At 39.5% G+C, this 52,391-nt stretch overlaps 3 protein-coding genes across 3 annotated transcripts; all 3 read right to left on the reverse strand.

The window, feature by feature from the left end:
* Positions 1–5,164: 5,164 nt before the first annotated feature.
* LOC132762196 (alpha-1-antiproteinase-like) lies at positions 5,165–13,815 on the reverse strand. Its single transcript, XM_067468144.1, has 4 exons — positions 13,182–13,815; positions 10,276–10,546; positions 9,027–9,174; positions 5,165–5,371 (listed from the first exon to the last, which is right to left on the reverse strand). Exons 1-4 carry the CDS (start codon positions 13,813–13,815, stop codon positions 5,165–5,167), a joined length of 1,260 nt encoding a protein of 419 aa, XP_067324245.1.
* Positions 13,816–23,603: 9,788 nt separating this feature from the next.
* LOC132762898 (alpha-1-antiproteinase-like) lies at positions 23,604–30,111 on the reverse strand. The gene is made up of 4 exons (XM_060756138.2): positions 29,501–30,111; positions 27,845–28,115; positions 25,222–25,369; positions 23,604–24,098 (listed from the first exon to the last, which is right to left on the reverse strand). Exons 1-4 carry the CDS (start codon positions 30,099–30,101, stop codon positions 23,907–23,909), a joined length of 1,212 nt encoding a protein of 403 aa, XP_060612121.2. The 5' UTR covers positions 30,102–30,111; the 3' UTR covers positions 23,604–23,906.
* Positions 30,112–35,602: 5,491 nt separating this feature from the next.
* LOC132762892 (alpha-1-antitrypsin-like) lies at positions 35,603–42,371 on the reverse strand. The gene is made up of 5 exons (XM_060756124.2): positions 42,278–42,371; positions 40,323–40,973; positions 37,985–38,255; positions 37,055–37,202; positions 35,603–35,922 (listed from the first exon to the last, which is right to left on the reverse strand). The coding sequence occupies exons 2-5, from the start codon at positions 40,954–40,956 to the stop codon at positions 35,737–35,739; spliced, it is 1,239 nt and encodes a 412-aa protein (XP_060612107.2). The 5' UTR covers positions 40,957–40,973; positions 42,278–42,371; the 3' UTR covers positions 35,603–35,736.
* Positions 42,372–52,391: the final 10,020 nt, after the last annotated feature.

The raw sequence follows: 52,391 nt of genomic DNA on the forward strand, positions 1-52,391 counted from the left end.
GTATATTTCAATTTCATGTATCCATTTGTTTATAGTGTTCCTGGGGTCTTCTGTAAAGCACACTATATCATCTGTGAACACATGTATTTTGAAAGTTTGATTTTTGGTTCTTACTCCTTTCAATTCAATATTCTTTCTTATGTTGGATAATAGGGTCTCGAGAACCAGAATAAATAGTAGTGGGGAGAGTGGGCAGCCTTGCCTAGTACCTTTTGAGATAGGAATTTCTGTTGATTGTTGTCCATTTACTGTAAGTTTTGCTTTTTGTTCTGTGTAGATTGATTCTATTGCGTTCAGGAAGTAATATCCTATATCCATTTCTTTTACGACCGCGATGACATAGATCCAGTTAACGTTGTCAAACGCCTTTTCGGCATCTAGGAACATTAAAGCTATTTCTTTCTGGTTATTCTTTTTGTAATAGTCGATGACATTTAGAACTGTTCTGATATTGTTTTTTAGTTGGCGTTTAGGGAGGAAGCCTGCTTGGTCCTCATCTATTCTGTTACTTAATAATTCTTTTAGTCTTGAGGCGAGTACACCCGTGAATATCTTATAGTCCACATTAAGTAGTGATATAGGCCTATAATTTTTTACCAGTGTACTAGCTGAATTTTCTTTATGTATTAAAGAGATTATTGCTGCCTTCCATGATTCTGGTATTGTTCTTTCTTCCATTATTCTGTTCAGTACCTTTTGTAGTTGTGGTATTAAAATATCTTGAAACGTCTTATAATATTTTGGTGTAAATCCATTAGGTCCTGGAGCTTTGTCTGATGGCATATTCTGTATAATTTTCTTTATTTCTTCTTGTGAGCTTTTCTTGTTCAATCATTCTCTTTGGTCTTCCGTTATTTTTGGTACGTCTTGTGTTCCTAAATACTGCATTATTTTTTCTCCTGGAATGTTGTCATCTTTGTATGATTCTTTGTAGTATTTTAAGAACTGATCAATGATTTATTTAGTTTGAAAGTAGCATTTTCCTTTAGATTCTATTTTTGTTATGTGTTTGCTTGTCTTTTTATAGCAGTTTTTCTTGTTAGCCATTTCCCTATCTTGTTGGCATTCTCAAAATGGTATTGTTTTGCAAATTTAAGTTTCTTTTCTATCTCTCCTGTTTCTAATATACTCATTTGTTTCCTTAATAGTTCCAATTGGTTGATTATTTTTTATTCTTCGGATTTTCTTTAGCCTGTGTTTCCCATTTTATTATTTCCTTTTCAAGTTTGTTGTATTTTTCTCTTTTTAACTATTTATTCTTGCCCCTTGCTCTATAAAGTGCCTTCGCATATAGGCCTTACCTGCGTCCCATATCGTGTTTATTGAAATTTCTGTGTCAGTAGTCAGTATAACAGGGATCTATTTTTTCCTGTAATTTGAGGTCTATTAGAAGATTATCCTTCAATCTCCAATTAAAGAAGCTTCTTTTGTCCTGTTTATTACATAATATAATATGTAATAGTGGTCAGAGTGGGGCATTGGCAATATTGATGTTTTGATTATATTTGTCATAATTGTTTTAGTCCCCCAAATCATATCAATTCGGGACCAGGTCCTATGTCTATTTGAGAAAAAGGTAAAATCTTTTTCTTTTTCGTGTTGGTGTCTCCAGACATCATATAATCCTAAGTCTTCTTTTAGATTCATAAATTTCCTAGGTAGAGGTCTTAATGGTCTTGGATTTTTTTTCATATTTGCTATCGATTTATCTTTGGTTGGGTCTAATACTCCATTGAAGTCTCCCATAATGATCAGGTCATGGTATTCTTGGTCTTCTATGTATCTTTTTAGTTTATCCACAAATTTTCCTTTTGTTTCATTTGGAGCATATATGTTACAGATTAATATAATCTTATCTTCCAATTCTATTTAATCCCCATTAGTCTTCCTTCTTGGTTCTTAAAGGCTAATTCTGCTGTATTTTTTTCTTTAACATATATCACTAAATCATTTTTTTCTGGACCTGATGCGTAGAACATCTTCCCAAGTGGTTTTTGTTTTAAGTGTGCTGTGTGTTTTTGTGTGATATGTGTTTCCTGTAATAAAATCAAATCATAACCACCTTTTTTAAAGTGATGCCAAATCCTTTTCCTTTTATTGGGGAATTTAAACCATTTACATTGTTACAGTAGATCTTAATTTTCCAATCCATATTTATCTTTATTTTCTACATCTAAATCTATTTTCCCCTCGGTTTCCCTCAACTGAAAAAAATAATCATTGGGAGATTTTTCTCTTGCTCTTTTCCTTCTGTTCTCCTGTTCCTCTTTTTCAAGGACTTCACATATTCCTGATACACCATCCTCTTCTTCTTTTTTTAATATTGTGCTCATTTTTCTTTCCACATCTCTGTACATGTATTCTTTTCCATTGTCTTCTTTTTAATGAATTTTTGCCAAAAAGCTTTTGCTTTTGCCTCTGATGTAAGCCAATATTTGGTGTCCATCCATGTCACCATAATACCTTCTTTCTTCTCCCATTTAAATTTTACATGTCTTTTTTTTAGTTTGTCTGTTAGGAAGAAGTATTTCTGTCTTTTTTCCAGTGTTGTCAATGGGATTTCCTTTAGAACAGCTATTTTGGTTCCTTTGTAGGATACTGGCAGGTTTATATATTCTCTAAGTACTTCATCCCTCAATGTTTTCTTTGTACAACAAACAATTACATCTCTTGGTGTTTTAATTTTTTTTAGTATTGAGTTTGAACTCTAAATACTCTGTCCAGGTTTGTTTCTATCTTTGTTTTAGTTTTCTTTGTAACACATTCTATCAGTTTCACTACAATATCTTTAATATTTTTCATCTTCTTCCTCTTTTATGTTTCTAAGTCTTAACTGATATTCTTTTTCGTTTATTTCTAACATTTCCTGTTGATTTTGGATAGAAGTTATTATTCCCTCTAAGTTCTTTATTGAGGCTTAAATCTTCAAACAAATGAATTAAATCTATATATATAAATCTGTTAGGTTGGTTCAATGGGACAGCAAAACTCCACAACCCCCCAACGAAACTGCACCAAAATTGCCATGCCCCAAGGACAACCCACTCGGTACAAACTATTCCATTCAAAATTGAAAACAACATAACAACACACAGATAAATCGCCAAAACAACTGAGCATGCGCACTGCCGCAAAGTCCCCAGTGCTCATGCATACATGGCTGAACGGCCAACGCACCCTCCGCACTTCCCTCCCTCCCTTGCCCAGCACGAACACGTCACCACCCACAAACACACACACACGCATCGCAACTTCCCCCCACCCCTACTGGCCCTGAAACACTCCTCCCCTCCTCCAATGCAGCTCTAATAAGACACGCCCCCTCCCGGTAAAACATGCCCCTCCCAGTAAAACACCCCCTCCCTTCCCCACAACACAACCAAACGCTGGTAACAAACCTTCCTGCCTTCCACCCCTCCCTTCCCCGCAACACACAAACACACACACACATCGCAACTTCCCCCCACCCCTTCCGGCCCTGAAACACTCCTTCCCTCCTCCAATGCAGCTCCGGTAAGACACGCCCCCTCCCTTCCGGGGGGTGGGGTTTGGAGGGGAAGAAGAAAGAGGGGAGGAGGGATAGATTTGGACAGGGTGGGAAGGGGCGGAGCTTGGAGGGGGTGGGGTTTGGAGGGGGAGAAGAAAGAGGGGTTTGGAGGGCATTGACCTTAAGTATGGGAGTTGTAGTTCACCTACATCCAGACAGCACTGTGGACTCAAACAATGATGGATCCGGACCTAACTTAGCATAAGCATTCAATACGCCCAAATATGAACACAGATGGAGTTTGAGGGAAATAGACCTAGACATTTGGGAGTTGTAGTCACTGGGATTCACAGTTCACCAACACTCAAAGAGCATCCTGAACCCCACCAACGACAGAATTGGGGCAAACATGCCACACTGAACCCCCCATGACCAACAGAAAATACTCAAGTTCACACACAAGCATAAAGAAGGGGGAGGAAGGAGGGATGCCAGAGAGAGAAAGAGAGAGAGAAAGAGGGGAAAGGAAGGAGTGTGAGAGAGAGAAAGAGGGAAAGAGAGCAAGGGAAGGAAGGAAGAGAGGCCAGGCAGAGACTTCAAAACTCTTACTAAAGGCCACAGCAATGCGTGGCAGGGCACAGCTAGTGCTTTATAATCTTGAAAAACTAGTAGCTTTCTCAATCTGCCAACAAGGGACAGGCAACATTTTGATAAACTGTTCCTTTCTTCCTTAGGGAAACCTTCTGACCCCTCCTTGGCCAATCTTTCTTTATCTTGCTGGCGTGAGGCCCCAACTCCCGGCTCCAAGCTGCTTTATGGATAGCCTGAGTGACCCTTACCAGACAAGGTCTCTGTAGATCTGCCAAGTTGGTGTCCTTTAGATTTGCCCCATGAAGGCCGTGGAACCATTCCTTTATTTTCCAGCAAAGTTGGCTGTATTCCCCTAGCAAAGGCTGTGGAACTGTAACTTTACTCCCCAGCAAAGCTGGCTGTAGATCTATTTCTTTAACCCCAGCATAGCTGTGGAACTGTAACTTTACTCCCCAGCAAAGCTGTAAGAAGTGAAACTTTGAGCAGGTGGGACAGAGAAAGCCCACATGTCCTGCTGTAAGGCTCCAAACTGTGAGACTAAACTAAAGTCCCCTTTTCCCTCCAAACCTGGGGAAAGGGATGGATCTAAAGACTCTAACGATGATTGATAGGTTGTTGGCCCTATGACTGCAACCTGGGGAAAGCTACCCAATTGCAAAATGCAAGGCTCAAATAAATTCAAACAAGCTAGCAGTGCAAGAAAGGGAAATTCAAACTCATGGCACTACTGTGCCAGCACACTCACCAATCATCTTTTCATGTGTGGTTGACATATTTGGGTAGCACCATGTTCATTGACTTTTATAGAGTGAATTCAGGGACCTTATTGTTTGAATTAGAGAAGAGCAAGTGAAAACATTTTGGTATGAACTCCTGTGATGGTGTCACCTAGTATAGTCTGCATGCCACTGGTGAGGAATCACATGGTCCCTCCTCCTCACATCATTGTCAGGACTTCTATGTCATCAGTGTTTACTTTGTTTAGGAATGCATGATAGTGATAGTTCAAGTACGGTAAATAACAGCCATGATTTTTATTTTATTTTTTTTTTAGTCCAGTCAACATTAAATATTACAATTAAAACACTAGTAATGCCGTCCAGTCCCATTAGGATTTATAATTCTCCCCATGAATAAGATTGAGTTGCTTCTAGATTCAGAGATAATCAACACGAAAGGCCTATTGAATATTATGATAGGGGAGAGAGAATTGGACACAGTTTCATCGAATGTAGCAGCAGCAGCAGCTTCAGTGCCGTTCTCATGGACACTTAGATGAACTTGGTGAACAGCCTGCAAGGAAGGGAAGCAAGAATTAGTAAAGAAATGTACAACTTAGATTTAATTCTATGGCATGCCCTGGTCCTTAAAATCAAAGGATTCAATTTTTTGCGAGGAGGGGGGAATTGTTATTTGCATCTCAATTAATTGAGATATTTTGACCCTTGATCTTGAAAGTTTGTGCAATCTACCTGAAAGATCTGGGAGAGTTCTGGATGATCTTAGGAAACAAATGAACCTGATCAGCATTGGTTGCATGCTAGAACATGCAAAAGCCTATCTATTGTATTATTTTTGATATCATATCAGTGACCTAGACTAGACTCCTGTGGGAAATCCATAAGTAGGAAATTGGGAGGTGGGGTAGTGTAAGAAAATAATCTTGCTTGACATTTTCAACAATTTAGTGCTGGCATGCAGCCGTTACTGCATTTGAAAAATGCACAAAAATACATAGGGTGTCATCCTACTTAAAATCAGAAGAGCAGAACACTCTACTGAGTGTTCTGATGCAGCAACCCAAGCATGAGCCCTTTCAGCCAGACCAGTTTTCTACCAGTTACACAAGAGACAGCAACTTTAAGGACACACTGGATAGCTCTAAGCTTGTAAAGATACAACTACTGTATTGTCAAAAGCTTTCATGGCCGGAATCACTGTGGCACCAATAAGCCACACAAAACAATTGCCAGGCCATCAAATGCTAATCAAGGTGGTCAGTTGAAACATTCACACCTAGCTCCAGAAGACAAGAGTTCTTTGTCCCACCCTGGTCATTCCACAGATATATCAACCCATTTTCCTAGTTCCAACAGACCTCACTACCTCTGAGGATGCTTACCATAGATGCAGGTGAAACGTCAGGAGAGAATGCCTCTAGAACATGGCCATATAGCCTGAAAAAACCTACGACAACCCAATACAACTACTTTGCATTGTCGAAGGCTTTCATGGCCAGAATCACAACCTCTAAGGATGCCTGCCATAGATGCAGGTGAAATGCCAGGACAGAATGCTTCTAGAACATGGCCATGCAGCCCTAGAACCTACAGCAACCCTACAACAACTTTCTTTTGCAACTACTTTCCATTGCTTCTTTGGTTCTGCATCTGTAAAGGATGAAGATTATTTGGAATTACGCTGAGCCTCCAAAGATTTTGAGACACACCAAGAGTTTGTTATTCCTGTCTTAACTTGGACGAGGGTGGTGGTGATGCACAATAATTCCATGAGTGTTTCTCTGAAAAATAACTGATGTGCACTACTTTTTCAAAAGCAAATATTCACATACAGAGAGAACAGAGCAGAAGTGTTTTTTTCTCTGCTGGCAGGATAACTTGTCCATAATTATTTGTCTCTAAAATAATGAAGGAGTTGCTTTCCCTTGTTATTTCTTTGAAAATCCTGTGATACAAGCCCTTGTTACATCTCAACTGGATGTTTGCTACATGCTGTACATGATGCTGCATTTGAAAAATACCGAGAAACTGCCTTTGAGCTTCAACCAGACTATTGATTAGTGTGAATTCAATGAAGCATATGACTCCCTTCATTGGCCATCTGTCTGCTACTAGGTACTATTGGTTTAGATTTGAACCCGCAAGGTTCTATTTGATCTCCCATGCTTTTTAACATCTACATGAAACCGTTGGGAGAGGTCATCCGGAGTTTTGGAGTTGGGTGCCATCTCTACGCAGATGACACACAACTCTATTACTCATTTCCACCTAACCCCAAGGAAGCCCCTCGGGTGCTGGACAAGTGCTTGGCCGCTGTGGCTGTCTGGATGAGGAAGAACAAGCTGAAGAACAACCCGACAAGACAGAGGTCCTCCTGGTCGATCAAAAACCAGATTGGGGTATAGGGTGGCAACCTGTGCTGGACGGGGTTACACTCCCCCTGAAGTCACAGGTCCGCAGTTTGGGAGTTTTTTAGGGAGAATCCTTTGTTGAGAGATGATTAGCTGGCCCTGATTGTTTCTTGTCTGGAGTTCCCCTGTGTTTGAGTGTTGTTCTTTATTTACAGTTATAATTTTAGAGTTTTTTAAATACTGGTAGCCAGATTTTGTTCAGACTAGAAATAGGAAGATTTCCCATTCTCTGCTCCTGGAATTACTGCCTAAAGAGGGCGAGAAAGAACCCCCTCTAAGGGCCCTTCCACACAGCAAAATCAGATATGTGCAATGTGCAGAGGAATTTTTTAATTGATTTTTTTTTAAAAAAACTATAGTCCGGCCCTCCATTGGTCTGAGGGACAGTAAACTGGCACCCAGTTTAAAAAGTTTGAGGACCCCCTGCTGTAGATTAACCATCTCTAGAATCCCATATTGAGTATAGAGGAATTGCAACACTGGAAAACCAAAGTTTGCTAAACACTACTCTCAGTCAACTGTCAACAGAATCTCAACTGGAGCTGGGTGGCTCTGTGTTGGGAGGGCTTGGCTTGTGCCTTCCAGCCTAGCAGAATGGGGCTGGACTGGTGTGAGAAGGTCAAGCATGCCCCCATAGGCAGGGGAGCATCATAAGCATGTTCATTCATTCTGTTGGCTTGCTTATGATAAACAAGTATCAGGCAGCCATTTGAAGTTCTCTCAACAACTTTATTTCAAGCACACCAGCAACTCAAATCCAACAGAGCCTTCTGTTCCTCTCCCACTCTCCCTCTTATCTCCACTCCTTCACTCCTCCCTCCCTCCTTCCAATTACTCCACATGTGTCTCCGTGCTTGCTTTGATTCAGCGTCCTTGAATCTTGCTGGTGGAGGACCCTCCACTGTCTCCCCTTTACAACTGGATAGCCTCTTAAGGGAGGGGGTCTCTTGCATTTCTAGGATTCTTGCTTGGGTTAGAAGAGGAGGAGAAGAAGAAGGCCAGAAGTGCAAGTTGCTGCAAGGCTGTAAGATGTAAAAGAGGGAGGAGGAGGGAGAGGAGGAAGAGAGAGCGGGTGGGGAGAAAAAGGGAGAGAGAAGGGAGAGAGAGAGGATCAGGAGCAAAGTGTGTTTGTTTGTGTGCAGCAAGAAAGTGCATCTCCAAAGGGAAGGGAGAGAAGGACGGAGGGGTGAATCAAAAAAGAAAGAGGGATGGGAGATTTAAAAAAAAGAAGGGAGGGAAAAAGGAAACGTGATGGCTCTCAATTTCTCTCCCTCTGCTCTTCACACATGCAGAGCCTTGCTCTCCTGCTTTGGAGACTTTTCTCCAACCCAGTCTTGTTTCCAAATTTGGGGGGGGGGGGGGGGCTCGTGGCTGGAAGGAAGAAAAAGAGAGAGAGAAGCCTCATCACCTTACTTGGCCAGGTGAGCAGAGGAACCCCCCTTTCCTCCTCCTCCCAGTTTTTGCACATGGGAAAGAAAGTCCTGCTCTCATGAGCATATAGCAAAGGATGCTATGTTTCCAATCGGCCACATGATGGTATCGGATAATATGGAGTGTCGGATGAGCTGAGCTCGGGTAACCGAGACTCTAAAAAGGTTTTGATATCATGTAGACATTAAATACACTTTAACAATAACTTTTTAACGTATTTATATCCGTGACGGTTGTTTTATCATTTTGGTTTAAATTGTTGTTAGTGGCCTTTTATAAAATTGGATATCAACGAATAATACAGAAAAAGTAGTTACTGTTATTCCTGGCTTAATTCCTGTATATGATGAATTTTGAGAAGCATACCTTGGAAACCTTCAGTTCAGGTTTTCCAGTAATTCCAGATAGATCTGCTTCATCTGTAAATATATCAGTAATGCCCATTCTTCTCAATAGTCCTCGGAGAACATATTTGGCATGTATGGTAAACCTTGGAAGGTGAAGATTTATTCTCCTGTTGAAAATAGTATCGGACACTGATGAGAAATAGTTTAAAGAATATTACAATTTTGCATTCAGCAGCCACCCTTTTTCTTATGTAGGAGAAATGACTTGATATCATTTCCAGAGCATGCACCAAAAAAACTTCGAGCTGGAGAAGTTGAAGAAAATGTGAAGGGAAGCCCTGATTGTTGGGTGGAACCTTTGGTTCAGGAATTTGGTTCTGCATTTTGCTTTCTTTTTCCAAACTTATGCTGAAATTGAGCTATCTCTGCTGGAATGGAACTATGCGAGATCTCACAACAAGAAGGAAGTACAGAAATATCATAAATAAATATACAGTGGACTCTTGTGTTTTAGGGAGAACATTACATGGACTGTAACCTGGCTCACCCAGACTTCTGCAAAACAATTTCTATAGCCTCATTATACAAGCAAAATTGACTGTCCTGCACTGCTTTCTCTCTTCTTCAGCCATGGAGCCTGCTGGCTGCCATCCAATGGTGTAGATCTAGCAGAGCTCTGTGGTGCAAATGGAGAGGAACCTGTGTATGCTGTGGTGACCGAAACATGGAAGGCTTCCCATGTTGCATAGGAATCAGCGGGGGGAAGCCAGGCGGTGGATGCTTCCCCACCGTGGGATGAGGTAAAGGGAAGCTGGGCGATGTGGTGCATGGGTTAATGGGTTCACCCCTCCCCTCAGACCACTATGATCTGTGACTAATCTAAAACTTAATGTGAAGAGGTTCCTAGTCTTGTCCTGCATTAGAGTTGTGTAATGAAGAAAACTTGGTAGAAATTGGGAGGCTTCAGATGTCATGGATTTATGGGTGAGTCATTTTGAGTACCATTAAGAGCAGAGAACCTGCTGTAGGCTTTCTGGGAAAGAAGTGCTGAAAAATCACTGACATTTCTGTGGAAGGATACTTTCTCCATGTATTAACTCATCTCTGTCTACCTCTATGTAGTTATTGATTCTACTACCTCTCATTCATGAACTCAGGGCTAAAAAGGAAATAAATCTTCCCATTCCCAAACCATATCAAGGTAATAACAGGCCTGACATATATTTGGGGATTGCAATCTTCAATCAATGCTCCACTCATTGACTTACTGTTCTTCAACTGAATGCAGCCATTTTAATAAAATGCCTTTCTCCAGAGCATCTTCCACCTGCTTCATTTTTCCTGGTTCAGGTAGAATGAAGAGTGCTGAAGTCGTTCCCTTGTATGGGATCTCCACCAGTTGACAGGACAAATCTGTGTCATTATATGTCTTATACAGGGCATTGCTGAACATCATAGGCACTCTCACTGTTGTTTGTTCATCCACAAAGAAGTAATCTTCTCTAGTATTCTTAAAACTGAAAGGGTTTTTCCAATAGGCTTAAGAATAAAATGAAAAAAAGCATACAGACATTCATTTCATATCATGCTAACCCAGTACCACACTGTGCTTTGTGTAAACCCCAAAGTACACTTGATGGAGTTACGTAGTGGTGGCTTTGATTTCTCATCAACTTAACATCTCTGTGTTCTTGATTCTGGAAGAGGGCGGAACACAGATACGTGATGTGATGCTATCAATTATTTTCCCATGAGGAAGAGGATATGAAGCAGCAGTGGGTGTCAGTGTTGAAAAATCCACTGGAAAGTTACTATCATAACAGATAAGTCAATATAATAATATCATTGAATCTGAATCCATGTCTGACAGTGAGGAGCAAGCACTTTCCCTTTCTTCTGTCCCTTCTGCCAGCATAAAGACAGACTTCTCTAAATCAGTGGTGGAAAATTGTGTCCCTCCAGATGCTGAGTCTCTCCAAATGCTTTTTTTATTTAAAAAATATTGTTTACCCCACTCCACCCCTCCACCCTGGACAAACAATTTATACAATAAACTATAGAAATTGCATTTGAAATATCAGTTTTAGTCTCAGTTTTTCCACTCCACATCTTAATACGTTCTCTAAATAATTCCTAACTGGATCCCACATGTTCTTAATTATTATGACATTTTCAATTTTGTCTATATTGTCTAATTTACAATTTGTTATTTCCACATTTAGCATATTTATTATATAGTTATACCAATTTGTCAGAGTCCACTTTGTTTTATCTTTCCAACCTCTCACTAAAACAATTTGAGCACACACTATTACTTTGTCAATCATTTTTTCCTTTTGCACATTGCACACGCCTGGTATCCTGGGATGTAATACATTTCTATTGGCTATTATGATTTGAAGATTTAACATTCTGTTAATTTCTTCTTCAATTGTTCTCCAGTACTCCTGTACTCTGTCACATTCCCAGATGCTGTCATATTACAATTCACACTCACAGTAGTTCTTGCCAGCATATCCAATGCAAAGGAATGCTGACTGTTCGGGCCATCAACAGAGATCCAAATAACTTCACTCCTGGCCAAGATCTTACTGCTGGTGCCTACTAGAACAGAGCCACCAAATCAATGGGATTAATTTAATCTTTTTTTTACTCATTATTTCTATTCTGGTTGAGATTAACAATTGCATTTAATCCTATGTGACCTGGCAATATCAGTATGGAAACTCAGGATTACAAAATTGGGCAGGGCCGGTGAAAAATTAACACTATGAAGTTTATGAACCCAAAGACCTATCACAAACCCAAAGACCTATCACACAGACCCTCACTTGATAGTAGTAAGCAGTGGAAGAAGTAGAACCATAGAGGATCAGTCAGGGCTTTCCCTGTCAAATTGGAAAATGATAGGCCACAACAGTCTTCTGGCTTGCTTATCTTCAACCATTCAAGCTCATATATCCAAAAGAATCAATGTGATAACATCCTGTTAAAGGATTTGGAGATAAAAATCTCTGAGAACTTAGTTCAGGAGGATGGAGCTGAGAGGCATAGGAAATATGAAATGCTATGCTGCTGGGAGAAGATGGTTCACTTAACTGAATTGTTTCATGCACTGCTTTATTTCTCTGTGCATTGAAGTATCTTCAGTGAACACCAGGGTGGGCAAAGTGCAGGGGGTGGGACACATGCAGCCACAGGGTTATTTCTTGTCCTCCCAAAGAGGGAAAAATCCCAAATAGGTTTTAAGAGGAATTGAGGTATTCATTTTGCCTACCCTCAGGGAGGATTTTCTAAAGTACAAAATGAGCAGGACACGACACCTTGTCACTTTGCACTTTTTAAAATGGTATCTCCAGGGCCTAAAATGACCTGGAAATAGGCAAAAACGTGAAGTTAGAGGGTGTTTGTGGGTACTGGAGGGCAAACAACCTATTTTATTTTTATGGGGAGAAGGTGTGGGTTAAAACACACACATGTATCTCCTACCTCTCATAGTTGTCCACTCTGCAGTGCACTGAGAAACACTTCAGTGTTTGGATGGTCCTTCTGATCTCTTTTACTTCTATAACTTTATGATTGTTTTTTCCATAACAGCTTATGTAGAATATTCTGAAAGGTCCTTTATCTTCTGCTAAGCAAAGAAATTGCTTTCCCACCATGACATCCCACCCAAGATTTATTTTCCTGCCATTACAGTTTTCATTCTCTTCTTCCCCAAATTTAGGTGTTCTTTTGTCCCACAAACCCAGCCATCTGACTGAGGTTCCATAAATCTCCCTCCTTGTGGTCATCTTCTCAAAGAAATCACAAAGTTTGGCTATTATCCTAACAACACTATCATTAATCACTTATCCGCCAAATATAATGGTCTTCCTCAATTCTACTGAGGCAGTAGACCTTTCTTTCTTATTGAATTTAAGAGAAGATGGGCACCTATCCTAACAAGTTTTGTAAGTGTTAATTCACTCAAGGCTATTTTTAACTTCAGAGTTAACAAGGAAATCTGGAAAATCTAGTTAAATCTAAAAAAGTAAATGAACAACTTGACATATCAATCAATGAATTAATTCTGGTCTCCAACCATTGCTATATCAGATAGCAGGAATTAAAACCATCTATTTAAAAAACTTTAGTGGGATTCTATGTATAAAAATGGTCCCAGTTGACTTACCTTTCATGAACATGTAATTTACAAGGACCATTGATACATCTGTTTCCAAACCCCTGATAACATCAACAAATTGTCCATTGGTTTTCTTCTCTATGTAGTAGTTAATCTGCTCCTCAGCTTGTTCAGAATTTTTGAAGTTAGTGTGAGAAATGTCAGAGTTATAGAAATGTTTAGCATCATGCACGAATTTCTTTAGGGGTTTCATTTCCTCATCTATGAAAAGGGCATTTCCAAGGTTCAGTTCAATTTCATTCGAAGGGTCATTTAAGAGGTGCAGGGAGTTGTTGAAACCTTCACAGATTTCTTGCCCACTTATTTCTGTCTGGTTAAAGCTAAGTCCTGATAAAAGTTGACTCTGAGTGCGATGCTTTGCTCCCAGCAGAAGCATGGAAAGGGCAGTAGAAATGCTCAGAGGTGAAAATAATATATTGTTCCTGGCTTCTCCTAAAGAAACTTGACAGTAGAATTTGAAGGTAAAATCAACATTGCCTGGAACTATGTTGTGATGGGGCAAATTATATAGTACTTCAGCGGGAGATGGTTGACTGTGACCCTCAGTGTAGTTAGAGATGCAATGAGTTTGGGCAAAAGTCCACAGGCCAGCAAGAAGCCATGCCAGGTAGATATTAGACATTGTGCACTCGTAGAAACAATCTGTAAAGAAAGAATAATATTCTCAGTCTCTGAACATATTGATTCAGAATACAAATACAGCAATGCTACATCAGACCAAACACTTATCAAACCTGGCATTACATTTTAAAAGAATCTTGGAGTTCTCGTGGACAAGTTAAACAATGTGATGCAGCAGCTAAAAAAGCCAATGGGATTTTGGCGTGCATAAATAGGAGTATAGTGTCTAGATTTAGGGAAGTCATGCTACTCCTCTATTCTGCCTTGGTCAGACCACACCTGGCATACTGCATTCAATTCTGGGCAACACAATTGAAGGGAGATGTTGACAAGCTGGAATTTATCCAGAGGAAGGCAACTAAAATGGGCAATGGTCTGGAAAACAAGCCCTATGAGGAATGGCTCAAAGAGCTAGGCATGTTCAGCTGTCAGAAGGGATGGCTGAGAAGAGACATGTTGGGCACGTAGAAATATGTGAGGGGAAGTCACAGGGAGGAGGGAGAAAGTTTGTTTTCTTTTGCCCTGGAGATTAGGACACGGAACAATGGCTTCAAACTATAAGAAAGAAGATTCCACCTGAACATTAGGAAGAACTTTCTGACTGTGAGAGCTATTCATCAGTGGAACTTTTTGCCCCAGAGTGTGGTGGAAGCTCCCTCTTTTGAGGCTTTTAAACAGAGGCTGAAAGGCCATCTGTTGGGGATGCTTTGAATGCAATTTTCCTGGTTCTTGGCGGGGGTTGGACTGGATGGTCCACAAGGTCTCTTCCAACACAGTGATTCTATGATTCTATGATATGTGAGAGGAAGTCATGGGGTGGAGGGAGAAATCTTGTTTTCTGTTCCCTGGAGAGTAGGATGAAAAACAATGGCTTGACACTACAGGAAAGGAGATTCCACTTGAACATTAGGAAGAACTTCCTAACTGTGTGAACTGTTCAGCGGTGGAACTCTCTCAGGAGTGTGCTGGAGGCGCCTTCTTTGGAGGCTTTTAAAGAGTGGCTGGATGGCCATCTGTCAGGGGTGCTTTGAATGCAATTTTCTTGCTTCTTGGCAGAGGATTGGACTAGATGGCCCACGAGGTCTCTTCCAACTCTATGATTCTATAAGCCTTTGGAAGTTCTATGGAAACTTACACATAGGACATGGGCACAATATCACCCCTACCTATGGTGCTTAGCTAATAGTATTGAGAAACATATACTGAATATACATATACTGATAGCATTATAAAGTTTTATACAGTTCATCAAAAGTTTTATCATCATGGAAATGCTCTTATTCAAAATCTTGATGATGCTGTTCCCTTCCAGTTCCAAATATAGTTACAGCGTATTTGATAAAAAGCAAAAAGAGCTATTAGCATAGCTGAATAGAAACATTTTTTAAAGGTTAAAAACATAACACAACCCATTTAAATAACTTTGTGGCACAGTAAATGAAGACTCAAAGTCCTGCTCAAATGAAACCATCATTACCTGTCAGCAGAAAGAGAGCAAGGGTGTCAAAAATACTCATAGTTGTAAACATAACAATTAGCAATAACAATAACAAAAACAACAACAACATCTTATTTATGACCCACCCTCTCTCCCCGAAGGGATTGAGGGCAGTTTCCAAAGTATAACAGAAATGGCAAACATTCAATACCAAAAACAAACAAATGGCAATCAAGACAAAACAAGAAATAAGTGAACTCAATATAACTTATAAACAAAAGAAATTAACCAAGGCTAAACTAAATAAACATAATACAGGGTGAGGCAGCATAACTTCCTTTTTAAAAATGCGTGCCATTCAGTCGGTTGAAGACGTAGCGGAGCACTAGTGGTCTCGTTCGAGAGGTGGGAGTATAAAGTTCAGTCACCATTATGTGTTGGAACAGTGAGGAGCATGCTTTTGCTGTTGAGGCCTACGTTTTGAACGGATTTGGAGTGACTGGCCCACTCTCCAGATTTGGCCCCTTGTGATTTTTTTCTATGGGGTTTTTTGAAATCCCGTGTTTATGTGAACCGTCCAAGGACCCTACAAGATTTGAAGAGCAACATCCAGAAATAACGCCTGCTATGCTGACAAGAGTCATGACAAATGCCAGCATAGCCAGTTTATTCAGTGTATAGAGAATGGGGGACGTCACCTACCTAATTTGATCTTCAAAACTATGTAAAACAAAACTTTAGGTATGTACCTACATTATAAAAAAAAATCTGATTCATACAAAGAGTTTTATTAAGTTTTGAAAAAGGAAGTTATGCTCCCTCACCCTGTATAACACAAGGATTCAAACGAATTAAAACACAATACATTAAAAGTATAATCTAATATATCACTAAAACAGAACAGAACTATACCTTTAAAAAAAGAAAGAAAAAGCACAAGTTCTTTTCTTTAAATTGAAAAATGGATTTATACCTTTGAGGAAGTTTGGACATTCACAAAACAGCAATAATAACCCAGGTAACAGGATAGGAATTTCCAAAGCTGAAATCAATGTCTTACTGTTTCCAGATCTCTAAACCAAGGATGAGAGTAACCTGAAAGACTAGTACAATGTTTCTCAATCTTCCTAATTCCACAACCCCTTAAAACAGTTCCTCATGTTGTGGTGACCCTCAATCATAACATTATTTTTGTTGCTACTTCATAACTGCAATTTTGCTACTGTTATGAATCGCAGGATGTATTTTTATTCACTGTACCAAATTTAGCACAAATACCCAGTACGCCCAAATTTTAATACTGGTGGGGTTGGAGGGATTGATTTTGTCATCTGGGAGTTGTACTTTCTGGGATTTATAGTTCACCTACAATCAAAGAGCATTCTGAACTCCACTAATGATGGAATCGAGCCAAACTTGGCACACAGAACTCCCATAACCAACAGAAAATACTGAAAGGGCTTGGTAGGCATTGACCTTGAGTTTTGGAGTTGTAGTTCACCTACATTCAGAGAGCAATGTGGACTCAAACAGTGATGGAGCTGGACCAAACTTGGCACAAATACTTAATATGCCCAAATGTTAACACAGGTGGAGTTTGGGGAAAGGAGACCTTGACATTTGGGAGTTGTAGTTGCTGGGATTTATAGTTCGCCTACAATCTCAACAGGAGGAGGGCTCTTAATGGGAGGATTTGCTGTCTATTTGCAAAAAGGAAGAGAAGGACAGGTGGAGAGATCTTCAGCCTTCTCTGCCAAAGGGGTTCCTAAGCATGTCGGAAATATATGTTTTCTGATGGTCTTTGGTGAACCCTCTGAAAACCCCTTGCAATCCCCCCCAGGGGTCTCGACCCCCAGGTTGAGAAATGCTGGACTAGTAGAATGATTTTACTTGGATGAGTCAGAAAACTAGAAAGATCAGATAAATGTCCAAAGACAAGGGAGAGAAAAGGAAGACGTGATAGATGAAGTGAACTATTTAGAAAAGAGTCAAGAGAAACTGTGTTGTTATTCCACAATTTAAAAAATATGTTGTATACTCTTAAATGACGAATGTGCAGAAACTAGTGAAATACAAGAAAATGTTGGTTATTCTGAAAAGCCAGAAATGTTGAGAATTTATTCAACAAAATAATTTTGATCATTCTAGCAAGGATAACTCTTTCATATTCATGGCAGAGAAAAGAATGATACTTACATTAAATTCAGAAATGTCTCCCAGTAGAAGCAGTAAAAGATCCTGACACTGGGTTTTCTTTTATATGGTGTGATATTGCTGATAGAAGCATGTTCTCCATTAACGATTAAACAGGAGAAATCTCTGTAAATCATATTGCAAAAGATATTGGCACACTTCAGTTAACAAATCCTCTGAAAGTGCAGCATCCTTTTACAAATTTATTGGGAACAAGAAGTAATGGCAAATAATGAATTATATGTAAGTATCTTCCAGGCTCTACAGCTTCTTTCTTGGCTTTGTGGAGACTGAGTTAATGTGAGAAGGTAGCTTTACTGACAAGATTCAGATCTTGGAACAAGTACTGTGAGCAGCCTACAGAGATGTTCTTATAATATGAGGCAGTTATTCTTCCTAAACCATAATCTTTCAAACCAGATAAGCATGCACAATAGTATCAGAGCTAATAATGTTATTTTGATTTGACTTATATCTGCAGAAGAACACGTCTCAAAAACTTCTTTCCCCAACTTGTTTCATGTTTGTTGCATGGAAGGGGTACTCTGAGTAATTCTCTTATTCTCCACCCGATTCACTGTCCAAATAATTGATGACCAACTGTCAAGAGTGGTGCCAGGCATGTAGCCTGGCACCACTCTTGAGGAGCTTCAGCCCCCCCTCCACCGAAATTCTCATGGTGGTTTGCGAAAAGGCCTTACTGGTGCATTATTTAAACTGTTATGTTTATTCATATCATGATCTGATCACCCTACTCAATATATCCCATATGCATGGGGGTATTGGGGTAATGATACAAAAGGTTTGCTAGGCTAGACCCTCTTTCACTCAGACTCAGCCCCCCCCCCGAAACTCAGCCCCCCCCGAACGCCCCCTGAAATTTTTTTACCCCCCCCCCCCGAAACGAAATCCTGGCTACGGGCCTGAGTGGGGCTCAACTGGTCAGAATATTCTGATCAGTCTGGTCAGGTTGACTTTTGAACGCTTTGAAAGATCTGTTCTGGACTTCACTGATGTTTGCTTGGAAGGGAAGAAGCATTCTTATCTGCATGGATTGTAGCTGGTGTCCTTTCACATTTACTTTGCCATGCAACTGCTTATTTTTTCTTATTTATGTATATGAGTATCACTAAATGAGAGTTCAAAGGACATTTTGCTGGGTTTAGGAAGGTGGAAATATAATTTAAAATATCATACGGCTTCAGTTAAGTGCTCATTCATGCCAATTTTGCCTGTTTTTGACTTGGTATGCATTCCTTAATGTTAGGAAATCTTCCTTTTTAGTCCTTACTAGAATGTTACTTATTATGCTGCTACAGGCAGAATGAATAATTCATGTGAATATTTGTCAATTGTATCTTTGAAAATTTGACACTTTTTGTATAAACAGGAAAGAGGGTTATGATGAATTGCCTACCTTTGAGGCCAGGGAAAAGCTCAGGAAGGAGGCCAGGTAATTTTGGCAGCCATTTTGTGAGATGGTGCATGGAGGCAGCCATCTTAGAGTGCTCATTTCCTAGACAAGGTAGAGCTTAGGAGCAGCCTGGAGGGAAATGTGGAGAACCTTTGTGATTGGCTGGGAGAAAGTGGACGTAGCTTAGTTAGAGTGCAGGAAAAATATGAAAAGGTGCTTTTAAAAATCTGACAGTGAAGTCAGGTTCTGGGTTTTGAAGAAGACAGTTGGGAGAGAGTGTGTTAGGAAAAGAGAAGTTAGAGAAGCCAAAGTGGTTAGTTAGAGAAGATTGGTAGCTATTAGGTAGAATAGCTGGTATAGAGTATAGACAGATCCAAGGGAAAGGACTGTCTGGAGCCTTAGGAATTCTAGCCAGAGGGAAGTCTGCTAGGTTTCTGAGGGAGTGAAGAGTTGTTTTTGAAACTATGTATTGAACTGTTTTTAAAGTAACCATAAGCTTCATCTCATTTTTGCAAAATCCACACAAATAAACAACTTTGTTCTTTGTTAATCAACAACGGTATCAAGAGTGCCTCTGTGTGAAGTAGTTCCATAGCAGTTAGGGAAACAGAGTTTCCAGAATGGTGGCAACGACATTTTAAAAGAATCTCGTTGTTATTTACCTCAGTGTTCAGAGCCCTGAGTGCAAATTCAGCACATTCCAGCTTATTTAAAACCTCTTGCCAAACCAAAAGCGGAACATTCCTTTTAAATTTGGTGGTAGCCTGTTTCCACAGTAAATTTCCTCAGAATACAGTGTTTGGTGGCAAAGTCTCTATAGCTTCCAAGTATTTAAGTTGTTTTAAAATAATAATCTTTCACAAGGGGAATCAAGACACAAGCATTAATTAAGACTATCTTGTTTATTTAAGCATAGCTTTCAGTGGCACTATTTTACTGATGTACCATGCTTAATGACATCCCCAGGGTCAATTCATGGGAATGTGACTGATACCCATTCCCTGTGGCATCACAGGGAGGCCATCATTACATCTCAGTTTTCAGCTCTGAAATCTGAGGCCCCTTCCACACTGCCATATATCCCAGGATCTGATCCCAGATTATCTGTTTATCCCAGATTATCTGGCAGTGGAGGCTCATATAATACAGTTTAAAACAGACAATCTGGGATCAGACCCTGGAATATAGGGCAGTGTAGGAGGGCCCTAAGATACTCCTTACCTTGCAAGCCTTTGATACCACTATGTTGCCTCCTAATGAATTGCCAGAATATGTCCTGTGAAATTTAAATGGTTAATCTTTATTTTTATAATTGTGGACTACACTAAGGTGTAGAGCAGCTGACACATAAAATAATTTCATACACAGTGTATGCTATGTCATTACGTAGGTGTTATGCATTGTTTTAAATGTTCTGGGTATGCAATTAGTTCTTTATAGGATTTACAACTCTCCCCAAAAACAAGATAGATTTGCATTGTCGAAGACTTTCATGGCTGGAATCACTGGGTTGTTGTAGGTTTTTCGGGCTCTGTGGCCATGTTCTAGAAGCATTCTCTCCTAACGTTTCACCTGTATCTCTGGCAGGCATCTTCAGAGGTTGTGAGGATGCCTGCTACAGATGCATGTGAAACATCAGTAGAGAATGCTACTAGAACATAGCCATATAGCCCGAAAAACCTACAACAACCCAAGATAGGTTTGGTATTGCCATTAATAATTATTACTATGATGAATGTTCTGTTAAATGTTTTAGCCTTAGTCGCATCCCACTTGGACTGCTGCAACTATCTCTATGCCTTTGAAGATAGTTTGGAAGCTTCAAATGGTCCAGAAATCGGCAGCCAGGTTACTAACTGGAGCACTGTTCAGCAAGCGGACAACTCCCATGTTACGGCAACTCCACTGGCTGCCGGTCTGCATTGAATGTTTGCCTTTATTACGTAGGATCCCACTCCGAGCCCCCCTGGGAGATAGGGCAGGCTACAAGTAAAGTATTGTTGTTGTTGTTGTTGTTGTTGTTGTTATTATTATTATTATTATTATTATTATTATTATTATTATGTCATTTCAAAATATGTACTCCTTAAAGTATTTCAGTGACAGTGGAAGCCTCAACTTTGGTACCATTCTCATGGCCATTCAGAGCTGCTTCATGAACAGCCTGTAAGGAAAGCAAGTGAGACTTACCGGCAATTCTGTACAGAATGTAAGATTTTAATTAGATGGCCTTATCCTGGTCCTTCTAAGCCAAGTACATATTTAATATCTCAGACACATCAATCATTTTGTTTCTTAGTACCAGGGTTTATTTCTGTTATCCTTCCTCATTTTCAGGTTAAACATTCATGGATTTGATTGTTTTTGAATTACTGTACCTGCTTTCTTTATTTTCTAGTCTATTTTAATTCTAATTTAATTCTAATCTACCAACCAACCTGTTCCTTTCCTTTGCCATATTTTGGGGCAATTGTAGTACCAATGGCAACTACCAACCTCTTTCCTTTCCTTTCCTTTCCTATATTAAAATAAAATGTATTATTGGTTCAAAAGTATAGTTCAAAGTGCAGTGCTTGGCTTTTTTATTTTCTATTTTCTGCTGGAAGAAAGGAAAATTCCTTGCCAAGGTGTTGCTGCAGGGCCATATCATAATTAATAAAATATTTTGGTGTCAATTGAGAATTCTAGTCTAGTACCAACCAACCCGTTCCTTTCCTTCGGCAAATTTTGGGGTGAATTTTAATACTGCCAAGTGTCAACTGCAACAAATTTCTTCCTTTGCTTTCATTTCCCATAATACACAAATCTATTATTTATTGGTTCTAAAGCATAGTTCAATCCTGTAAAAGGCTGTGCTTGCTTTATTTTCTGTTTTCTGCTGGGAGGAAGTAAAATCCCTTGCAAGGGTGCTTCTGCAGTGACATATTATAATTAATAAAATATTTTGGGATCAGTTGAGAATTCTCGTCTAGTCCCAACCAACCTGGTCCTTTCCTTTGCCATGTTTTGGGGCAATTGTAGTACTACCAAGTACTAACTGCAACTAACTTTAAAATTCCCTTGAAATCAGTAGATGTGAGAATATTTCTGAAGCTTGGGGAGAATGATGTCTTGATTATGTGGTGTCATTGTAGAGAAATTCAAGGGAATTGCTCTTATGTTTTTTTAAAAATATTTGTAAAATCTTCAAGAATTTTCTAAAAATTAGGGGATGAGCAAATTGTTCTGAAACTTGGGGGGCCAAGAGACATAGCCTGGCATTCACCATCCTTCTGGTCTGGTTGTTGCAGCAGCCAGCAGGTGAGACATGACTTTGTCACCTGGATTGACACTAGATGGGGTAACACGCTGATTGGAGAAGGGTGAGGGTGAGGAAGTGATTCCTCCTCTTCCCTCGCCTGCACCATCTTGGCTGTCATCCTGCTGTCACTCTCAGCTACTGGTTCTTGACCTGTAGGGCATGGACCACCAGTGGGTCGAGAGGATGAAAATCTGCTCTGCAAGCCTCCTTCCTTTTTATTTTATTTTATTTCTGCTTCTTTTGTGCCGCCTGCCACTCCTTCCCTGTTGCTGACCATGGCATATGTTCTGTATCAGAAACTAGAGCTGATGTGGTATATCCAATGCAATTTTCTGAATCAGCACCCCAAACCAAATCTAAAGTTGACTAAAAACAGATTCGTAACCCTTTTGGTACTAATGTTGGAGAGTGGTCCCTGGTCAAAGTGGTCCCTGGTCAAGTGGTTCATGGTCAAAAAAGGTTGGGAACCACTGCTCTAGGCAATGCATGACAGACAAAAGCCATGTTTCACCTGCTGGTCGCTGCTACAATGAGAATAAGAGAGGAACAGTAAGGGTGGCTGTCCAGTGGCACCAAACCAAATTCAGCACCACCAAATGGTCAGAACTCCTTCCTGCCTCCACAGCACCCAGGCAACTGGTTATCAAAACCATTTTGGGCTGCATTTGGAATCTGATATTCCAGTTCAGTCTCAGGATCAACTTGGGTCTGTGTCTCTGGGGCAACAGTAAACATGCATGCTCCATTTACTACATTAAATTTATTCAAATCTTTAAATACAGCCATAATAGTATTTCTATTTTTCTTCTTCTCTGTGCTAAGCTGTTATTTGCATGGCTTTGCTTCCAAGCCTTTGCTAGTAGCAAAGCACAAAGAATCTCACTTTAAAATTCTGTTTAATTATGAAAACAGTTATGGTTTTGTTATTTTTCTCTTTTACAATATTTGTATCCCACTCAGAAAGTAGAGGCCTAGGGTAGAGACAATAAAACAACTGAGCAAGATTTTTACAATATGAAGAAATCCAGAACTTAGTTATGATTACTGGACTTCACAAGTTTGGGTGAATAATCTGAGCTGTAAAGTGCAACCAGTATAGGCACCAATCAGGTTTGTGAAAGAAGGGCATTTTATAACCAATAATGATAGGCAGATTTTGTGTCCTCATCTCATTAGAAAATCAAAAACAGCAACAACTAAAATTGTTCTTTGTTACCCACCTCTGTTCATGGCTTGAGGTAGGGTACAATACAGTTAAAATACTCACATAAAATACATTACCATAAAATATGCATATTAAAATGTATTGCACAAAGATTAGAATACAATACTAATATAGAATATAGATTTTAAAATCAAAGGAATCACCAGAGGTACACAAAACAATGTTTTAGTGCTGTTTTGAGTGTTTATCATTTTTTTAAAATAGGAAAGTTAGTGGCTCTAGGGATCTTTAGGAGGCTTGGTGTATGTAAGTGTGTCTGCTACAATATAGTCCTCCAGAATCCTTTTGGAGCCCATGAGCTGCAAATATTTCACTTTTTTAAAACATGCAGTTTGGGCAGAGATTATTGTAAGATAACCTGCACATGATTAGAACACACATTATGGGTTAACAGTTATGCAAAATCAGATTAGGAATTTTGTACCAGAAAAACAACCAAGCAAAGCAATTTTTCTAACAGTTCCACTTTTACAACATTAATATATCTGATCCATAAGCAAATACAAAGACCCGCTGAGTGTTTACTTCTTATTAGGATTTTTAAGCCGTCCCATGAATAAGATAGATTTGTTTGTCTCATGGAGGATCAAAAAGATGAAGGGTCTATCATATTTGATAAGTTCAGAGAGGGAAGTTGGACCCACTTCGATGACAGTGACAGCTGCAGCTTCAGTGCCATTCTCATTTACATTTAAGTAAGCTTTGTGGATTGCCTGCAAGGAAAGGATGAAATAATTAATACAAGAGAGTGGCCCAGATTTTATAATGTAATTTAGGTGTGCTTCTCTCTCACTGTTTCAACAAATCTGGATTAGTGCATCTAGGATCACAGATTCATTGGGCTGGAAAATACCAGAAGGGCAATGCCAAGTAGGAAAACACAATCCAAGCACTCTCACCACTGGCCATCCATGGCCATCCAAGCTCTATTTAAAGAAAACCCAAAGAAGGAGAACCTACCACACTGGCAGCATATGGCAGCATATTCCACTGTCAAACAGCTCTCAACATTGTGAAGTTATTTGTAAAGTTTAGGGAGAAATCCCCTTTCCTGAAATTTGCTTTTTGTTCCTGCATTAAATTAAAGGAATCTTGGTGCTGCACAAGATTCCCTCTCCCCCTTCCAACATGAGTGGAAAGACATTTCAACATTTTCAAATGTGTTGGAATGATCAAGGTATTTTTGTTGAGAGACTTTCTAGAGTTTAAAATGGAGATTTGGAAAATCACAAACAATATTTCGTTTTGTTTTCCTTAAATATTATATTTTTCCTCTGAACCTAACCGAGGAATGTCCCCAAAAGGTGAGAAACCAATATGTCCAATGCCCAAACTAGAGATGTTATATACTGGGCTTTCTCTTAAAAATCCCAAGAAAAGCTTTTTATGAGTATACAGTAGCTTAGAGGAAATGGTGTGTGCATGCATGTGCCTTCAAGGCATTGGCCAATGTATGGCAATCCCATGAATTTCATAAGGTTTTCTTAAGCATAGAACACCCAGGTTTACTAAACATTATTTCCTAAACAGAAATCTGCTGAGGCTCAGGGACAAGGAAACATATCCATTGATATGGCCACATATATGAAATTGTCCAATTCTATATTTTGGTATATCCATTTGGATGGTATACTCTCTATATTTTTATGTATGAAGCAAAATCACCAGACATTAAAAATAATAATTTTCATTATATGTTTTGTACCTTCACATAAGTGGACAGAATTCAAAGTGCTGTTAATGATATATAAAACTATAGGTAGAGCTATTTGGTGGATTATATCTCCTGGATTTTCTCCATGTCTGTTATAGTAAGATATATTTTGAGAAATGTACCTTTGAAACCTTCAGATTCGGTGCCCCAGAAATTCCAGACAGGTCTGCGTGGTCTGTGAACACATCCATAATTCCCAATTTTCTTAATGTCTTTTCAACATCATAGCTACCATCAAGTGAAAACTTTGGAAGAGTGAGATGTATTTTTCTGTTGAAGGAAGAATCATAGTGTTGTAAGGAGTCATTCTGAGCCAGGGTGGGCAAATGTCGTATTTTTCTCTTAAATTTTAATTATCACCTGCCTTTCTCCTGGCATGGAAGTCAAGGCAGTTTATAACAAATGGACTGCAACTCTTATAATCCTTAACCATTGTACTTTCTGACAAGGCCCTATGGGAGTTTGAATCCACACATTTCTGGAAGGATTCATTTGCTCAGTCCTACTCTAAGAAAATACATTTTATAATTTGACCAGCGAAAAAAGGGGATGTGCAGAGGAATGTGCCTCATATCGCAAAATAAAAACATTACATTGTTATTTAATCTTCAATGCAGATGCCTCTGTTTGATATTTGTAATGTTGTGTTCCTACATTAACCCAATCACTTATTAGTCCAGGCATATTATAACAATATACTGCAGAAAGTATCAACTTTCTATTTATTTGCTATCACATGAAATGTTGTGAACAGTATGTAAAGTATTGTTTACCATGGGCCACAAAATCTGGGACTGGTCCAAAGCATTGCTGCTTCAAAGGAGCCATGAATTCTGTCATTTGAACCATTCCTGAGCCATAGCAACAAGGTGATGAGAGTCGTGACTGTACAGTGATACGAAACTTGGATGGCTACCTTTGCCTTCGTTTTTTTGCTGCTGTTGTTGTTTTTGTTGCAATAGCAATAACAGAGCACTATATAAATTCTGGCCATTGCTGGACATCTTTGCCAACCATCTTTGTGGTTGTCCTTGGCAATCTTTGCCAAGGACAACCACAAGATTGCCCCACCCGTTCCCTCCTTCTCCCCTCTCCAAGGGCCTCATCATACAAGAGAAAAAACCCACTTAAAATCTGCTTTCTGTCTCCTGAAGAATTCTGGGGTTTGTAGTTTAGGGAGGAGCCTTTAATAGTCTCACAGCTAATAATGGCAAAAGTGCCGAGCAACAACCAGGAGGTCTCTGGAGTTCCGTGACTGTCACTGCAGCACCAAAAATGACAAATATAAGTGGCATTCCATTCCACAGAGTGCAAAGAAATCAGCATGTCCCATATGAATGGCAGGACTGGTTCACAACCACCTTGCAGTTCACAGTGAAGTTTCAGAGCATTGCCAAACTTTATGTAATACAGGAAAAACTACACTGACAGTTTTACCCCATGTTGGAGGCAGGAAAGCCTTTGTGCATCATGTTGATGTATCAGAGCAACTTCTTGCCCATGTAGATAGCCCATGTAAACAGGCCCCATGTCACACAACTCTTTCATTGAAAGAACAGTAAGCCATTGCTTACGTGGTCTTCTATACATATGATTCTGGTTAAGAGCTTGTGTCTTGCTTTGTATATATGGCTTTCCAGTTCCAGTCTGCCGTGTCATACTCTTTGACTGACAGGGACAGTTGCTATTAATACTCTGTTTCTCTTTCCTCCTGCACTTCCCCCTTTGTCTGTCACATATTTCAGTTGCAACAAACAGCATTCAAAATGCAAAAACAGATTTCACTCAATTGGCGGGAAGGAGTAATCTTATCTTTCCCAGTGAGATCAGGTGAAAACAAAGTTAGCCTCTTCTAATTTTCTTATTAATAATTGCTCTCCTAGTGCCCTGGCCATACATTATGCTGCGCATTTTCAGGCAGAAAACTATCTAAAGAACTTGACGGTAGCCAAATATCACTGCCAATTTTCCAAAGCAAGGTGCAATATGCTCCCGTCTGAATTGCTGCGTGGAAGATTTGCAGGTGATCCATAATAATAATAATAATAATAATAATAATTTATTTATACCCCACTCCATCTCCCCCAGGGGGGCTTGGTACAGCTTACATGAGGCCACGCCCATCAGTACAGTACACAACAATATAACACAAAAACACAATAAAACCAAAAAATAAAATACATAAACGCAAAACCAATATAATAAGCAACACAACAATATAAAACACAAAATATTTCACTCCTTATAATGAAAGACTCTGCCTATGTTACATACAAGAAGTAGAGGGCATCTACCACATTCATACAGTTTCTATGAACAGGCCTGAGCAGACATAATCAGCCCCCTACTAAGGAATTTACCAGCAAGTTCAATGAAATTTTATGTGAAGTTTCTACTTAGTGATAACCTTCCCCAGGTGACCTTGGCAGTTGCCAACCTTTCTCTGGGGCAGCCAGTATTAGACATTTCCCAATTTTAGACACAGGCTGAAACACGCCAACCCTTCTTGTAGTCTTTTATCTATGTTTGTAGCCAACATGTATTTTAAGTATTTTTTACTGTTTGCAAATTTTATCTGTTGTATGCTCAGTCAACTGGATGTTCTTAACCTTGTTACCCGTATAATTTATATGCTACAGTGTAATAAGGGTCTTCGGATCATAATGAAAATGTTAAGTTATTAATAATTTTGCTATCATCATCAGTAGTACAGGTTCTACAATTTGGTACAGCATATTGACTTACTGTGGCTTCAGTGACTTCTCCCATTTTAACAGAATTTTTTTCCCGAGAGCATTTTCCACCAGTTTCAGTTTCCCCGCGTCAGGCAGAATGAATAATGCTGAAGCATCACCTTTGTATGGAAGCTGCACCACCTGGCAGCCCAAATCCTTGTCATAGTAGGCATTAAAAAAGCTGTCTCTATTCATCATAGGAACTTTCACAGTTGTTTGTTCATCTATAAAGAAGTCATCTTCCTGAGTAAGTTGATAACTGAAAGGTTTTTCCCAGTAAGCTAATGAAAAGAAAAACATGGGGATGAAAATTATTTCTGCAATATATGGTTATGCCATTTCACATCAAATCAGAATTCAGCATGACCTCAGAATTTGAATCTGTACACTTTCAACTTTGTCACTCAAATTCAAATATCCCCGCCCCCCCCCCCCCCCAAATGAGGTATATCTGAAAGAGCTTTTAAACTTTTAGTACTTTGATTTATTTCAGCACAAGTCCACACCAGGGATTCTTATACTTTTTCCTTTCTTAACCTCTTTCCACCTGTGAGATTTTTACATCATCCCAGGTATATAAGTGTATAAAATAGGTATAAAAATCAAACATTAGCTGAAAATCAGCATATGCAAGTCTTTTCCTTTTTGTGGAGTACAGCTGAAGCATTTGTCTTTTCTTTTTAATTTTAGCTAGTTTGCATACTATAGATTATGGAATTGCATTTAAAATAACTCTTAGCTCATTATTAGAGTGAGCATCCTTTATCTGAAATTCTGAAATTTTCAAAAATCATCAATATGGCTGGGTAAGATAGGGACACCTTTAATTTTTGATGGTCCAATGTCCACAAAATTTGTTTTATGTACAAAACTACTTTTTAAAATTATAAAATCACTTTCAGACTTTGTGTATATGAAACATAAATGAATTTTGTGTTTAGACCTGAGTCACATCTCCAGGATATCTCATTTTGTACAAGTGAATGCAGTTATGGGTACTGTTCCATTATTTGGGCCGAGGCCAAAAAGGGGCACTAAACAGAGAAGGATGGCCCATTTTATGGAGTGGGGTAACTGAAGGAAGAAAACCATTTTTCCGGTGTTTGCTGTTTATTCCCCCTCCCCACTTCCCATTCCATAAATGAGGGTTGTTTCCATGATAGTGACATAGGTGGGGGAAAATAACAGGAAAACAGGGGGAAATGGTTTTACTCTTTCAACCCCCCCCCCCTTTAAAATGGACTGTCCTTCTCTATCTAGCACCCCTTTTTGGCCACCTGGATAATTGAACAGTACTCAGTTATGTGAATACAAGTATACTAAAATCCATAAAATGTCTGAAATCCAAAACACTTCAGATCCCAAGCATTTTGGATGAAGGATACAAAACTCGTATTTTCAAACCTGTCTTGAGCCTCAGTATTGAGAATGCAGAATATAAATAACTCCTCCTCTTCACCTTCCATGTCTCTAGCTGACATTGTTGGAAAAGAAATCCCACATGAAAAGGGTACACAATTGAGGATGACATCGCCATAAGCCTTGATGGTTTATATTGCAGATTTCCAGAAGTTAACCTAACAGTTATATCTTAAAACCTAGCTTAAAATGAGGACATACATGGTGATTTTGTAACACAATGTAACAATTATGAATTTTTTCTTACCTTTTAGGAAAACATAGTTTACAATAACTAGAACCACCAATGGATCAAGATTCTTGACTACATCTTTTAATTTTCCATGGGTTTTCTTCTCTATGTAGCTATTGATCTGCTGTTCTGCTTCTTTAAGCTTCTTGAAGTTAGTAGGAAGTATCTCTGACTGATAAAAATGTTTGGCATCTTTCAAGAACTTCTGCAGAAGTTTGAACTGGTTGTGTGTGAAGAGGGCATTTCCTATGCTCAGTTCAAGTTCAGCCTGAGGACGGTTTAGCTCTAGGAGAAGATGACGAAAACCGTTGTGTATTTCTTGCTCACTGATCTCCTTTGGGTTAAAACCAAGCCCTACTAAAAGCTGTCTCAGAGTATTTGCTTTAGCTCCCATTGACAGCAAGGCAAAGGCAATAGATATGCTCACAGGAGAAAAAACAATATTCTTATTGGCAGCCTCTGAAGCAAGCTGGTGGTAGAATTTGAAAGCAAAATCTGCATTGCCAGGGGCTATTTTCAGTGAGGGTGAAACTTTGGGTGGTTTATGTTCCGTGTCACCACAGCTGCCAGCAGCCAGGAGCCCAGCAAAAATCAGCCATGGAATGAAATTAGACATCTTGTTCCCTTGGAAGAAATCTGTAAAGAAGGAAAATATTGCGTAATCCCATGATGTAAGATGTAAGCTGTGTATGTGAGACACAATCTTTATCTCTTACTTGGATTTCTAAGGGTGTTTTCTCTGTAGACATTCCCTGCAACTTTCATTGACAGGCTAATTTATGAGAAATGATCTGTCATTTTTATAAAATAAATAAATAAATAAAAAATCATATCATGACTTTTCATCAGAAGTGGGAACCAGTGCTGTACCTAACCTCAGAAGAGCTACAGATAAAAACCAGGTATATCATGTTATCATGTTATAATTTAGACGCAATAATCCAGGCACTGGCAACATCTCAGTAAGATTGGGAGTTCATTTATGTTGCAAAAGTAATGCAGTTTGACACCACTTAGGGAAAGGTGGAACTACAATTGTGGTTTCATTTATCCACATATGACAACATATGTCCTATTTAGGCATTTTCTAAGTCTTCTAATGTATCTCCCTGGTATCCTTGATTTTAATAGGGTTCACTGTTATCCATGTGCCCATGCATCCAGGAAGTTAGGGAATGTATTCACTGGAGATTGGGTGAGGGAGGAAAGTTAGGTCATATAGTATAGATCTTTTTTTTTTTTTTTTTTGCATTCTTCAATATTTTGAGTGCATTATTTAAGCTACTTCACTGTCAAAAATGAATGCTTTCTGGCCATTAAAAAGGATGTGCCTTTTTGAGAGTAGACGTTTGTTAACGCGTGAAATGCTTCTTTCTGGCTTGGTATGTATATATTTAAGAAATGTATACATATATTTAAGAAATGTATATATTTAAGAAACTAATAAAACAAATGCATTTTTGCCACATCTCAAGTTACACCATCTTTTCAGAGCCCCCTAGTGGAGATAAGTTAGAATACAAATAAAGATTATTATTATTATTATTTTACTGACACAAAACCACAGTAAAAGGTAAAGGTAGTCCCCTGACATTAAGTCCAGTCATGTCTGCCTCTGGGGTGTGGTGCTCATCTCCATTTCTAAGCCGAAGAGCCAGCGTTGTCCGTAGACACCTCCAAGGTCATGTGGCTGGCATGACTGCATGGAACGCCGTTACCTTCCCACTGGAGCGGTACCTATTGATCTACTCACATTTGCATGTTTTCAAACTGCTAGGTTGGCAGAAGCTAGGGCTGACAGCAGAAGCTCACGCCAATCCCCGGAATCGAACCTGCGACCTTTCGATCAACAAGCTCAGCAGCTCAGTGCTTTAACTCACTGCGCCACCGGGCATGTCACAGCAAACAAGATCCATATGCTGGATTTTGTATCACAAAATCACAAGTCAAACACTTCCCAAGCATCTAGGCCTATGTGATATATTTTCGGATAATGGACGCAGATCCAAGTAAGGTGGCCTTTTGCAGTTGACAGATCGTGATTTTGTCAATATTTATTGTTTCCAAATGCCAGCTGAGATCTTTTGGCACGGCACCCAGCGTGCCGATGACCACTGGGACCATCTGTACTGGTTTCTGCCAGAGCCTTTGCAGTTCAATTTTAAGGTCCTGATAACGGCTGAGTTTTTCCTGTTGTTTTTCCTCATTGTGAATGTCACCCGGTATGGCGACATCAATAATCCTAACTTTTTCCTTTTCCACAATCATGATGTCTGGCGTATTGTGTTCCAAAACTTTTTCAATCTGGATTCGAAAGTCCCACAGTATTTTTGCATGTTCATTTTCCACTACCTTTGCAGGTTTATGATCCCACCAATTCTTTATGGCTGGCAGGTGGTACTTGTGACATAAGTTCCAATGAATCATTTGGGCCACAGTCTTGTGCCTCTGTTTGTAGTCTGTTTGTGCAATTTTCTTGCAGCAGCTGAGGATATGATCAATGATTTCATCAGCTTCCTTTCAGAGACTGCATTTTGGGCCATCAGCTGATTTTTCTATTCTGGCCTTAATTGCATTTGTTCTGATGGCTTGCTCCTGGGCTGCCAGAATCAGGCCTTCTGTCTCCTTCTTCAGGGTTCCATTCGTGAGCCATAACCAGGCCTTCTCCTTATCAACTTTTCCTTCAGTTTTGTCAAGGAACTGTCCATGCAATGCTTTGTTGTGCCAGCTGTCGGCATTGGTTTGTAGTGCAGTTTTCTTGTACTGATTCTTTGTCTGATGTGTTTTGAGAAGTTTCCAATTATTGACTTCAATTAAAGCAGGTTCTTGCCTTTCCTTTACATACTCTGCCAGGGTGTGTTTTAATTATTTGACTGCTTGTTTTATTTGTAAAAGTCCTTTGCCACCAGACTTTCTAGGCAGATAGAACCGGTCAACATCACTGCGAGGATGTAGTGGATTATGAATGGTCATGAGTTTTCTTGCTTTTCTGTCCAAATTGTCCAGTTCTGCCTGCGTCCAGTTTTTGATGCCAGCAGTATATCTTATGACAGGTATGGCCCAAGTGTTTATGGCCTTGATGGTATTGCCTCCATTGAGCTTGCTTTTGAGAATTTTTCTGACCCTTTGAATGTATTCTTTGCTGACCACAGTTTTCACATGTTCATGTTTGATGTTGTCCAGCTGTAGTATGCCCAGATATTTATAGGCCTCTGGCTGGTGACACTTTATCGCTTGGCCATTGAGCATATTTATGCCCTCACTTTCAATGATTGTTCCTTTCTTCGGTGCCATTACTATTATTATTATTATTATTATTATTATTATTATTATTATTCACTCTCTTTTATTTCATCCAGAAGCACAAACAGTTTCATGAATCTGTTTAGTTGCAATGAAGTAAGCATTTCCTCATTGTGCAGTTTTGAGTCCCTCCGTGATATTAATCTTCAAGAAGTAGATCATCTATGGTGGACTGACAGTTGAACAGTAACTTCTATTTACCCTACTTTGCATTTATATCCTGCAATTTTGTCAAAAAATGCTCTATATGCAGTTATAACAGTTTGATACTATATTAACTACCATAGGTCAATGCTATAACATTCTGGAATTTGTAGCTTTTTGAGATCGCTAGCCTTGTCTGTCAGAGATCTCTGGTGCCCTAGCAAAGATTCCATAGATTGGAGCCATGGCAATGAAGTGGTGTTAACTGCTATAATTCTGCAGTGGGGAAGATATCATAATATTTACATTTATCTGTAGTTTTTCCTTCAGAGGTACAGTTCTTAACTCTATCTCAGAATAGCCCAATTGAGGCTAAATGCCACCCATATTTTTAATGATGTTTAGGAGTAAAACATACTCAAGTTCTTTGCCAGCAGCATATAAGAACACATGCAATTCCAAAAACAACCTTATACTTTGCTCACCTTGGGTTCATCAGATTCTGCCCAGTAGACTATAATAAAGCGGTCTTGGTGGCTGAGGTAAACAGAGAAGACTGTGCCTGCTCCTGCTTCACAATGATGGAATACACGAAGTAATGCTGAGCCACCGATACACAGCACTACAAACACCTTGAGGAATTGTACCTCTCAGTGGGAAACTGGGCTCTTATAAAAGGAAGTCCTCAGTCCAGTCCTTGGCTGCTTTTAGTAGGGTTTCCAAATGGCCAATCATGTTCTGCAACATCCTGCTATACTTTTGCAACAGAGTGCAAAGGGAAGTAATTATTCAAAAGTGCCCTTAACTTATGTTGGCCTTGTGCTATAGAAATTATTGAGGGGGTGCCCCTGCAACCAGGAACTGATACAATGACTTCATTTTCCCATTCCGATTTTTACAAAATTTCATCATTTCATATCATTTTGTAATACAGATTTCTTCTTCACACCTGAACTATTTCAGTTTGCTTTGAGAGAAAGCACATCTGCATTGACCATGTAGGTTAGATATGCTCTGGATTAGTTCTGTGACGGCCAAATCCTGCATGAAGCTGATCCAGGCTAATGCATGACAAGGCTACATTAATGTGGCCTTGTCCTGCATTAACCAAAATCAGGGGATAATCTGGATTCTGTTCCAGAATTTAGACCAGCTCCTGATATTGGGTGCAGCTGAATAGTTGGGTCCGTTCCATTTCCAACTAAGTCTTATATAAATTATGAAATAAATTAAATTACATCATTTAATTGATTTTAAAAATCCTTTGGTGAACAATATACTTGAAACATTAGCTGTTGTTCTAAGTATATTTAAAATTAAAGACTTATTCAAGTGAGTTAACTTCAGGAGGAGAGACACCTTTAATGTTTCTGTATCCCATATATTTTGGAGTATATTCTGCTACTTGAAGCTGCAAACCAAGCATGCCAGCATGGCATGAAGAATGTTGAAGACACTCTACAACTCCCACAACAGAATAACTTTATTGTCAGTGTACATTGTACAATGAAATTAATGCTTTCTCCAGCATGCATCACAATAAAAACACACCCATCCCTTCCCACTCCAACCACCACCTCACAGTCCCCAATCAAACATTCAGCCAAGATTTTATTCTTTATGGAAATATAAACAAGCACATCCATCCCATTGGCATGCAAATTGGCTTTCATCTTTAATTAATGGTGAAATTATATGTATACCAATGAACTGTTTTAAAATAAGTTTCTTTATGACTTATTATCAGCAAATGTTTGCGTTGCTGTTAGCTCTCTGGGCTGTATGGCCATGTTCCAGAAGCATTCTCTCCTGACTTTTCATCCACATCTATGGCAGGCATCCTCAGAGGTTGTGAGGTACTTGCCATAGATGCCTGCCATAGATGTGGGTGAAATGTCAGGAGAGAATGCTTCTGGAACATGGCCATACAGCCCATGTTCCACAGCAACCCAATGATTCCCGCCATGAAAGCCTTTGACAACACAGTAAATGTTTGATTTGTATACCTATTTTATATAACTATATACCTGGGGCTATGAGTGGAAAACGTTTCAGAAGCCCTGTCATAGATGCTGATGTCACTTTCCCATATTCTCTAGGCACACTGCACTTACCCTATAATCCCTACATATCACCTGTCATATCAGCACTTTTAATCCTGTACCCATTACTCTGGCCCGGCCCAGTTTTATAGTGTCTTGATGTATTGTTTATTGCTCGTTGTTTAATATTGCTTTAATTGTTTTTAATTTGCTTTAGGTGTTGTATTGTTATGTTGTGTTTTGAGGCCTTGGCCTTTGTAAGCCGCATCGAGTCCTTCGGGAGAGGCTAGCGGGGTACAAATAAAGATAATAATAATAATAATAATAATAATAATAATACAGCCATTTGCTGCATGGCTCTGGCATATTGCATTTTTCTGTCATTTTAATATGAGGAGCTTAAAAGCAAGCAAGCAAGCAAACAAACAAACAAAAGAGGTAGCCTTCCTGATTGCAGAATTGAAGATTTTTCTAACCCTCTGGCTGGGACTTCTTCAACATTCACTTTAAAACAACCATGGCTCAAGGACTTTAGATCACATTTTTGACAAATCTACAGATTTTTGAAACCAAATAAAAGTTTATTTGGTCCATTATTTGATGAGAATTAGTACAGGAGACATAAATGTGAAATTGTTCCATAGACTTTAATTATCCCATCAGTACAAGGAAATGACACCAAGTCATATTTTCATATATGTTTTCTATATTTGGGGAGTACTACAATGTCAGTGATATCGAAAGAGCATGGATTATTCATGATTATTTCTCGGTGGGATTGTTGATGGCTGCCATGAATAACATGTTCTCCTCCTGAGAGATAATAGCCAGGAAGGGAGTATTGAATTTGATTGTGGGAGGCAGGGATGTCAAAACAAATTCAATGACCGTGACTGCTGCAGCTTCTGTCCCATTCTCATAGACATTCAGATGGGCCTTGTGAATAGCCTGCAAAGGACAAAACCAGAAAAGAATTAGAAAAGCAGACGATATGTTTTCCTGCTCCTGGGAACATCTACATTTGTTACTTAGGTCGGTGTGAAACCAGCAGAGAAGGAAGTCCCTTCACTGTGAGATGATTAGTCTTGACTGTTTTGAGGCTTGGATGGTGCCTAAACCTCAAACTGGTATCAGATATGAAGTACCAGCAGCTTTTTTCAAGCCCACCGACCCCCCCCCCCACTCCATCTCAGTATTGACCTCATGGACCTCTCATTTTACACCTACTCTTAGTTTTGGAGTGTGTTCCTTCAAAATGTTGGCATTAGGACACATTAGGGTATTTCCAGACAGTACCAAAACCCACGTTTTAAATTGAAGACAAAATAATTTGGGACTTGATTGCATGTTCCCACACAGACCTATTAGTCGAAGGATTAGGTCCCTCATCATCCTTACAGTCTTCCTCTGTATCAGAACAAGATGGAGGGTATACGAGGGACATCTGGCAGAAGTTTGTTTATTTTTTTTAAATCACCCTGCTCTCTGCACATGCAAATATCTTAATATAAATATAAGCAGATTTACGTGTATGCATATGAGGTCCAGTGCATAACGGAAGGATTTTTTAAAATAAAAAACCCCTTTCCATCTGATCTCTCTCTTTGCCCAAATGTTAATTCAATCTCTAAAATTATAAAGTGTAAAATAAGGAATTTCAGAGAGTTCTAATTACTTTCCATTTGTGCTTCCTTTAAACCGGCTGATCAGGTGTTTCAGGCTTTTTAAAAGTGGAGGTGCACTGGAGCAGTCTCCACAGGGGAAGGGAAATTACACATTTTGCATGACTGCAGGGATATACAATGATGTGAATATGCACATTTTTTGGCCAGAATTGGGATACAAGCAGATCTTTTAAACATGTGTTTTTTTTCCTATTGCTGAGAAACAGAGTGTATTTATTGGTAGCATAATTTAGTCACCATCGCCTATTAACTTGGTAACATCCGCATTTTAGGACCTGTGTAGAAGGGCTCTCACAGGAACAATATGGAATTAAGAGTAGATTTGTGACCTCAGAGCAATGCCCCCTCCCCCTCAGTTTTTAATTTTGTTGCATGATGTTCTCTGGGAAACATACCTTGGACACCTTCAGCTCTGGCTCCCCAGTAATTCTCGATAAATCTGCATTATTTTCAAACACATCAGTAACACCCAGTCTTTGTAACACTTCTTTAACATTATATTTACTGTCTATAGAAAACCTTGGAAGGAAGAGATCTATTCTCCTGTGGATAGAAGAATTGGAAGTTGGTGAGATTCCATTCCCATTATGTATTTAAGACAGAATGCAGTAGGTATGCTCTAAAAACTGAAAAGAAACCCCTTGTTTGTTTGGGCTTTTGTGTGAACCATTTGCTTCAGGACTTTCAATCTAATTCATTTACCACATGGAAACATAAATATCATTTCATCAGATACTTTTTGATATCTTCTCTAATTCTTCTATTGATATCATGGGGGTAATAAACTTTTCTTAATTTTCTTCTTGGATAATTTTAGCACCATTCATCCTATTGTGAGAAAGTCCTCAAATATTGCGCAGTTTTCAACGACTATCCACAGTTTGGGTCTTATTTTCTGCTTACAAACCAGAAAATGGCATTTTCTGTACAGAAATGTCTTGAACATTCTGTGCACAATAGAATTTGCTGAAATATGTTTTTCTTTGCAGAAAAGAATGTGCAGAAAAATATTTTCTGTGTAAGACAATCCTAAATGGATTGTGCTTAGAGCTGGAATTGGATTGTGAAGATTGTCATCAGCTGAGGATTCTTCTCACCTGATGAGAAGACTATACACTTGAGAAGTACATGTTCTAACCACTCTTCAAATATTTTCAAATATTCTTTCTAATCCTAACATTATTCTCCATCCTAGTAATCAAGTATTTATATAATATCTTGGAGGTGTGTTAGAGTAAGAAATCGAAACTGGCTGAAGGTGTCAGAGTGAGCATGGATTACATGTTCATTTCTAATGATCCATCCATTACAACACATTTGCTTACTGTTCTCGCATTGATTTCTTCCATTTGTTCAAGACATCCTTCCCCAGAGCATCTTCCACCAATTTCAGTTTCCCTCTGTCAGGCAGAATGAAGAGCGCTGAAACATCACCCTTGTAAGGGAGCTCAACCACCATGCAGGACAAATCCTTGTCATAGTAAGCCTTAAAATATGTGTCTTTATTCATCATGGGGACCTTTACTGTTGTTTGCTCATCCACAAAGAAGTCATCTTCTTGCGTACTCGCAACATTGAAAGGGTTTTTCCAGTAGGCTTACAAAGAAAAGAGTTAGAATACATAAATTAGTATTCTCTTGCCAATAAATTATTGCATTTTTTGTCTCCAGAAGTTTTTCCCTAGTGTTTCCAACCTTATAATGGATAGATGATTATTTTAGATAAATAGGCAAACAAATGTTCCAGAAAAGGTGTCTGTTAGTGATGCTGAGTTCCAAAGACTGGGAGCAGTCACCCAAAGGTAACTTTGTTTTTGCTAATGAAAATGAAATAGGTAAAAAATAACATTCCATTTTCTAAAACCACTTCTTATTAGAAGTTGAAGCATATGTTTAATGTGTAACTGAATATAAAATTCGCACTCCATCAAGAACTGATTTAGAGTATGGTCACTGTGTTAGACAAATCTATTGTTGTATGCAATGGCGCTATCTATATGAGGCCTTTCATTTGAAGTTGGTTTGCAGTAGCAAAACTCTGAACTGTCTCCAGGATGCAAACACTGTTCATTTCTCACACCAGAAGCAACTTGCAGCTTCTCAAGTCACTCCTGACATGAAAAAGGTCTTCATCCCTCAGAGGCAGCAGGATAGAGTTTATATTGTCTAGTGGCCCCAAACTGGATGGCCCAAACTGGATAACCCAGCTGGATAGTCATATTAGCTTTGTTGTCTTCTGTCATCACTGCTGAATAATCACGGAGCTCCAAAGAGCCCCTGCCTATTGCCATATGGACAGTGAAGCAATTCAAATCAGAGTCAGTCCACACTAAGTCTGAGGTGTGGGGCTGCTCTGAAGTTTTGTTGAAAATCTGGAGTCTTCCCTAATTTAATGTAACATGAGGGTTTAACGGTTTTACTTGACAATACCAACTGAAAGTTCTTGGATGTGGTCTGAATTAAAAAAAAGCAACTTCTAGTTGAAATCAATGTTTCTGAACAGTGTAGATGTTATGTGCAACAATAGATCTGTATAACACAGTGACCAGTCTGGGCCCTGCACATGCAAAATGGAGAACCTTCTTACAGCGACACCAAAGGTCAACTTCTGGTCAAAAGAAATTTAGTGTAATGCCAAGCTTTTAACTTTTTGTGTAATTTTTAGGTAAAAGTATGATAGCTGGGATCCAATGCTGGTAGTGCTACGCTGGTTGCGTAATGCGGCTCTGAATTAGAGAAGGGAACACATCCACGAGACAGCACACCGAGTGAGAGACACAGCTGCGACAGGATACCAGTGAAGTAATGTAACGCAGGTGGTACAGAATAACAGTGAGGTAATGTAGCAGTTACTGGATTTCATTCAGTTTTCATCGCTTCTCGTATTTCTCCCCTCCTTTTTATCCTTCCTTCCAATGCAACAACATTTGTGAATGTGTTTGGATAGGATCTCCAGATAGTTTACATGAGTATGCTTGGCTGTTTTCCCTCCCCTTTTCCAGCAAACTACCTTGTCGACTCTGTCGCAGCTGAGTCTCTCAATGCGTGCGGTCTCTCGCGCACGTGGTGCTGTGTCTCGCGCAAGTGTGCCCTTCTCTAATTCAGAGCCATGTTATGCAACCAGCATAGCGCTACCAGCACTGGATCCCAGCTATCATACTTTTACCATTTTTATACATTATAACTATATTTTCAATTTGTTTCTGACACCATCAATAAATAATAGTGTAGATAAGCTCATGATAAGGCACCTTTCTGGATTCCTTTACATGCTATCTTACCTCATGATGGCTACTACTTTTTGTTCAGTATTGTTTCCCATATTAAAAGATTAATTAAAATATCAGAAAAGGAGTAATAGGGGAAGAGGGAAAGTATCAACAACCTTAATAAGGCTATAAAAATGTCTTTCCCCTCCCCTCATCTTAGCAAATGTCTCTATGAGGAAGTCCAAGGAAGTTTTTCCCTAGTATTTCCAACCTTATAAGGGATAGATGATTATCACAGATGAATATGCAAACAAATGTTCCAGAAAAAAAAAATGTCTGCAAGTGATGCTGAAATAGCTGATATGTACTTGCATGCAAAGGAACATTTGACCTATGTATAATAAAAGCCAAGTGGTGCTATTTTTATATTTAAAAAGCCCCATCCATTACAGTACCTTTCAAGAAGATATAGTTTACAAGAACCATCAGTGTTTCTGGTTGAAGACCCCGAATAACATCTTTTATTTGGGTTTTGTTTTCGATGTAGCTGTTGATCAGTACCTCAGCCTCTGTGGCATTACTAAAGTTAGTGGGGAAAATATCAGCCTGATAATAATGTTTGGCATCATCTAAGAACTTCTGGAGGACTTTCATCATGTCATGTGGGAAAAGGGCATTTCCAATACGCAGGTCAGTTTCCGACCGTGGGAGATTTAGCGAGTGGAGAAGATAATGAAAACCCTCATGTATTTCCTGCTCACTGATCTCTGTCTGGTTGAAACCAAGCACTGACAAAAGCTGATTCAGAGTGGCACCCTTGGCTCCCATTGACACCAGGGCAAAAGCAGTAGATAGGCTCAGTGGAGAAAAAACAACATTCTTGCCAGCATTTTCAGAAACAACTTGATGGAAAAATTTAAAGGCAAAGTCGGCATTGCTAGGCACTATCTTCAGGTAGGACAAATTATTGTGATCTTCCGGTGGAGGCTGGTGGTCATGGCCCTCCTCATGGTGAGTAGGGAGATGGTGACAGTGGGAAAAACAAAAGAGCCCAGCAAGAAGCAAACCTAGGTAGAAATTAAGCATCATGCTCCCCTGGAAGTTATCTGTAAATAAAGAACCACATTATTATTAGTTTTTTTAAGGTGACACAATGAAAGATACTCTAATTTTTGTGATTCAAAGCCTTTAGTTTGAACTGATAAGCAGATGTTTGGTGTTTTGTTCACAATGATCACAGTGAATATTCATTCTCCCTTTGTTCTATGGAAATGTTGTGACTTGAAGAAGGGATGGTGGGTGGAAAATTGTGGCCTTAACATTTGCCTTATTAAAACAATTGACCAACACTACAGCTGCTCCATTCAGACATGCACCCAGTTACTGACCATCTCACTTGAAAGACAGAATTATAGAGCTTTTATGTATACATCATGACAAACATGCATGGCTGTTAAAAATGAGTACTGAAATGTAATGGAAGGTACATGCATGATGCAGTAAAGAAATCATTTTTCCTTAGACACAAATAACCATTTGTTAAAAAGAAAAAAAAACTTGTTTAATTCTGGCAAGCTTTTAGGAGCAGACTACAGGTGCATCTCTATTAGATATTATAGAATTAATGCAATTTGACACCACTTTAACTTTCATGGCTCAAAGTTATGAAATCCTGGGATTTAACAATGTCTATAGCCTTCTTATAGCAGGACTTGATCAATCCAAGTCCAATCCATACTCCAGGAAATAATGCCCGGCTGCTCACTGGAGGGAAGGATATTATAGGCAAAGATGAAGTACTTTGGCCACAAAATGAGAAGACAGGAAAGCTTGGAGAAGATAATGATACTGGGGAAAATGGAAGGAAAAAGGAAGAGGGGCTGACCATAGGCAAGGTGGATGGATGTTATCGTTGAAGTGACTGGCTTAACTTTGAAGGAATTGGGGGTGGTGACAGCTGACAGGGAGCTCTGCCGTGGGCTGGTCCATGAGATCACAAAGAGTCAGAAATGGCTGAATGAATAATAATAATAAAAAATACCTTGCAAAAGACTGCTGGTGCCTCACCAAACTATAAATCCTAGAATTCTATTGCATTGAGTTACTGTGTTATCAAATTGCATGAATTCTACTATGTAGATGCCCCCAACAATGTTTGTTGTTTTATTGCCTTTTGAGTGGGTAGCATCCTCCTGCAAGAGAATGACTCCACCCAATCTATCCACCACTCAGAATAACTCTGCAAGATTGCATATGAAGGATTCTATGTTAGGGGCATTCTATGCCTTTTGGGCAACTTTAATGGCTCAAAGTTGTGTTGATAAAGTGTTCCAATCTAATCAATTACAGATCATTTTCAGAGGAAAACCTTGATCTACTCAAATTGTAAAAGGGAAAAAATGATACTCACATACAGAAATGCTTTTCCTCAGAATCAAGTGAAACCTAGCCCTTTATACAGGGTTTTCCTTTATATGGTGGGAGAGTGTTGAGAAATGTATGCTCTCTAGTAAACATTAAACAAAACTAACTGATGCAACAAAAGTTTAAATTCCAAAAGACCTGTTTGGCAAATTTTCCTGCAAGCTTAGCCCTCTGGCTCACAAAGCACTTGCTATCTATTTGCAATAAACAGGAGGCTCAGTTTTCTGCATGATTGCTGTCAAGTATCATAATTGTATAGTCATATCTGAAAAACTGGGAATTAGGAATGCATCAAGCCCATTATGAGACTATAAATGGCAGAATGAGAATGGCTACAAATGCCTTGCCTGTCCTTTATGTTAAGAATAGTAGCAAAAAATGTTAATGTTAACAAGGATGCCATTTGGGTTACTGTTTCCAACCGCATCTTTTCCTATAGTCCCTGGCCACAGGTTGAAATCCCGTCCAACTCTTGCATTAAAATCACACAAAAGGATTATTTTGTTCCTCTTAGCTGACTGTTAAAAATTTCCTTGATGTCTTCATTAACATCTAGTGTTGGTGCATACTAGCACTTATTATAGTTGCTTGCTGGATTTTGGCAAAATTAATTTGAAGAGTTGAGAGTTGTTGGTTAATGCCAATGGGTGCTTCAGACAGATGCTTCACCAGATTGTTTCTGATAGCAAAACTGACTGTGCATATTCTTCATTCTTGTTCAGGCAGAAGAAGGTGTAGCCTCCTTTTTCTTCCTTCAGCTGTCCCTTTTTTTACTGATCTCTGGGTCTCTTGGAGCACTGCTATATTGATTTTAAAGTGTTTTAGCTTCCTGTGTTGATGCTGTTCATTGTCTGTGTTATCCAACAGTGTCCATATGTTCCATGTTCCAAAGTTCATTTATCTTTTTTGACCACAAGGTGGTGACCCCTCTGGGCACAGCCATCCAGTCAGGGATAAGAAAGGCAGACTATGTTTAGGGCACCTTTTCTAGCCCCCTCCCCATATGGGGTGAGCAAAGTGGATCCTAAATTGGGCTGCTCATTCATGGATACAGCTGCTGAACTACTCAACTGCCTTGGACCTTGAGGTAGAATGACTGAATCCATATGCACCACCTATGTGCCAGTCTGTATGCAATAGCACAATGATGATACTGTTATACAGTGCAATTAATTGCTGATCACCATGGGAATTTTGTGGGTTTTTTCTTTTTCTTGGAAGACACCTGTGCATAATTTTGTTTTATGTGTGGAGACTGGTGCACAACTAATCAACACACAGTCTCCACAGAATGAAGCACATATCCAGGGGCATGGTTAACCTGATGACCGGTGGCTTCTCATCTGTTGCAGCCTTCTTCCATCTTCACAGCTGTTGTAACATGTTGTTGCAACCCAGAGCAGGAAACTTGACCCTAAGACAACAATCCACCACACTTGACTTCAGGAAAAAAAACAATCATTTTTATTGATGAAAGATGAGTACAAAAATAGAGGAAAATATACAAGGTAAAAAGCCACAGTAAAAATCAGCAACAAGAAATGTCCATGAACAAGATCAAAAACCCACAGTAACACTGCTAAATCCTGGAACCTGTTAGCAATCCACTAACCGTACTTGAAGCTCTAGAAAAACTCCTTGGAACAAAGCCACTGGAAGCAGGAGAACTGCAAGAGTCTGCACATGAATCTGAAACGATGCGTGGACTGAATGAGCATCCAGGCCAAGCATTTTTAAAGCATAGAAATCTATTTTGTGATGTGCCTGAAGGCCGTGTTTGCATTTCTCTTAATCTAGCGGACCTCCGTAAACTCTGCGCTTCGCCTCTGCTTTGCCAAATCTGCCCCCGTCTATCCTCATTAGAGGGACCAGGTGTCAGATTATCTGGAGAGCTAAAAGGGAGTGAAAGTTCACTGCTTGGCTCTGAATCATTCTCATGGGAATTTGGACTTTCGCTTTCCAAAGCAGCAGGATTTTCACTACACAAACCGTCATCTTCTACATTGACCTCAGAATCATTGATATCTTCATTGACATCAGGAAATACAATCAGAGAGTCAGGTACGGGTTCACACACAGGCTGAACCCCATCACATGTGCCACATTATCGTCCACCTGCTCTGCCATTGAGGACTTCAGATTGTGCTGGTCTGGTTCATCTCCTATGGCTTTGCAGGGGGAACCCCCTGGGAGCACATCACTCCGACAGCTTTGCTCACAGGTTCGCTGGAACACACAAGCCCCCTCACCATGACAAGTCAAAAATTCATTGGGGCGGAGGACTCCTTTTACCTCAGCAAGATCTGCCTTCATGGATGGCCAGCAATCCCATGTTCTTTCCCTGTCTTCTTTCTGCTTTCCCTGCCTCCCCCCCCCCCCCCACCTTTCTTCAATCGAAGTCTTCCCTCCATTTTCACATGCTGGCAAGATGGATTCCCATAGGAGTCCATGGGAAGTGGTCACATATCATGGGATGGCCTCCTTCCTAAGCGTTCATCCCTTTGCCATCTCACAAACATGGAGAGAAAATGAGGGGAAACTTATGTGGGTTAAGTTCGTAAGAGTGAGTTAAAAAGACCAGAGTGTTTGCCTTGCCTTTTGAGCAGACATACAAAATCAAGAATCAAGAAGATGAAGAGCAGGAGCTGTGTGAAAGTAGGCCTGATTTAAACTGGAAAGAAATATAGCTCTATCTTTTGTGGCTTACTATTACCTTTTTAATAGAATGATATTTACTAAAATAAAAGAGGGATCGGAATCAATAGCTATGATCTAAAGACCTCCTTGCCCAACTGTTTAAGCATCCATGATGAGATTATTTTTATTGATTTTGTTGTTTGAACAGCAGATTGCCACACCATGTCTTTGCAATGTTTTTTGAGTTCAGAAAATGCCAGGCTAAAGCCCATCTTGGATGTGAAATGTGTCCAAAATTCTTGCTGATATTCATTAAGGGATTGATCTGATGGACATTAGTAGACACCATTTAGCTGGATTTGTGATTTGCAGCTGGAATAAAAGACATTAATCATCATTTAACTAACCTTTAGAAAATTATAGAAAATTTCAGCCTTAGCCTTGGATATAAAATGTGTAGAGTTTAAGAAGTTATTGTTTTATTTCTTGCTTTCAGTGATACATCCTAACTTCAGTATAAATGACACCTTGCCGGGTTTTAGTTGGAGCTTCCTTATTTATTTTTAGTTAAGTTTTTTATCTTGATAAAATATAAAATATCATGAACAATGTTATACGAATAGTAAAAAGCACAACAATTAACCCCACCCCAAAGGATGCAGAATTCCAATAGTGGAATGGCTGTCCAGTTTGAACAGATTTCAGTCAGTTTTGTGTCAGATCTTCAGTTGAAAATTGCAATATGAATGTAGACCTTCTATTCTCTGTGGGTCTCACAGAAATTAGTATCTGTCAACAAATCCCTCTCCAGAAGGTTATTTGGGATTGGAATAGTTTTAAGAAACTGAACTCTCCCAAATAAGTTTAGTATCTTGGATAGCTGCCTTTAAAGTTCAGATTAAAAGCCAAAATAAATTGGCCACTGTCATCAAGTCATAGAATATATACATGGGGCTCACCAGGTGTCACTTGTGGATCTTCTCAAAGCGTGTCCATTCATTGTTTTGTGCATTCTGCTGGATTGGTTGATAGAATTGGAAGGCAATTTTACCCATCAGTTGCTCATTCAGTTTAAGATTTCTTACTCCTTTAAAACTTATCATAGTTCTTTGTTATCACATTTATCCTACTACAGATTTACTGTAGGGTGATTGGGCCTTGGGCTAACTGTAGATGTATGGGGTATAAAAGTGGGGTACAGTCCTGAGGAATCCCTTAAACCCCATATTGGCAAAGTGCAACCCCAGCGATGCCACCAGAACAACTTCAAGTCCCTGTCTTTCCAATTCCACGAGAAAGTCAGCTCTTAAAATGGCAAATTGTGCCCCAAGAGCCTCTGGGTGGCACAACTTGTCCTCTAAATATAATTCTGTTTCCAAATTTTAGAATACTTGTCTGTTTGGGCCAGAAAAGACATTTTAATAGATGTGTTTCTCTTCCTTTTGATTCTTCATTCTTCACCCCACCCCATTGTTTGGAAAAGAACTGCCAATTTCAGCATCATGCTGAAAAGCTGTGAGAACCTTTTGCTTCCCATGTTGCCTCTCATGGGCTACTGTAGATGACATCCTGGCCTGATGTTCATGCATCGAAAGCTGGGTTAATCAATGGTTCTGTTGTCCCATGCAGACCCCAGAGAAAGAAGGTCCTGGCAGGCCACCATGACCAGAGACTGTTGGCACCAAGGTTTTGTCCTAACAACTCTTTGCCGTGGATGTTTGTGCAAAAAGAATAATAATAAGCTTTAAAAAAAACATATTGCTTCAGTCAGGTCCATAGCCAGAATTTTGATTTGGGGGGAGGGGTGGGCTGAGTTTGATTTGGGGGGAGGGCTGAGTCTGGGTGAGAGGGGATCTACCCTAGCAAACCTTTTGTATCATTATCCCAATACCCCCATGTATATGGGATATATTGAGCACGGCGATCAGATCATGATATGAATAAACATAACAGTTTAAATAATGTACCAGTAAGGCCTTCTTGTGGACTCAACCCCCCCCCCCCCCCCCGGCTACATGCCTGGCTTCAGTTGAGTGTTCAGTCACACCAATTTTGGCATGGGTTCTTTACTGTTAGGAAATTTTCCTTTAGTCCTTACTAGAATGTTACTTATTTTGCTGCTACAGGAAGACTGAATAATTTATTCACATTTCTCTTGGTTGCACCTTCGAAAATCACTTTATTTTCATAAATAGGACTTTTAAGACCATCTGCATTGTCTATTAGCATAGGTTTTAATGGTACTATTTTACTGATTTACCATGCTTAATGACATCACCAAGGTCAATTCTTGGGAATGTGACTGAAAGCCATTCCCTGTGACATCACAGGGAAGCTATTCCTAAATCTCAGATTTTGGCTCAGAAATTTAAGATCCTCCTTACCTGGCAATCCTATGATGCCACCATTTTAACCGCTAGGAAACTTTGGAGACAACAAGGCATTTTTAAATCAGACATAAAGCAATTGATACATACAGGGACTTTTATAGAGACTTGCCAGCTATTCAAAGAATGATCTTTTGCATTCTGGGTACTGATTGATGCAAGTTACAATCCATACACTGATTGGTGGAGGAGGAGCACAGTCCACTGCTGCAGCTGATTGATTTCCTTGTCTGGTGGGAAATGTAATAAACTTTCATTGCTCAGTTTGAAACTTGTTTCTCTATCAGCCTTTTCTGTGTGAGTGAGGAAAGCAATGCGGGCAGGATTCAGGGTTTATAGATTTTCATGGCTTTAATCCTATCCACAATTTCACAATGGGTCTGGGCTGGGGAAACACAGAATGCTGAAACACCTTAACACGTTTCCAGGGAGAGACAAAGGCAAGTTGTTGGTTGACTCGGTGACCTTTTTAGATGGCCAGGGATTAACTAATTGTTGAATGGAAGAATTCAGTGTTGAGCAGGAAGATGGGCACTGGGTGACTGTGTCAACCACCCCTGTGTCCCCCTCTTGGTTTTTGTGCAACTGTGTATAAGGAAGAAAAGGTCATCAGCTGGTAGCACCTTCCACGGCCATCTAATCATACCTATCCAGGATTGTTTCAATAAAAACTGTAATTAATGAATTGTCAGAATATGTCCTGTGAAAGAAACAATGCTAATCTTTATTTTTATTATTGTGGCCCATAGTAAGATGTAGAATAGCTGGCACATAAAAATAATTCCATTCATAGGAAATGCTATGCTGTTACATAGGTGTTGTTTTAGGTATTTTGGGTGTGCACTTAGTTCTCGACAGGGTTTACAACTCTCCCCAAAAACATGATGGATTTGGTATTCTTATTAGCAATTAACATAATGAAAGGTTTGTCAAAAGTCAATTCTAAATGCCAGCGACTACTCATGAGCATAAATTCCATGACAGTGGCAGCTGCAGCTTCGGTGCCATTTTCATGGACATTCAGAAATGCATTATGAATAGCCTGTAAAGAAAGCAAGCAAGACGAAGAAAATTATCAGATGATTGTTTAAGTCATTTTTGAGGCTCCCTAGACACTAATAAAAGCTGATTTTACTGCCTGACATAATGTCATCCCATCCCAAACGAAAGCTTCAAGTAATCTGAAAGCTGTAGTTTATTAAAAAAAAAACCAGTTAGGAATTGCGTTTTGGCTTGCATTTGCATTTAGCTTTCTTAATAATGTGCTATTAAGAAAGCATTTAGCTTTCTTAATAATGCAACCCACTTGCATTTAGCTTTCTTAATAATGTGATGAATCAAACCCTGTATTTGCAATGGAGAGGGGGAATTCTAAGCTGATGTTCTGGCACCAAACCAAAATGGAGCTGAGGTTATTGCTACCAAGCCTTCCCATCTGCAAATACTGAACTTTTTCTCTCCTTTAACACCACTTAAAACTACCATGGCTCAATGCTATGGAATCCTCTGAGTTGTAGTTTGGGGAGGCATCAGCACTCTTGGGGAGAGAAGACAAAAGAGCATGTAAAACTATAACTCTCAGGATTCCATTTCATTGAACCATGGCAATTTAAAGAGTGTCAAATTGCAGTAATCCTACAGTGCAGATGTACCCATAGTTATTACAAGGTGTTTAACCTTCTCTGCATAGGAATTCTGGTGCCTTACCTAACTGCAAGTCTCATTTGGCCCTGGCAGTTGAAGGGGTGTCAAATTGAATTATGGGAGTTGTAGTTTGAAGAAATAGCAGCATTTTTCAGTAGAGAAGGCTAAGGACCTTGTAAAATTACAACTCTCATGATTCAATTTGACACCCCTAAACTGTGTGTCATGGAATCTCTGCTCAAGAGTGCTCATGTCCCCCAAAACTACAATTCCCAGGATTCCATAGGATAGGAACCCAGAGAGTTGTAACCCCCGCTCCAAACCCAACCTAAGAGACAAGGCTTAGCTTAAGCTATGATGGCTTACTGCTTCCTCTTCAGCCACTGGAGCTCAACCATGTGGGATAGGAGCTGTCAAATTTGCTCAGGTTAAATCGCTTCAGTGACATTGAGAAAGAGGCATTCCTATAGGCAGTCTGCTACCAAACATTGTTATTTCTTTCCCAAAATACTGCTTCATGAGACTGACAAGGTAATGTTTAAGGTCAGGTTTCCCCTCAAATAGTGTCTGGTGCTTTGGTCTACTCTAGAGCAGCGGGATTGAGGGGGAAAGCAAGGTTTCCCCTCAACAGAGATCTGGTGTAAGATCAGCTAGTTGGGGCTCATGTAGAGTTGCTGGATCAGAGAGAAAAATCAGGTTTCCCTCCAAGCGGGGTCTGGTGTAAGATCAGCTGCTTGGGTCTACTGCAGAGTTGCTAGATTGGAAAGTCAAGTTTCCCTCCAAGTGGGATCTAGCATAAGATCAGCCTAGGAAACAATGGAGGAAAGCTGAGCAGTGACGCTTCCTTGCATGGGATGAGGTGAGGGGCAAGGCAGGCAGCGTGGGGTAAGGCACAATGGGTTCCCCACAGGGCCCATCTGATTCCTTATGATCTGTGGCAAATCACCCCTCAACATGATGATGTCCTTAACCAGATATACCACAGATAAAGAAATGATGGATGCTGAGAGCGGTCAAGGTGGAGGGGGGGAATTAGATTTAAATAGAAGTGGCTGCTGTTAATGCTGGAAGGGTTAGGATTCAAGGACTGATTAACATAATGTTGAGGTAATTGAAATCAGGTTTAGAAAGGGAGAGAGATGTTCCAGAGGACACATGAAGGAAGGAATTCCATTTAAGGCAGCAGGCTGTCTGTGTCAGATGATCTGTAATTGGTTGAAGACACTTTGGACAATGCTTTTGATGTGATCCAATCATGAGACTCATGGGGAAAGTGGGGATTAAATGTCATGGTAACTCTTTGTGCCTTTCTTTGTAAGACACCCTTGCAAGCTTTTTGATAAAGTAGTTTACTGTTTCATCAAAAAATGTGTCTAGAGTTTTCTTAATTACCAGCTCCAATTGCCATTTGTAATAGTATTTTGAAATTTGGGAGGAAAATTACCTTGGAAACCTTGATGTTATGTTGCCCCGTAATTCCAGATAGGTCTGCATTATCCGTGAATATTTCAGTAATTCCCAATTGACTTAATAGGTCTTTTACATCATACTGAGCAGACATTGAAAACCTTGGAAGAGAGAGCTTAACTCTCCTGTTGAAAGAAGAATCAGAGTAAGGTGTCCATATACTAAGCATGGGCAACTGCAGCTCCTCATTTGCTTTTGTTAAAAATCAGAAAGACATGCCGGTGTTTAATTGTGATATGATAAAACTACCTATGCGCAGCTTTTACATGTGTCCAGCATGAGTTAGAAATGAGCAAAACATGCTTCTTGGATTCTGAATTGTGATTAGTGGGAGACAATATTTTTCTGCTTTAACATGTAAGATTTAAATCTGTTCTTGTGAGTCTGATCATCTCCATCGTGACAATGGCTGACATCTCCCCATAACTTATATTGCCTGATGAGTTCTGTCATTTGTGCTATGTTAGAAATGCTGTCACTGCAATAGTACATGCCCAAGGTCAACAACCAGATGCCATGGTTTCATGCAACTCCGGACTTTGAGAACATCCTCTTAAACAACAAACAAGCTCTATCCATGTTCTGTATTGATCGCATAAACCTCATGCACATTTTGCTTTTATAGCTCTTATGGCCCTATTTCAATGGAATACGCTATTATTTCTTGTGTATCACCTGGGCAGGCACTGCACAGAGCAACAGTCCTTTATTTACTGATATAAAGCATGTTATAAGTTATAGGCTATATTTAAAAATGAGAGTAGCCATCTCCTTCATGGAGAGAAGAGGAAGACTACAGCTATGAATATAGTCAAGAGCATTATTCTTGAACTCAGAATTGTATATTTGGCTTTTCATTCCACTCTACACTGAAACTTCTATGGAGCTAGAGAACTCTTGAAACTAATAGATTCTCTTTCACCCTGTAGAAGACAAATTGGAATGCACACAATTCAAACCCATTTTAGCAAGTATATGGGATTGAGAGATGGTGACTAGGTTTGTGCAAAATTTTCAGAAGCTCTGTAAGTAACATTAAAATGTATTAAATCTGTACTTCCGAAGTGATATTCAACATGTGGGTGTGGCCAATGCCTAAAACTTAAGAATCAAAACTTACCCAATTCTTTTTTGTTTTAATGTTGTAATGCTCAGAAGCTTCCCAAAGTCAGTTTCATGTTCATGTTCATGGCAAGCAGCCAAAAAGGCTCCTATTTCTCTTTAAATTAATGGCCTCTCAGCATTAGGTGAGGGAAAACAGGGAGCAGAGGTCACTGGAAAAAAAGACTGAGAAGGTACAGAACTCTGGGAAATGTAGTTTGGGAAGGCGAGAAGCCCTATGCCAGAAAATTCAAAAGACCCTGCCCTAAACTACATTTCCCAGAATTCTGCTTACATCGGAAAGCCCTAATCAGGATAGGGGAGGGACGTAGCAACAGCCAGCCTGAGTTCCAATAAATTTTTGAATCTGCAAAGACGAGAACTGACTGATACTTATAGTAAGTAAATCTCTGTCCTGGGCTGGGAAGAAATTCCTGAATGGCTATCCCTTGAGGGTTCTTTCCAACTCAATAAGGGGAAGCATATTAATTAGTTTAGAGGCTGAATGGCCATCTGTCAGAAGGGTTTAGATAGTGCCCATACACCTGGAAGAAGGGGATTGGATTAGATGACCTTTGGGGGTCCCCTCCAACTCTAGTATTCTATAAAAGTATAGAATTGGTTACTATTGGTTTCTATTGGTTAATATAAGAGAGATTCAATGAAATAGTTGAACCATGGATACGTGAAACATTCTGAAATTTGGTGGGCCTACAGTGGTACATGTGTTCTACCATTGTAGTATGTTTCACCCCAATAGCTGTAAAATGATGGAGAAAGTAGCTCTGAAGTTTCTCTACTTGTGCTATTACTAAAATGAAAAGTAATGAAATTTTGTTACTCCCGTTATAGTAACATAATTTT

This window comes from Anolis sagrei, chromosome 1 (assembly GCF_037176765.1).
Source record: "Anolis sagrei isolate rAnoSag1 chromosome 1, rAnoSag1.mat, whole genome shotgun sequence".
Taxonomy (NCBI): Eukaryota; Metazoa; Chordata; class Lepidosauria; order Squamata; family Dactyloidae; genus Anolis; species Anolis sagrei.

What these genes read in the sequence shown, in the direction of transcription:
- LOC132762196 (XM_067468144.1), bottom strand. Translation starts at nt 13,815, where the DNA reads ATGTCTAATATCTACCTGGCATGGCTTCTTGCTGGCCTGTGGACTTTT. An exon ending in AAATTACATGTTCATGAAAG is followed by an intron (nt 10,547 to 13,181) that starts GTAAGTCAACTG and finishes TTTATTCTTAAG; the next exon opens with CCTATTGGAAAAACCCTTTC. An exon ending in CTGCATTCAGTTGAAGAACA is followed by an intron (nt 9,175 to 10,275) that starts GTAAGTCAATGA and finishes TATTTTCAACAG; the next exon opens with GAGAATAAATCTTCACCTTC.
- LOC132762898 (XM_060756138.2), bottom strand. Translation starts at nt 30,101, where the DNA reads ATGTCTAATTTCATTCCATGGCTGATTTTTGCTGGGCTCCTGGCTGCT. An exon ending in AAACTATGTTTTCCTAAAAG is followed by an intron (nt 28,116 to 29,500) that starts GTAAGAAAAAAT and finishes TCTTTTCATTAG; the next exon opens with CTTACTGGGAAAAACCTTTC. An exon ending in GAGAAGTCACTGAAGCCACA is followed by an intron (nt 25,370 to 27,844) that starts GTAAGTCAATAT and finishes TTCCTTCAACAG; the next exon opens with AAAAATACATCTCACTCTTC.
- LOC132762892 (XM_060756124.2), bottom strand. Translation starts at nt 40,956, where the DNA reads ATGATGCTTAATTTCTACCTAGGTTTGCTTCTTGCTGGGCTCTTTTGT. An exon ending in AAGAAATCAATGCGAGAACA is followed by an intron (nt 37,203 to 37,984) that starts GTAAGCAAATGT and finishes TTCTATCCACAG; the next exon opens with GAGAATAGATCTCTTCCTTC. An exon ending in CAGAGCTGAAGGTGTCCAAG is followed by an intron (nt 35,923 to 37,054) that starts GTATGTTTCCCA and finishes TGTCCTTTGCAG; the next exon opens with GCTATTCACAAGGCCCATCT.